At 31.4% G+C, this 72089-nt stretch overlaps 1 protein-coding gene and 1 long non-coding RNA gene across 2 annotated transcripts; one reads left to right on the top strand and one right to left on the bottom strand.

Annotated features, from left to right (window-relative positions):
- Positions 1-24468: 24468 nt before the first annotated feature.
- LOC143043100 (heat shock 70 kDa protein 12A-like) lies at positions 24469-60081 on the bottom strand. Its single transcript, XM_076215566.1, has 5 exons — positions 59984-60081; positions 57619-57907; positions 37152-37370; positions 36060-36216; positions 24469-25514 (listed from the first exon to the last, which is right to left on the bottom strand). Exons 2-5 carry the CDS (start codon positions 57637-57639, stop codon positions 24475-24477), a joined length of 1437 nt encoding a protein of 478 aa, XP_076071681.1. The 5' UTR covers positions 57640-57907; positions 59984-60081; the 3' UTR covers positions 24469-24474.
- LOC143043099 (uncharacterized) lies at positions 46436-53898 on the top strand. Its single transcript, XR_012968193.1, has 3 exons — positions 46436-46522; positions 52559-52621; positions 53806-53898. It is a non-coding gene; the product is annotated as an uncharacterized LOC143043099 (long non-coding RNA).
- Positions 60082-72089: the final 12008 nt, after the last annotated feature.

Raw genomic sequence — 72089 nt, 5'->3', positions numbered from 1 at the left:
CCCAACATACATGTTTATGACTCAGAAAAATTTAAGTGCATTGAAATGCAGGGTTAATTTTCTACAACTGTCAAATTCAAGGGAATATTTTTTTAGACCTACTTTCGTATGCAACCGGATGTGGCGTATCATGATTTGGTGGTATTACACCTAAAGAACACCTAAATGTCAAATAAACTTAATGTAATTTTTTTCCCTCCAATTGCAAGTTATTTCAAGCATAACTGCCAAGTTTTGTCTCAGTCAGATCTATAGTTTCAGAGAAAATCACTATAATGTAAGGCCATATCCTACGGCAATTTCAGTCTTATTTCTTCGACAAATCCAAATTTCAGTGTATCATTATAAAATGCAGTGTTGACTAATATCTGATCAAAAACTCATGATCTATGCATTCAAACAATTAAATAGAATACAAAAGACAACTTTTAGATGATAAACAATTTTATTGCACCTTTTAGAGTTCATTTGAAGGTCTGTTTTGGTCTGTTTTGGTCCATTTTTCCTCCTTCCTTCCTTTTTCATCAAAACTTGATATCTTTTGTCTAAAAAATAAAACAAATGTGATTATTTCCCCACAAAAATGATATAAATGTAATGTTAAATCAATAATTAAAGTGTTTTAGCTGAAAGAACTGTCTCTATAAATGTTAACAGTCTACACGGAAGTTTCTAGAAGCCCTTATGTGTAACTCGAGTTTTTAGTCTGTTCGCCTAGTGTGACAAATAACGGTTCCCTTTCAGTCAACCATTTATTGTTACTGGTATCAAAGTCTTTTTATTTACTCATAACAGTATATTTCTAATAGATTTAAACAAAGTGTCCACTTTCTTGTATTTTACATTAGAAAATGGGGAGAAAGAGTAATAAAAAATACCTCAAAATGTTTTTAAAAAGGGTTATGTCCCTTGGAATGCTGGTACAAAAAATAATTGGTAAGAATTATAAAGTTTAAGTATGTGAGACTGGATTCTGATGTGTATAAATCCAGGGCAAATAAGTGTTTAGATGATTTATTGTCTGTGCAAAATGTAGATGGCACAATGGCAAATTGTAAACTTTTGCGGCCAAAAAAAACACAAAAAACATGATGATAGTTGATACTTACTTTAATGCTGAAGTGTCATCTGCAGACCAATTCACATATAAGATTTTTCAACAGAATGCTCTTCAGAACATGTGAACACTGAAATAAAAAATTCACATGTTGTATAAACAAAACTGTTAGGGTATTATTTAAAATTTAACACAGTAAACTAAATACAGCTTTGTCTGTCCACCCATTTGACTTAGAAAACACCCGTAAAGCCCCATTTCAAGGCAATTTTACCTCAAACGTGCTTTCTGTGTCTCAATCCATTCCGAATAGTCCATGTTTACAATGTATGAACTGGTTTATTAATAACTTTTAAAAATGAAAGTACAATAAGGTCACGAGTGCACATGTAGTTTCCCTAAAGAACACCTAAATGTCAAATAAACTTAATGTAATTTTTTTCCCTCCAATTGCAAGTTATTTCAAGCATAACTGCCAAGTTTTGTCTCAGTCAGATCTATAGTTTCAGAGAAAATCACTATAATGTAAGGCCATATCCTACGGCAATTTCAGTCTTATTTCTTCGACAAATCCAAATTTCAGTGTATCATTATAAAATGCAGTGTTGACTAATATCTGATCAAAAACTCATGATCTATGCATTCAAACAATTAAATAGAATACAAAAGACAACTTTTAGATGATAAACAATTTTATTGCACCTTTTAGAGTTCATTTGAAGGTCTGTTTTGGTCTGTTTTGGTCCATTTTTCCTCCTTCCTTCCTTTTTCATCAAAACTTGATATCTTTTGTCTAAAAAATAAAACAAATGTGATTATTTCCCCACAAAAATGATATAAATGTAATGTTAAATCAATAATTAAAGTGTTTTAGCTGAAAGAACTGTCTCTATAAATGTTAACAGTCTACACGGAAGTTTCTAGAAGCCCTTATGTGTAACTCGAGTTTTTAGTCTGTTCGCCTAGTGTGACAAATAACGGTTCCCTTTCAGTCAACCATTTATTGTTACTGGTATCAAAGTCTTTTTATTTACTCATAACAGTATATTTCTAATAGATTTAAACAAAGTGTCCACTTTCTTGTATTTTACATTAGAAAATGGGGAGAAAGAGTAATAAAAAATACCTCAAAATGTTTTTAAAAAGGGTTATGTCCCTTGGAATGCTGGTACAAAAAATAATTGGTAAGAATTATAAAGTTTAAGTATGTGAGACTGGATTCTGATGTGTATAAATCCAGGGCAAATAAGTGTTTAGATGATTTATTGTCTGTGCAAAATGTAGATGGCACAATGGCAAATTGTAAACTTTTGCGGCCAAAAAAAACACAAAAAACATGATGATAGTTGATACTTACTTTAATGCTGAAGTGTCATCTGCAGACCAATTCACATATAAGATTTTTCAACAGAATGCTCTTCAGAACATGTGAACACTGAAATAAAAAATTCACATGTTGTATAAACAAAACTGTTAGGGTATTATTTAAAATTTAACACAGTAAACTAAATACAGCTTTGTCTGTCCACCCATTTGACTTAGAAAACACCCGTAAACCCCCATTTCAAGGCAATTTTACCTCAAACGTGCTTTCTGTGTCTCAATCCATTCCGAATAGTCCATGTTTACAATGTATGAACTGGTTTATTAATAACTTTTAAAAATGAAAGTACAATAAGGTCACGAGTGCACATGTAGTTTCCCTAAATAGGTGTAATACCACCATTGATTTTTCCCTATTAGTCTTTGTTAAATTGGTACTTTTAAAAAAAATGTACAGAATTTACCTTTATTTCAACCAAAGAAATACTTTGCATGAATAAAGTTTAATCCTTTCCAGTGCTACAGTGAAAATTTCACACTACATTTCATTGCATATAAGAAAGTAACCTGCACCGGAAGTAAACAATCACATTTTTACCAGGTTATTTACTGGTTACCTGCTTTGGCAACTATGTAACCTTAACTTTCCAAAATATTTTATAAGACCATCAAATAAAAAAAGAATGATGCTTTCAGACACCCAACATACATGTTTATGACTCAGAAAAATTTAAGTGCATTGAAATGCAGGGTTAATTTTCTACAACTGTCAAATTCAAGGGAATATTTTTTTAGACCTACTTTCGTATGCAACCGGATGTGGCGTATCATGATTTGGTGGTATTACACCTAAAGAACACCTAAATGTCAAATAAACTTAATGTAATTTTTTTCCCTCCAATTGCAAGTTATTTCAAGCATAACTGCCAAGTTTTGTCTCAGTCAGATCTATAGTTTCAGAGAAAATCACTATAATGTAAGGCCATATCCTACGGCAATTTCAGTCTTATTTCTTCGACAAATCCAAATTTCAGTGTATCATTATAAAATGCAGTGTTGACTAATATCTGATCAAAAACTCATGATCTATGCATTCAAACAATTAAATAGAATACAAAAGACAACTTTTAGATGATAAACAATTTTATTGCACCTTTTAGAGTTCATTTGAAGGTCTGTTTTGGTCTGTTTTGGTCCATTTTTCCTCCTTCCTTCCTTTTTCATCAAAACTTGATATCTTTTGTCTAAAAAATAAAACAAATGTGATTATTTCCCCACAAAAATGATATAAATGTAATGTTAAATCAATAATTAAAGTGTTTTAGCTGAAAGAACTGTCTCTATAAATGTTAACAGTCTACACGGAAGTTTCTAGAAGCCCTTATGTGTAACTCGAGTTTTTAGTCTGTTCGCCTAGTGTGACAAATAACGGTTCCCTTTCAGTCAACCATTTATTGTTACTGGTATCAAAGTCTTTTTATTTACTCATAACAGTATATTTCTAATAGATTTAAACAAAGTGTCCACTTTCTTGTATTTTACATTAGAAAATGGGGAGAAAGAGTAATAAAAAATACCTCAAAATGTTTTTAAAAAGGGTTATGTCCCTTGGAATGCTGGTACAAAAAATAATTGGTAAGAATTATAAAGTTTAAGTATGTGAGACTGGATTCTGATGTGTATAAATCCAGGGCAAATAAGTGTTTAGATGATTTATTGTCTGTGCAAAATGTAGATGGCACAATGGCAAATTGTAAACTTTTGCGGCCAAAAAAAACACAAAAAACATGATGATAGTTGATACTTACTTTAATGCTGAAGTGTCATCTGCAGACCAATTCACATATAAGATTTTTCAACAGAATGCTCTTCAGAACATGTGAACACTGAAATAAAAAATTCACATGTTGTATAAACAAAACTGTTAGGGTATTATTTAAAATTTAACACAGTAAACTAAATACAGCTTTGTCTGTCCACCCATTTGACTTAGAAAACACCCGTAAAGCCCCATTTCAAGGCAATTTTACCTCAAACGTGCTTTCTGTGTCTCAATCCATTCCGAATAGTCCATGTTTACAATGTATGAACTGGTTTATTAATAACTTTTAAAAATGAAAGTACAATAAGGTCACGAGTGCACATGTAGTTTCCCTAAATAGGTGTAATACCACCATTGATTTTTCCCTATTAGTCTTTGTTAAATTGGTACTTTTAAAAAAAATGTACAGAATTTACCTTTATTTCAACCAAAGAAATACTTTGCATGAATAAAGTTTAATCCTTTCCAGTGCTACAGTGAAAATTTCACACTACATTTCATTGCATATAAGAAAGTAACCTGCACCGGAAGTAAACAATCACATTTTTACCAGGTTATTTACTGGTTACCTGCTTTGGCAACTATGTAACCTTAACTTTCCAAAATATTTTATAAGACCATCAAATAAAAAAAGAATGATGCTTTCAGACACCCAACATACATGTTTATGACTCAGAAAAATTTAAGTGCATTGAAATGCAGGGTTAATTTTCTACAACTGTCAAATTCAAGGGAATATTTTTTTAGACCTACTTTCGTATGCAACCGGATGTGGCGTATCATGATTTGGTGGTATTACACCTAAAGAACACCTAAATGTCAAATAAACTTAATGTAATTTTTTTCCCTCCAATTGCAAGTTATTTCAAGCATAACTGCCAAGTTTTGTCTCAGTCAGATCTATAGTTTCAGAGAAAATCACTATAATGTAAGGCCATATCCTACGGCAATTTCAGTCTTATTTCTTCGACAAATCCAAATTTCAGTGTATCATTATAAAATGCAGTGTTGACTAATATCTGATCAAAAACTCATGATCTATGCATTCAAACAATTAAATAGAATACAAAAGACAACTTTTAGATGATAAACAATTTTATTGCACCTTTTAGAGTTCATTTGAAGGTCTGTTTTGGTCTGTTTTGGTCCATTTTTCCTCCTTCCTTCCTTTTTCATCAAAACTTGATATCTTTTTTCTAAAAAATAAAACAAATGTGATTATTTCCCCACAAAAATGATATAAATGTAATGTTAAATCAATAATTAAAGTGTTTTAGCTGAAAGAACTGTCTCTATAAATGTTAACAGTCTACACGGAAGTTTCTAGAAGCCCTTATGTGTAACTCGAGTTTTTAGTCTGTTCGCCTAGTGTGACAAATAACGGTTCCCTTTCAGTCAACCATTTATTGTTACTGGTATCAAAGTCTTTTTATTTACTCATAACAGTATATTTCTAATAGATTTAAACAAAGTGTCCACTTTCTTGTATTTTACATTAGAAAATGGGGAGAAAGAGTAATAAAAAATACCTCAAAATGTTTTTAAAAAGGGTTATGTCCCTTGGAATGCTGGTACAAAAAATAATTGGTAAGAATTATAAAGTTTAAGTATGTGAGACTGGATTCTGATGTGTATAAATCCAGGGCAAATAAGTGTTTAGATGATTTATTGTCTGTGCAAAATGTAGATGGCACAATGGCAAATTGTAAACTTTTGCGGCCAAAAAAAACACAAAAAACATGATGATAGTTGATACTTACTTTAATGCTGAAGTGTCATCTGCAGACCAATTCACATATAAGATTTTTCAACAGAATGCTCTTCAGAACATGTGAACACTGAAATAAAAAATTCACATGTTGTATAAACAAAACTGTTAGGGTATTATTTAAAATTTAACACAGTAAACTAAATACAGCTTTGTCTGTCCACCCATTTGACTTAGAAAACACCCGTAAAGCCCCATTTCAAGGCAATTTTACCTCAAACGTGCTTTCTGTGTCTCAATCCATTCCGAATAGTCCATGTTTACAATGTATGAACTGGTTTATTAATAACTTTTAAAAATGAAAGTACAATAAGGTCACGAGTGCACATGTAGTTTCCCTAAATAGGTGTAATACCACCATTGATTTTTCCCTATTAGTCTTTGTTAAATTGGTACTTTTAAAAAAAATGTACAGAATTTACCTTTATTTCAACCAAAGAAATACTTTGCATGAATAAAGTTTAATCCTTTCCAGTGCTACAGTGAAAATTTCACACTACATTTCATTGCATATAAGAAAGTAACCTGCACCGGAAGTAAACAATCACATTTTTACCAGGTTATTTACTGGTTACCTGCTTTGGCAACTATGTAACCTTAACTTTCCAAAATATTTTATAAGACCATCAAATAAAAAAAGAATGATGCTTTCAGACACCCAACATACATGTTTATGACTCAGAAAAATTTAAGTGCATTGAAATGCAGGGTTAATTTTCTACAACTGTCAAATTCAAGGGAATATTTTTTTAGACCTACTTTCGTATGCAACCGGATGTGGCGTATCATGATTTGGTGGTATTACACCTAAAGAACACCTAAATGTCAAATAAACTTAATGTAATTTTTTTCCCTCCAATTGCAAGTTATTTCAAGCATAACTGCCAAGTTTTGTCTCAGTCAGATCTATAGTTTCAGAGAAAATCACTATAATGTAAGGCCATATCCTACGGCAATTTCAGTCTTATTTCTTCGACAAATCCAAATTTCAGTGTATCATTATAAAATGCAGTGTTGACTAATATCTGATCAAAAACTCATGATCTATGCATTCAAACAATTAAATAGAATACAAAAGACAACTTTTAGATGATAAACAATTTTATTGCACCTTTTAGAGTTCATTTGAAGGTCTGTTTTGGTCTGTTTTGGTCCATTTTTCCTCCTTCCTTCCTTTTTCATCAAAACTTGATATCTTTTGTCTAAAAAATAAAACAAATGTGATTATTTCCCCACAAAAATGATATAAATGTAATGTTAAATCAATAATTAAAGTGTTTTAGCTGAAAGAACTGTCTCTATAAATGTTAACAGTCTACACGGAAGTTTCTAGAAGCCCTTATGTGTAACTCGAGTTTTTAGTCTGTTCGCCTAGTGTGACAAATAACGGTTCCCTTTCAGTCAACCATTTATTGTTACTGGTATCAAAGTCTTTTTATTTACTCATAACAGTATATTTCTAATAGATTTAAACAAAGTGTCCACTTTCTTGTATTTTACATTAGAAAATGGGGAGAAAGAGTAATAAAAAATACCTCAAAATGTTTTTAAAAAGGGTTATGTCCCTTGGAATGCTGGTACAAAAAATAATTGGTAAGAATTATAAAGTTTAAGTATGTGAGACTGGATTCTGATGTGTATAAATCCAGGGCAAATAAGTGTTTAGATGATTTATTGTCTGTGCAAAATGTAGATGGCACAATGGCAAATTGTAAACTTTTGCGGCCAAAAAAAACACAAAAAACATGATGATAGTTGATACTTACTTTAATGCTGAAGTGTCATCTGCAGACCAATTCACATATAAGATTTTTCAACAGAATGCTCTTCAGAACATGTGAACACTGAAATAAAAAATTCACATGTTGTATAAACAAAACTGTTAGGGTATTATTTAAAATTTAACACAGTAAACTAAATACAGCTTTGTCTGTCCACCCATTTGACTTAGAAAACACCCGTAAAGCCCCATTTCAAGGCAATTTTACCTCAAACGTGCTTTCTGTGTCTCAATCCATTCCGAATAGTCCATGTTTACAATGTATGAACTGGTTTATTAATAACTTTTAAAAATGAAAGTACAATAAGGTCACGAGTGCACATGTAGTTTCCCTAAAGAACACCTAAATGTCAAATAAACTTAATGTAATTTTTTTCCCTCCAATTGCAAGTTATTTCAAGCATAACTGCCAAGTTTTGTCTCAGTCAGATCTATAGTTTCAGAGAAAATCACTATAATGTAAGGCCATATCCTACGGCAATTTCAGTCTTATTTCTTCGACAAATCCAAATTTCAGTGTATCATTATAAAATGCAGTGTTGACTAATATCTGATCAAAAACTCATGATCTATGCATTCAAACAATTAAATAGAATACAAAAGACAACTTTTAGATGATAAACAATTTTATTGCACCTTTTAGAGTTCATTTGAAGGTCTGTTTTGGTCTGTTTTGGTCCATTTTTCCTCCTTCCTTCCTTTTTCATCAAAACTTGATATCTTTTGTCTAAAAAATAAAACAAATGTGATTATTTCCCCACAAAAATGATATAAATGTAATGTTAAATCAATAATTAAAGTGTTTTAGCTGAAAGAACTGTCTCTATAAATGTTAACAGTCTACACGGAAGTTTCTAGAAGCCCTTATGTGTAACTCGAGTTTTTAGTCTGTTCGCCTAGTGTGACAAATAACGGTTCCCTTTCAGTCAACCATTTATTGTTACTGGTATCAAAGTCTTTTTATTTACTCATAACAGTATATTTCTAATAGATTTAAACAAAGTGTCCACTTTCTTGTATTTTACATTAGAAAATGGGGAGAAAGAGTAATAAAAAATACCTCAAAATGTTTTTAAAAAGGGTTATGTCCCTTGGAATGCTGGTACAAAAAATAATTGGTAAGAATTATAAAGTTTAAGTATGTGAGACTGGATTCTGATGTGTATAAATCCAGGGCAAATAAGTGTTTAGATGATTTATTGTCTGTGCAAAATGTAGATGGCACAATGGCAAATTGTAAACTTTTGCGGCCAAAAAAAACACAAAAAACATGATGATAGTTGATACTTACTTTAATGCTGAAGTGTCATCTGCAGACCAATTCACATATAAGATTTTTCAACAGAATGCTCTTCAGAACATGTGAACACTGAAATAAAAAATTCACATGTTGTATAAACAAAACTGTTAGGGTATTATTTAAAATTTAACACAGTAAACTAAATACAGCTTTGTCTGTCCACCCATTTGACTTAGAAAACACCCGTAAAGCCCCATTTCAAGGCAATTTTACCTCAAACGTGCTTTCTGTGTCTCAATCCATTCCGAATAGTCCATGTTTACAATGTATGAACTGGTTTATTAATAACTTTTAAAAATGAAAGTACAATAAGGTCACGAGTGCACATGTAGTTTCCCTAAATAGGTGTAATACCACCATTGATTTTTCCCTATTAGTCTTTGTTAAATTGGTACTTTTAAAAAAAATGTACAGAATTTACCTTTATTTCAACCAAAGAAATACTTTGCATGAATAAAGTTTAATCCTTTCCAGTGCTACAGTGAAAATTTCACACTACATTTCATTGCATATAAGAAAGTAACCTGCACCGGAAGTAAACAATCACATTTTTACCAGGTTATTTACTGGTTACCTGCTTTGGCAACTATGTAACCTTAACTTTCCAAAATATTTTATAAGACCATCAAATAAAAAAAGAATGATGCTTTCAGACACCCAACATACATGTTTATGACTCAGAAAAATTTAAGTGCATTGAAATGCAGGGTTAATTTTCTACAACTGTCAAATTCAAGGGAATATTTTTTTAGACCTACTTTCGTATGCAACCGGATGTGGCGTATCATGATTTGGTGGTATTACACCTAAAGAACACCTAAATGTCAAATAAACTTAATGTAATTTTTTTCCCTCCAATTGCAAGTTATTTCAAGCATAACTGCCAAGTTTTGTCTCAGTCAGATCTATAGTTTCAGAGAAAATCACTATAATGTAAGGCCATATCCTACGGCAATTTCAGTCTTATTTCTTCGACAAATCCAAATTTCAGTGTATCATTATAAAATGCAGTGTTGACTAATATCTGATCAAAAACTCATGATCTATGCATTCAAACAATTAAATAGAATACAAAAGACAACTTTTAGATGATAAACAATTTTATTGCACCTTTTAGAGTTCATTTGAAGGTCTGTTTTGGTCTGTTTTGGTCCATTTTTCCTCCTTCCTTCCTTTTTCATCAAAACTTGATATCTTTTGTCTAAAAAATAAAACAAATGTGATTATTTCCCCACAAAAATGATATAAATGTAATGTTAAATCAATAATTAAAGTGTTTTAGCTGAAAGAACTGTCTCTATAAATGTTAACAGTCTACACGGAAGTTTCTAGAAGCCCTTATGTGTAACTCGAGTTTTTAGTCTGTTCGCCTAGTGTGACAAATAACGGTTCCCTTTCAGTCAACCATTTATTGTTACTGGTATCAAAGTCTTTTTATTTACTCATAACAGTATATTTCTAATAGATTTAAACAAAGTGTCCACTTTCTTGTATTTTACATTAGAAAATGGGGAGAAAGAGTAATAAAAAATACCTCAAAATGTTTTTAAAAAGGGTTATGTCCCTTGGAATGCTGGTACAAAAAATAATTGGTAAGAATTATAAAGTTTAAGTATGTGAGACTGGATTCTGATGTGTATAAATCCAGGGCAAATAAGTGTTTAGATGATTTATTGTCTGTGCAAAATGTAGATGGCACAATGGCAAATTGTAAACTTTTGCGGCCAAAAAAAACACAAAAAACATGATGATAGTTGATACTTACTTTAATGCTGAAGTGTCATCTGCAGACCAATTCACATATAAGATTTTTCAACAGAATGCTCTTCAGAACATGTGAACACTGAAATAAAAAATTCACATGTTGTATAAACAAAACTGTTAGGGTATTATTTAAAATTTAACACAGTAAACTAAATACAGCTTTGTCTGTCCACCCATTTGACTTAGAAAACACCCGTAAAGCCCCATTTCAAGGCAATTTTACCTCAAACGTGCTTTCTGTGTCTCAATCCATTCCGAATAGTCCATGTTTACAATGTATGAACTGGTTTATTAATAACTTTTAAAAATGAAAGTACAATAAGGTCACGAGTGCACATGTAGTTTCCCTAAATAGGTGTAATACCACCATTGATTTTTCCCTATTAGTCTTTGTTAAATTGGTACTTTTAAAAAAAATGTACAGAATTTACCTTTATTTCAACCAAAGAAATACTTTGCATGAATAAAGTTTAATCCTTTCCAGTGCTACAGTGAAAATTTCACACTACATTTCATTGCATATAAGAAAGTAACCTGCACCGGAAGTAAACAATCACATTTTTACCAGGTTATTTACTGGTTACCTGCTTTGGCAACTATGTAACCTTAACTTTCCAAAATATTTTATAAGACCATCAAATAAAAAAAGAATGATGCTTTCAGACACCCAACATACATGTTTATGACTCAGAAAAATTTAAGTGCATTGAAATGCAGGGTTAATTTTCTACAACTGTCAAATTCAAGGGAATATTTTTTTAGACCTACTTTCGTATGCAACCGGATGTGGCGTATCATGATTTGGTGGTATTACACCTAAAGAACACCTAAATGTCAAATAAACTTAATGTAATTTTTTTCCCTCCAATTGCAAGTTATTTCAAGCATAACTGCCAAGTTTTGTCTCAGTCAGATCTATAGTTTCAGAGAAAATCACTATAATGTAAGGCCATATCCTACGGCAATTTCAGTCTTATTTCTTCGACAAATCCAAATTTCAGTGTATCATTATAAAATGCAGTGTTGACTAATATCTGATCAAAAACTCATGATCTATGCATTCAAACAATTAAATAGAATACAAAAGACAACTTTTAGATGATAAACAATTTTATTGCACCTTTTAGAGTTCATTTGAAGGTCTGTTTTGGTCTGTTTTGGTCCATTTTTCCTCCTTCCTTCCTTTTTCATCAAAACTTGATATCTTTTGTCTAAAAAATAAAACAAATGTGATTATTTCCCCACAAAAATGATATAAATGTAATGTTAAATCAATAATTAAAGTGTTTTAGCTGAAAGAACTGTCTCTATAAATGTTAACAGTCTACACGGAAGTTTCTAGAAGCCCTTATGTGTAACTCGAGTTTTTAGTCTGTTCGCCTAGTGTGACAAATAACGGTTCCCTTTCAGTCAACCATTTATTGTTACTGGTATCAAAGTCTTTTTATTTACTCATAACAGTATATTTCTAATAGATTTAAACAAAGTGTCCACTTTCTTGTATTTTACATTAGAAAATGGGGAGAAAGAGTAATAAAAAATACCTCAAAATGTTTTTAAAAAGGGTTATGTCCCTTGGAATGCTGGTACAAAAAATAATTGGTAAGAATTATAAAGTTTAAGTATGTGAGACTGGATTCTGATGTGTATAAATCCAGGGCAAATAAGTGTTTAGATGATTTATTGTCTGTGCAAAATGTAGATGGCACAATGGCAAATTGTAAACTTTTGCGGCCAAAAAAAACACAAAAAACATGATGATAGTTGATACTTACTTTAATGCTGAAGTGTCATCTGCAGACCAATTCACATATAAGATTTTTCAACAGAATGCTCTTCAGAACATGTGAACACTGAAATAAAAAATTCACATGTTGTATAAACAAAACTGTTAGGGTATTATTTAAAATTTAACACAGTAAACTAAATACAGCTTTGTCTGTCCACCCATTTGACTTAGAAAACACCCGTAAAGCCCCATTTCAAGGCAATTTTACCTCAAACGTGCTTTCTGTGTCTCAATCCATTCCGAATAGTCCATGTTTACAATGTATGAACTGGTTTATTAATAACTTTTAAAAATGAAAGTACAATAAGGTCACGAGTGCACATGTAGTTTCCCTAAATAAAGAACACCTAAATGTCAAATAAACTTAATGTAATTTTTTTCCCTCCAATTGCAAGTTATTTCAAGCATAACTGCCAAGTTTTGTCTCAGTCAGATCTATAGTTTCAGAGAAAATCACTATAATGTAAGGCCATATCCTACGGCAATTTCAGTCTTATTTCTTCGACAAATCCAAATTTCAGTGTATCATTATAAAATGCAGTGTTGACTAATATCTGATCAAAAACTCATGATCTATGCATTCAAACAATTAAATAGAATACAAAAGACAACTTTTAGATGATAAACAATTTTATTGCACCTTTTAGAGTTCATTTGAAGGTCTGTTTTGGTCTGTTTTGGTCCATTTTTCCTCCTTCCTTCCTTTTTCATCAAAACTTGATATCTTTTGTCTAAAAAATAAAACAAATGTGATTATTTCCCCACAAAAATGATATAAATGTAATGTTAAATCAATAATTAAAGTGTTTTAGCTGAAAGAACTGTCTCTATAAATGTTAACAGTCTACACGGAAGTTTCTAGAAGCCCTTATGTGTAACTCGAGTTTTTAGTCTGTTCGCCTAGTGTGACAAATAACGGTTCCCTTTCAGTCAACCATTTATTGTTACTGGTATCAAAGTCTTTTTATTTACTCATAACAGTATATTTCTAATAGATTTAAACAAAGTGTCCACTTTCTTGTATTTTACATTAGAAAATGGGGAGAAAGAGTAATAAAAAATACCTCAAAATGTTTTTAAAAAGGGTTATGTCCCTTGGAATGCTGGTACAAAAAATAATTGGTAAGAATTATAAAGTTTAAGTATGTGAGACTGGATTCTGATGTGTATAAATCCAGGGCAAATAAGTGTTTAGATGATTTATTGTCTGTGCAAAATGTAGATGGCACAATGGCAAATTGTAAACTTTTGCGGCCAAAAAAAACACAAAAAACATGATGATAGTTGATACTTACTTTAATGCTGAAGTGTCATCTGCAGACCAATTCACATATAAGATTTTTCAACAGAATGCTCTTCAGAACATGTGAACACTGAAATAAAAAATTCACATGTTGTATAAACAAAACTGTTAGGGTATTATTTAAAATTTAACACAGTAAACTAAATACAGCTTTGTCTGTCCACCCATTTGACTTAGAAAACACCCGTAAAGCCCCATTTCAAGGCAATTTTACCTCAAACGTGCTTTCTGTGTCTCAATCCATTCCGAATAGTCCATGTTTACAATGTATGAACTGGTTTATTAATAACTTTTAAAAATGAAAGTACAATAAGGTCACGAGTGCACATGTAGTTTCCCTAAAGAACACCTAAATGTCAAATAAACTTAATGTAATTTTTTTCCCTCCAATTGCAAGTTATTTCAAGCATAACTGCCAAGTTTTGTCTCAGTCAGATCTATAGTTTCAGAGAAAATCACTATAATGTAAGGCCATATCCTACGGCAATTTCAGTCTTATTTCTTCGACAAATCCAAATTTCAGTGTATCATTATAAAATGCAGTGTTGACTAATATCTGATCAAAAACTCATGATCTATGCATTCAAACAATTAAATAGAATACAAAAGACAACTTTTAGATGATAAACAATTTTATTGCACCTTTTAGAGTTCATTTGAAGGTCTGTTTTGGTCTGTTTTGGTCCATTTTTCCTCCTTCCTTCCTTTTTCATCAAAACTTGATATCTTTTGTCTAAAAAATAAAACAAATGTGATTATTTCCCCACAAAAATGATATAAATGTAATGTTAAATCAATAATTAAAGTGTTTTAGCTGAAAGAACTGTCTCTATAAATGTTAACAGTCTACACGGAAGTTTCTAGAAGCCCTTATGTGTAACTCGAGTTTTTAGTCTGTTCGCCTAGTGTGACAAATAACGGTTCCCTTTCAGTCAACCATTTATTGTTACTGGTATCAAAGTCTTTTTATTTACTCATAACAGTATATTTCTAATAGATTTAAACAAAGTGTCCACTTTCTTGTATTTTACATTAGAAAATGGGGAGAAAGAGTAATAAAAAATACCTCAAAATGTTTTTAAAAAGGGTTATGTCCCTTGGAATGCTGGTACAAAAAATAATTGGTAAGAATTATAAAGTTTAAGTATGTGAGACTGGATTCTGATGTGTATAAATCCAGGGCAAATAAGTGTTTAGATGATTTATTGTCTGTGCAAAATGTAGATGGCACAATGGCAAATTGTAAACTTTTGCGGCCAAAAAAAACACAAAAAACATGATGATAGTTGATACTTACTTTAATGCTGAAGTGTCATCTGCAGACCAATTCACATATAAGATTTTTCAACAGAATGCTCTTCAGAACATGTGAACACTGAAATAAAAAATTCACATGTTGTATAAACAAAACTGTTAGGGTATTATTTAAAATTTAACACAGTAAACTAAATACAGCTTTGTCTGTCCACCCATTTGACTTAGAAAACACCCGTAAAGCCCCATTTCAAGGCAATTTTACCTCAAACGTGCTTTCTGTGTCTCAATCCATTCCGAATAGTCCATGTTTACAATGTATGAACTGGTTTATTAATAACTTTTAAAAATGAAAGTACAATAAGGTCACGAGTGCACATGTAGTTTCCCTAAATAGGTGTAATACCACCATTGATTTTTCCCTATTAGTCTTTGTTAAATTGGTACTTTTAAAAAAAATGTACAGAATTTACCTTTATTTCAACCAAAGAAATACTTTGCATGAATAAAGTTTAATCCTTTCCAGTGCTACAGTGAAAATTTCACACTACATTTCATTGCATATAAGAAAGTAACCTGCACCGGAAGTAAACAATCACATTTTTACCAGGTTATTTACTGGTTACCTGCTTTGGCAACTATGTAACCTTAACTTTCCAAAATATTTTATAAGACCATCAAATAAAAAAAGAATGATGCTTTCAGACACCCAACATACATGTTTATGACTCAGAAAAATTTAAGTGCATTGAAATGCAGGGTTAATTTTCTACAACTGTCAAATTCAAGGGAATATTTTTTTAGACCTACTTTCGTATGCAACCGGATGTGGCGTATCATGATTTGGTGGTATTACACCTAAAGAACACCTAAATGTCAAATAAACTTAATGTAATTTTTTTCCCTCCAATTGCAAGTTATTTCAAGCATAACTGCCAAGTTTTGTCTCAGTCAGATCTATAGTTTCAGAGAAAATCACTATAATGTAAGGCCATATCCTACGGCAATTTCAGTCTTATTTCTTCGACAAATCCAAATTTCAGTGTATCATTATAAAATGCAGTGTTGACTAATATCTGATCAAAAACTCATGATCTATGCATTCAAACAATTAAATAGAATACAAAAGACAACTTTTAGATGATAAACAATTTTATTGCACCTTTTAGAGTTCATTTGAAGGTCTGTTTTGGTCTGTTTTGGTCCATTTTTCCTCCTTCCTTCCTTTTTCATCAAAACTTGATATCTTTTGTCTAAAAAATAAAACAAATGTGATTATTTCCCCACAAAAATGATATAAATGTAATGTTAAATCAATAATTAAAGTGTTTTAGCTGAAAGAACTGTCTCTATAAATGTTAACAGTCTACACGGAAGTTTCTAGAAGCCCTTATGTGTAACTCGAGTTTTTAGTCTGTTCGCCTAGTGTGACAAATAACGGTTCCCTTTCAGTCAACCATTTATTGTTACTGGTATCAAAGTCTTTTTATTTACTCATAACAGTATATTTCTAATAGATTTAAACAAAGTGTCCACTTTCTTGTATTTTACATTAGAAAATGGGGAGAAAGAGTAATAAAAAATACCTCAAAATGTTTTTAAAAAGGGTTATGTCCCTTGGAATGCTGGTACAAAAAATAATTGGTAAGAATTATAAAGTTTAAGTATGTGAGACTGGATTCTGATGTGTATAAATCCAGGGCAAATAAGTGTTTAGATGATTTATTGTCTGTGCAAAATGTAGATGGCACAATGGCAAATTGTAAACTTTTGCGGCCAAAAAAAACACAAAAAACATGATGATAGTTGATACTTACTTTAATGCTGAAGTGTCATCTGCAGACCAATTCACATATAAGATTTTTCAACAGAATGCTCTTCAGAACATGTGAACACTGAAATAAAAAATTCACATGTTGTATAAACAAAACTGTTAGGGTATTATTTAAAATTTAACACAGTAAACTAAATACAGCTTTGTCTGTCCACCCATTTGACTTAGAAAACACCCGTAAAGCCCCATTTCAAGGCAATTTTACCTCAAACGTGCTTTCTGTGTCTCAATCCATTCCGAATAGTCCATGTTTACAATGTATGAACTGGTTTATTAATAACTTTTAAAAATGAAAGTACAATAAGGTCACGAGTGCACATGTAGTTTCCCTAAATAGGTGTAATACCACCATTGATTTTTCCCTATTAGTCTTTGTTAAATTGGTACTTTTAAAAAAAATGTACAGAATTTACCTTTATTTCAACCAAAGAAATACTTTGCATGAATAAAGTTTAATCCTTTCCAGTGCTACAGTGAAAATTTCACACTACATTTCATTGCATATAAGAAAGTAACCTGCACCGGAAGTAAACAATCACATTTTTACCAGGTTATTTACTGGTTACCTGCTTTGGCAACTATGTAACCTTAACTTTCCAAAATATTTTATAAGACCATCAAATAAAAAAAGAATGATGCTTTCAGACACCCAACATACATGTTTATGACTCAGAAAAATTTAAGTGCATTGAAATGCAGGGTTAATTTTCTACAACTGTCAAATTCAAGGGAATATTTTTTTAGACCTACTTTCGTATGCAACCGGATGTGGCGTATCATGATTTGGTGGTATTACACCTAAAGAACACCTAAATGTCAAATAAACTTAATGTAATTTTTTTCCCTCCAATTGCAAGTTATTTCAAGCATAACTGCCAAGTTTTGTCTCAGTCAGATCTATAGTTTCAGAGAAAATCACTATAATGTAAGGCCATATCCTACGGCAATTTCAGTCTTATTTCTTCGACAAATCCAAATTTCAGTGTATCATTATAAAATGCAGTGTTGACTAATATCTGATCAAAAACTCATGATCTATGCATTCAAACAATTAAATAGAATACAAAAGACAACTTTTAGATGATAAACAATTTTATTGCACCTTTTAGAGTTCATTTGAAGGTCTGTTTTGGTCTGTTTTGGTCCATTTTTCCTCCTTCCTTCCTTTTTCATCAAAACTTGATATCTTTTGTCTAAAAAATAAAACAAATGTGATTATTTCCCCACAAAAATGATATAAATGTAATGTTAAATCAATAATTAAAGTGTTTTAGCTGAAAGAACTGTCTCTATAAATGTTAACAGTCTACACGGAAGTTTCTAGAAGCCCTTATGTGTAACTCGAGTTTTTAGTCTGTTCGCCTAGTGTGACAAATAACGGTTCCCTTTCAGTCAACCATTTATTGTTACTGGTATCAAAGTCTTTTTATTTACTCATAACAGTATATTTCTAATAGATTTAAACAAAGTGTCCACTTTCTTGTATTTTACATTAGAAAATGGGGAGAAAGAGTAATAAAAAATACCTCAAAATGTTTTTAAAAAGGGTTATGTCCCTTGGAATGCTGGTACAAAAAATAATTGGTAAGAATTATAAAGTTTAAGTATGTGAGACTGGATTCTGATGTGTATAAATCCAGGGCAAATAAGTGTTTAGATGATTTATTGTCTGTGCAAAATGTAGATGGCACAATGGCAAATTGTAAACTTTTGCGGCCAAAAAAAACACAAAAAACATGATGATAGTTGATACTTACTTTAATGCTGAAGTGTCATCTGCAGACCAATTCACATATAAGATTTTTCAACAGAATGCTCTTCAGAACATGTGAACACTGAAATAAAAAATTCACATGTTGTATAAACAAAACTGTTAGGGTATTATTTAAAATTTAACACAGTAAACTAAATACAGCTTTGTCTGTCCACCCATTTGACTTAGAAAACACCCGTAAAGCCCCATTTCAAGGCAATTTTACCTCAAACGTGCTTTCTGTGTCTCAATCCATTCCGAATAGTCCATGTTTACAATGTATGAACTGGTTTATTAATAACTTTTAAAAATGAAAGTACAATAAGGTCACGAGTGCACATGTAGTTTCCCTAAAGAACACCTAAATGTCAAATAAACTTAATGTAATTTTTTTCCCTCCAATTGCAAGTTATTTCAAGCATAACTGCCAAGTTTTGTCTCAGTCAGATCTATAGTTTCAGAGAAAATCACTATAATGTAAGGCCATATCCTACGGCAATTTCAGTCTTATTTCTTCGACAAATCCAAATTTCAGTGTATCATTATAAAATGCAGTGTTGACTAATATCTGATCAAAAACTCATGATCTATGCATTCAAACAATTAAATAGAATACAAAAGACAACTTTTAGATGATAAACAATTTTATTGCACCTTTTAGAGTTCATTTGAAGGTCTGTTTTGGTCTGTTTTGGTCCATTTTTCCTCCTTCCTTCCTTTTTCATCAAAACTTGATATCTTTTGTCTAAAAAATAAAACAAATGTGATTATTTCCCCACAAAAATGATATAAATGTAATGTTAAATCAATAATTAAAGTGTTTTAGCTGAAAGAACTGTCTCTATAAATGTTAACAGTCTACACGGAAGTTTCTAGAAGCCCTTATGTGTAACTCGAGTTTTTAGTCTGTTCGCCTAGTGTGACAAATAACGGTTCCCTTTCAGTCAACCATTTATTGTTACTGGTATCAAAGTCTTTTTATTTACTCATAACAGTATATTTCTAATAGATTTAAACAAAGTGTCCACTTTCTTGTATTTTACATTAGAAAATGGGGAGAAAGAGTAATAAAAAATACCTCAAAATGTTTTTAAAAAGGGTTATGTCCCTTGGAATGCTGGTACAAAAAATAATTGGTAAGAATTATAAAGTTTAAGTATGTGAGACTGGATTCTGATGTGTATAAATCCAGGGCAAATAAGTGTTTAGATGATTTATTGTCTGTGCAAAATGTAGATGGCACAATGGCAAATTGTAAACTTTTGCGGCCAAAAAAAACACAAAAAACATGATGATAGTTGATACTTACTTTAATGCTGAAGTGTCATCTGCAGACCAATTCACATATAAGATTTTTCAACAGAATGCTCTTCAGAACATGTGAACACTGAAATAAAAAATTCACATGTTGTATAAACAAAACTGTTAGGGTATTATTTAAAATTTAACACAGTAAACTAAATACAGCTTTGTCTGTCCACCCATTTGACTTAGAAAACACCCGTAAAGCCCCATTTCAAGGCAATTTTACCTCAAACGTGCTTTCTGTGTCTCAATCCATTCCGAATAGTCCATGTTTACAATGTATGAACTGGTTTATTAATAACTTTTAAAAATGAAAGTACAATAAGGTCACGAGTGCACATGTAGTTTCCCTAAATAGGTGTAATACCACCATTGATTTTTCCCTATTAGTCTTTGTTAAATTGGTACTTTTAAAAAAAATGTACAGAATTTACCTTTATTTCAACCAAAGAAATACTTTGCATGAATAAAGTTTAATCCTTTCCAGTGCTACAGTGAAAATTTCACACTACATTTCATTGCATATAAGAAAGTAACCTGCACCGGAAGTAAACAATCACATTTTTACCAGGTTATTTACTGGTTACCTGCTTTGGCAACTATGTAACCTTAACTTTCCAAAATATTTTATAAGACCATCAAATAAAAAAAGAATGATGCTTTCAGACACCCAACATACATGTTTATGACTCAGAAAAATTTAAGTGCATTGAAATGCAGGGTTAATTTTCTACAACTGTCAAATTCAAGGGAATATTTTTTTAGACCTACTTTCGTATGCAACCGGATGTGGCGTATCATGATTTGGTGGTATTACACCTATACCATGTATCTACCTTAACTAATGTGGAAACAGAAATTTCCGTAGAATGAAAAATATCTGTATATGTGTTCTAATACTCGAGCTTATAAAAACTAATTGACCTATAGAAGGTTAAATTATGATCACATAACATGATTTAAAACCAAAACGTTCCTGTACAGAGTGCATTAAAAGGCATCGTTTATATAAATTTGTATATAATATAATTATTTAGGATTCATTACATGAGGTATGACAGTGAACCGAAAATCTGCAAGTTCCGAAGCAATTTCGCATAAATATCATAATATGATAGTTATGACCATATAAATACGGGGGACCTCAACATCGTTCAAGTCTGAGATGTTATAAAACTTATGGAAAAAGGACAAATACAGCATACACGGTTAAACACCGTCGAAAATAAATTGGGAACAATGTCTTCAGGTCATTAAAAACGACCTTTCAACGTATTATTAAAAATGTTGTAAACAGGAGAAATCTGACAAAAAGTCACTTATTCATATATAAATACATGTTTGAATATTGTTGATATTCGCATATAACATTCCCAAAAAATTATTTAGAAATAAGTTAAAGCATTAGTAACACGCCTATTTCTAGAACTAAAACACAATTTAAATACTCGTAAAGAATTTTGTGTTAGTTTCGAGAAAGCAGCTATTAATGTGGCGAATTTATAATTTAAATACTATAAGGAAGTCTTAATATATATAGAAAGATGTAGTGTGAGTGCCAATGAGACAACTCTCCATCCAAATAACAATTTAAAAAAATTAAACCATTATAGGTCAATGTACGGCCTTCAACACGGAGCCTTGGCTCACACCGAACAACAATCTATAAAGGGCCCCAAAATTTCTAGTGTAAAACCATTCAATCGGGAAAACCAACGGTCTAATCTATATAAAATAAAAAAACGAGAAACGAGAAACACGTATAAATCACATAAACAAACGACAACTACTGTACATCAGATTCCAGACTTAGGACAGGTGCAAACATTTGCAGCGGGATTAAACGTTTTAATGGACCCAAACCTTCTCCCTTTTTCTGAAACAATAGCATAACATCAAAACATAGAAAAACACACGATCAAATATCAATTAAAGATACATTTAACTACATTCATGGCCGTAAGCCCCAGAGAGTCATATAGTAAATAAGTATGACACTATCAGAAGCCTCTTCTGAACAATTGAAGGTACACATTATATCGTGGTTACCTAAAAAAAAACATCGTATTATGTTGTTTCATCTCGGTTTCTGCTTAGTGGCTGTCGTGTATTGATCTGGTTATCGTTTCTACGGGTTTTTTTCATATAGATTGGACCGTTTGTTTTCCAGTTTGAATTGTTTTACACTAGCGATTTGGGGCCCGTTTATAGCTTACTGTTTGATGTGAGCCAGGGTTCCATTTTGAAGGACGTACTTTGACCTATAATTCTATACTTTATACACATTGTGACTTGAATGAGGACATGTCTCATTGGCACTCATGCCACATATTTTTAGTTCGATTAAACAATTTCTAGATTGTAAATTGTTTTGTTGGTGCTTTAGATAAATAACGTGCTTTCCATGGTGATTTTGAATCGGTTGGAAGGTTTGATTTTCCAGGCTTTATTCTTCACTTCCACGTAATCTTATAAAACGTGTTCCTATGTAACTGAATGGTTGTTGATAAATCTGGTCGCAAATTAGTATACAGTTTTTTTTCCTCAAATAAGAAAGGGAATATTTGTTAAATACTTACTAGAGTAGTGATGAGATGATTAAAGACACACAACTTCTCCTTATGTTTATTTCGGTAAATTTAATGGGCACCAATTGTGTCTCCTTTAATAACAGACTTGTTCCTGTACTGTTATTGCAAAGCTAATTTAATACCCATCTAAATTTCATTAAATTGTTAAATTTACTAAAACGTACCGGGTATTTTTAAAATTATAATCTCTAAATGTTCTGCCAAAATTGACCCAACGGAACTAACATTAATATAGATAAATCTAATATTAACGGCAATACGTTTCATTTTTTAGATTTAGACAAAGTAGTTATACAAAAGAAACGCTACACAAAAAGTCTTGAAAAAAGGGACGATTTTTCTTTCCCTATGGTAAATTTTCCTTTTTACGGTGATGTTCCTTTGGGATCGTTTTATTGTGTTTTAAATCCAATCTCGTTGATCATTCCCGTATCATTAGTGACGTTTTAGATTTCAATTGGTATAATCTATGTTTTATAAAACCAGGTTTAATCCATTATTTTCTACATGAGAAAATGCCTGTTCCAAGTCATGAATATGATAGTTGTTATCATTTCGTTTGATTTGTTTGAGCTTTGATTTAGCAATTTGATAAGGTACTATTCGTTTTATATTTTCCTCGGAGGTCTTTGGTTTGTGATTTTACCTTTACTGGATAATTACTGAGTCAGGGATTTCGTTTTCACAAAGAACTTAAAACCTTTTCTTAAATTATTCAAAAGATATCATTATTTTTTTCAGACGGAAAAGTGCATTCTATAATTTTTACGATAATGCTGTTTACAGAGCCCTGAAATTTATATACCACAAGGGTAAACTGATCAATCCGTTTAATAAAGAAATCATATCAAGTTACTATTTAACACTGCAATTATATCTTTGAGGTATGAATTTTTATTGGTATAGATATTGATGTTGATTTAAATCAAAACCATACTAATTGTATATTCATACACAAATGCACTTTCACGGTTCTACAATCTGTCGATACCTATATATTTGCATTCAACACGGTAATATTTTTCTCTGACTGCTAATGACGTCTTCAAACTAAATCCATGGGATGTTGGATGTGTACTGATTGATATTTTAATCGTACATGTAGATACATGATTTCTTTGTAACTTTTATCTTTTGTTATGAGTGGTGAGTAAATAGCCTGCCAAACCGATCCCTGTTTTTGAAAGATGTCTTTCTGCGTTGTATTGATCTGATGAGTTGAGTCGTTTTTCGACTGATTTTTATACATGTAACTTGTTCTTACATTGTGCTGCAACACCACAGTCCAGTAAGGGTTGGGGTTAACTAAAAACTAACATGCTTAACACAAACTGAGTCGTCAGAAGCCTGTATCTCTAGGGATGTCATTGCTTTGTGTTTGTCATATATTTTCTTTGAAAATTGTGGTTAATTATGCCATTAGTTTTGTCAATTAAATTGCTTTATATTTTTGATTTCGGAGCCTTTTATAACATTTTGCAATATATATGGTTTCATTGTTGAAGGCTGTATGGTTGCCTGTATGTGATTTACATTCACTTTATTTGACCTTGATAGGATAGTTGGCATATTGGTACTCATTCTACGTCTCAACATTATTTTTATTTTGACTTAAAGGAAAATAAATTGTCGTTTTCCTTCGACTTTATAAGGAAAATACTTCAATATTTTATTGACCAACGCAGTTTCACTATTTAATACACACAATGTTTAATATTAATGTTCACAAGTACTATACAATCTATGTATTGATTGGACATCTTTTTATATGCATTTTAACACAATAATAACAAAACTATAAAGTGTTATTCTTTCACGTTTTGGAGTCTTTTTAAATTCTTGTTGTACTAGCCAGAAATGGCTTGATTTCTTTCTCTAAAAACTGGCAATTACCAACAAAGCAGCAACCTGTATTTTCATCTCTAGCAACAACCTTGAATTCTGTTTCATCGTACGATATGGTGAGGGCGAGAGTGCTTTCCTGTTTGAATTGTGGAAGTCTAACATTGATATTTCCAACTTTGGTAAAATGCTCCTCATCAATAACTGTCTTTGGTGTATCTTCTTCAGTTGTGTAGACTTCAATGTTTGTCCACTGCGTTTTAGCGGTTAAGACGACTTTGTACTCGGTTACCACATCTCCGACATTAATCTTTTGCCCTTTTTTAATTAATGAGAAAAACTGTTTTTCTCCGTTACTTTCTCCAACTGATAGAATATGTCCAGATACGGCTTCTGTACTCAGACCTAGACCATAATGATATTTTGCCATTCTGCCCACGATTGCCTCGACGAGATGGCCTGATATAACAGCGCCTTTTAGGACAATCATATCTGAGCCCAATGGAAATATTATCCTGTACCTCTTCTCAAATTTCTCGCGAAAGGCGCGTTGGACAAAATCACAGGCTGCATATCCACCTACCAACAATATAGATGACACCAATTTTGTTTCATCCTTCTCAAGAAGCCGATCTACATGTTTCATCATTGAATCGACTGACGATGCAAATATTTTCTTCATCATATTTGATGATATTTTAATGCGCTTTTTCTCCTTTCGTACATCTTTTTTGTATTTCTCGGGAATTTCAATTTTCTTTTGGAGATCTTTTGTGATCGTTAATGATAACTCGGAGTCGTACGTTATACCACGTTTTTTTTCCTCCACATTTTTCATCAGTTGAAGATAATCGTCAAAATCATCTGATTTTAACATTCCCATCACACTCCATCCAACAACTTCTATCAGGGTTTGTATTATCTGGTCATTGATATAATTTCCACCCCAAGGACCTCCAGTAGCGTTGTAGATTTCTCTAAGTTGTCCGGTCGATAACACTTCTGACACAGTGATGTCAATTGTTCCCCCTGAAAATAGTTTTATACACTTATTAAAATACATCCATAAGAAGAAGGATTTCAAAATGGTAGATTTTTTTTATGGTTTCCCCATAAAATTCGTAAATGAATGTTTGATTAGTTAACGTTGTTGATATGGGATGTTAATACCATTCTTGTTCACACGCAAATTTTATCATGACAATAGAGAGAAGATACAAAAATGTGCAATAAGACTGTAATGTTTTAAAATTTAATGCTATTATGAACCAAAAACAGAACTCTAAGCCTCGAAAACTGTGCCAATTTATTAGAATTATAAATGACAAACTGGATTCTCTCTGATGTTAACCTGTCGGCTATACTGATCATACCGTTGTAAAAAAACCTCATATTTACTGCTTCCTCAACAAATGTACTTATATTACTAATGTGTTTTTCTGTATACCTTTGTCCAACTTAGGTGATACCAAAATAAAATGATATATATAGTAAATCACAAATCCGGCCTTTTGTTGTTTAAGATCACGATGGAAATTTCCTGCCTTTATACTGTATACCCAAAATTTTACTAAACCCCTTTTAGACCCTTTTATTAACTGTACAAGATGGATTTTATAAGTTCTTCGCTGGCTTTTTTTAACCATCGATGAACATTAGATGTGGACCATTAAAATTTTAGAGATCTACAAACAAATCTTAAATTACAATATTTATAATTTTGCAGCGTTTTAAAACTTTTGACTTTCTAAATCGTATCATTTGACAGAGCTTCTATAAATGTCAATCGTAGATACAATGATTTTTTTCTAGTCAAATCTCAATACTTTGTTATGAACCACACTGATCAAACAAATAAAATAGCTAATATTGATATATATGAAAATATATAAAATGAAGTAAAATGTTAATATAGTGGATATAGCAATTAAATGATATAGTAAAAAAAGGAAATATTCGAAGAAAGTTGTAAAGTGACAGAGAATAATTAATTTGAATGTGATATTTAAAATAATATAAATGACAAATTACTGAATCAAATATACAGACTCGTCAGATTTAATTTGCGTATACAGCACGAAAAAATAAAAGGAACACTGTGGATAAAGTAAAAAATCTTTTGATAAAGTGAAAAATATAAAATATTCGAAAAAAATATAATAATTAGGAAATCATTTCAAATCATTTCAAATAGTGAAACTGGAATACTGGATGGGACATCAAATATCAGTATCAATAAATAAATAAATGTTTATACATAACTATTTTTTCTAATTTTCACTATGCATAGAAATTTTTGACAATGTGTATGTCAATGAGTATTGAACAAATGTCTTAATGTGAAGGAATGCACACTTTTTACTAAAAGAGGGACGAAAGATACCAGAAGGAGTGTCAAACTCATAGATAGAAAATAAACTTACAACGCCATGGCTAAAAATAAAAAGACAAACAGACAAATAATTGTACAGAAGACACAACATAGAAAACTAAAGACAAAGCAACACGAAAACTTGGGGTGATCTGGGGTGTTTTGGAAGGGTAAGCAGATCCTGTACTAGTGTTCATTGATATTGAAAAATTATGGAAATAAAAAATAAAATGAGGATTTCAAAAAGATTAAACAACATTCTTTGAATCATCACCCATTAGAAAAAAGCAGAAGAGATAAAAAGAAGTCTTTTCGACAAAATAAAACAAACCCAAGCACACAAAGAGGGAATGTAGTGCATTATATGGCATGCAATAAACTTCACTGCAAGAAAAATATTAACTGACTTGTTCTGGCTTACATACTCCATATGTTTTGATATAACATTAAAAATAAATTGTTCCTTTTCCTTCAAGTTTCGTATTCTAAAGGCAATTGCAAGATTTCTCTAATGTACACCTATTTTACAAAAAGATGAAAGAGCCGATGAACTGTTTTGTATGTCTATTATCAAATTTGTCAGAAACGGGGTCGTTATTTTAAGTATTTTGTAGATTTAACATAACGAGGACAAGAAAGAGATGAATCTGCACACTCTCACGAAAGAATAACTAATAAAAAAAAAGAACTCATTAAAAGGTGCAGATATCTATAGACATTGTACCATTAAAGCTTAACAACATGAATTTTATTTTTCACATTGGAAAATTAAGGCAATACTAGTAGTAGTATTCCGCTATTCGAAAGTCATAAATGGATTGAGAGAAAACAAATCCGGATAACAAACTAAAACCGAGGAAACGCATCAATTATATAAGGAACACAGCGAAATAGCAGATGCAATGCATATTTTATTCCCGAAAATTGATATACAGCTAAGGACATAATGATTTCTGTTATCTGACCTTGGTTAATTTCTTAAAGTGTATACCACAATACACAACAGACAGAAATAGTGAGTTCATTTCATTGGGAAAAGACAGGCGGATGATACCATAAAATGAACAGCATACTCTCAAGTCTCCAAAGAACTAACAACGCCATGACAAACAACGAAAAACGATTAATTTTCCATCAAATTAAGTTCATGCTACATATATGCAATGTTTAATAAAAGAGGGATGCAAGATAACCGAGGGACAGTCAAACTCATAAATCGAAAATAAACTGACAACGCCATGGCTAGAAATAAAACAAGAGAAATAGGCAAACAATAGTACACATGACACAACATGGAAAACTAAAGAATAAACAACACGAACCCTACCAAAAACTTGGGACCTCAAAGGTAATTAGATCCTGCTCCACAGGTGGCACCCGTCGTGTTGCTTATGTGATACAAAATCCGGTAAATACTATAATTCGGTAGGTCACATTCACGAAAGGTAATGGAATTGTAGTTACGACGTAAGGAACATATCCGACATCATTTGTGCAACGGTTATTCCATAACGGTCAAACAACTCGTGATGGCGTCCGTAAAATTTACGAAGGGATGATTTCAACTTCACTATTTGAAACTCTTGGTTTAATAGCTTCCTTGTGAACAGCAACCCTCTATCAAGACAATCATGATAGGAAATGCAAGCACGGGAATATCGTATCATTTGGGAGATATATACCCCCGTATGCAGGTGCTGCTGGAATGTTGCTACTTAGAAATGGAAAGTTCACAATTGGAAAGCTGAAATCATCTCTTTTCTCGTAAAGTTTTTTTCAAACCAACCCTCATATGAGGCCGACTTAACTGTATCTGTAGTATTTATTATCTCTAGTTCGATCGGATAGATGCGTTCCACATAGTCACCAAATTATTTAGTGAAAGAACATCATCTATACAGCGGAAAGTAGAGTTAAAGGATATCGCTAACTTCTTATCTTTCTTCCTAAGAAGTTCCTGCATGAAATCAGCCTCATAATTATAAAGAAACAAGTCGGCAAAGTAGAGGGGTACAATTGGTTCCTATTGGAATGCCGACAGTCCGTTGAAAAACACGTCCTCCGAACGTAACAAATATGTTGTCAATCATGAAACCAAACATCTTGATAATATCAGTTTAAGAGATTTTGTTTGAATCAGAGTGATCCTTTACAAAGTATGATTTATCCCTTCCTAAGACAAAATACTTGTATCTACGTTGGCCATTCTTTTTTATGAAACAAAGCAATACCAGCTCTTTCAATTTGTCTTTTAGTTTGGAATGTTGAATACTTGTGTAAAGAGTTGAAAAGTCAAATGTTTCAATACTATTACAAGATGAAAGAGAGTTAGATTGCATATATATATATATATATATATATATATATATATATATATATATATATATATATATATATATACTCTAAAAGATCTTTGGAATTTTTAAGTAACCACATCTGATTCACGCCAGCGTATATCATCAAATTATTAAGTACTTAATGCTGTACACTCCATTACATTCTATTAATTTAAGCAAACAAGAGTATTTAACAAATACTTCTTTCATACCCTGTCCATGTTCTTAGAAGGCATTTTATTTATCAACATATTTATACCGAGTGGTAGAAAGGGTAAAAATACGGACAATTAATAATGTCTACCATTGATTAAATAAGCATAAAGTACATGCCATGTTAAATCATTTCAATGCTCGAATAAAATTTAAGAACATTTGTATTTTAAAGCGGACCTTAATGACACGTTCGAATGGCAGCCATTTTGATTTGATGAAGGCAAAACGTTATGGGAAACTTGCCGTTACACGATAACAAAAATGATCAAATGTTTGATTGCCAATGGGATAAATATCCACCCGTGACCAAAACGACGTAGATGTTAACAAATATATGTCGTCATACGGCCCTCAACAATGAAAAATCAACCCTCTTAGCCAGCAATAAAAGTCTCCGACAAAATTAAATGAGAAAACAAACATATACAATATTACAAAAACATAATCGTTTTTATTTGTTCGTTATAATGATTTATAAAATTTGACATTATATCGGCTTTATTGTAATTCGAAATTGTGATCTTTCAAATACGGAACTTTGTGGTTATTTGTTTTTTTATTCTAATTTCACTAATAGTTTATAAAACAAATGAGATTGAACTGTTGTCCGTGTCATTTGTTTCGTGGATGGTTGAAAACTCATGTAACAGTTATCTTCTTAATATTGTTTGGTTATTTTTGTAGATAGGATACTATACCATGGGCGAATAACCCCATATCTCCTTTTATTATTCATGGACTGGGTCAAAATAAAACAAAAGGTGTTTACATGTATAGTTTGCTAGAAAAATATGTAAAATAAGAATTACTTTTTGACTAGCTGATACCTTTTGAAACGTTATGAAGACGGTTTTTTTTTTATTATTTAAGGAATGTCTGTAATATTTTTTCTGTCTATAGACAGATAGAATATTACATTTATTTCTTATAATTTGATTCCATTTTAATCCGGAGTAAACCATGAAAAAACATTAATGACGTAACGGTCACATGACTAAATTATGTCATTGAACTGATAAGCAAAGCGACGTCAGCCAATCAGAAAACGCGTAGCATCAAAAATTAAAATTTTTAAATTAAAAAGTGATACGACTCACGATTTTCCCGGTAGTGTTCATCGTGGAAATACAGAGAAAATACATTTAAGAGACAAAAGCAGCACTTTCTGTTTTTTGTAATTATTCATTTATACCAAAAGCTAGTTCCAAAGGGTAATCAATAGGCTGGTAGTCATCAGTACACATACATTAGTAAGAAATAAATAAAAGAAAGGGAATTGTAGCATGTCAAGCACACAATGTAATAGGTGTTTATGTAACAGCCACTATGTTCCGTCAGTTACTTTGTTCCGGCGGAACTTTTCAAGTAGTTATTTTGTTCCGATGGAACTTTCCAACTAGTTGTTTTATTCCGAGTGCAGTCGAAAAGTTCCAAAAAAAGTAGCTAGTTGAAAAGTCCCGGTACAATGTAGCTAGTTAAATAGTTCTGGTGGAACACGAAAACTAGTTACATCGTCAAAATATACCATATTTCGTCCTTTTTGTAGAAAGAGGGGAAATAATGAGTATCAGTTTATATAAGATCAAATCATTAATTTACAAGAATACCCTACGCACTGAAAGGGGTTTCTTTGGGGACAAATATGAAAAAAGAGGCACGGAACTTTATGGGGAAATAATGAAAATGTTTTTAATTTTTGATGTACTGAGGGGGAAGAACAAACTCCCCCAGCAAAATTTAAGTTGTATTTCATAGCTCACATTAAACGGAATAAGTTGCATTATGATTCAAATTTAGTATTCATACTACCCTCAAGAGAGGGAAGATTATCCCCTCCTCATGTTGGTCTTTGCATCAATTCTCCAAATGGAACTTTGTGTGACTGGTTGATAAGTTCCGTGGGAACTTTTGGGTTAGTTTGTTAGTTCTGGGTTTGACTTAGTTGCCAAAGAGAAACTTTCTGGTTAGTTGATAAGTTCCTTCAACTTTAATATGTTGCGCTTTTACTATGCATCAATTCTCCAAATGGAACTTTCTGTCTAGTTGATAAGTTCCTTTGGAACTTTTGGGCTAGTTTGTTTGTTTCGGTTTTAACTAATTTGGCACAAATGAACTTTCTAACTAGTTGATATGTTTCGTTGGAACTTTTCAACTAGTCACTTTGTTCGGTGGAACTTTCAAACCAGAGGAAGAACACAGTAACTAGTAAATAAGTTCCTCCGGAACTTTTCGGCTAGTTAGTTCTTTCCGCTCGGAACTTTCCAATGTCGGAACAAAAGATCATTTACATTTACACATAATGCATTAAGTGTTTGAACATAATATGATAGGTACTTGCATATAACGCAATTGGTGTTACACACAACGTTATATGTGTTTGCACATAATGATATTGGTATTTGTGCTTAACGGTTTAGGTGTTTGCACACATGTAATAGGCATTTGCACATTACGAAATTGATTATTGCACCTAACGTTATAGGTGTATGCACATGATGTTATAGGGGTTTGCACATACTGTCATAAATGTTTGCACATAATGTTATATGTGTTTGCACAAAATGTAATATGTGTTTGCACACAATGTAATAGGTTTTTGCATATGAAGTAATAATTGTTAATAGAGAGTATCAATTGTATCAAACCGCATATCATCTATACCATGATGTACTATATTTTTTTTTACAGAAGATAGATATGTATAAACACAATATATAGCCATTTTTAGAATATAATTGAATGCGGTTTTCATAAAACAAAGATGTATCAAAACAAAACGTTTAGAACATTCAAAATAACAATAACATTTGAGACAGGACGCAATTATTAACTGTCTTACTTAAAAGGAAAAATAGACACAACATAGAGGAAATGTGAAAGACAGAAAGTAAAGGGGGTTCATCATAAAGTTTAGAGGTATTCACAGAGCATACAGAAGACTCAACATAATGTAATGCATATTGTAAACAACAAAGAGTAGCAATGACATGTCATAGTATTGTATGACAACACAAACAATTAATTTGACATGAAACAGAGATGCAGTTTCAGGAAATGAAGGAACTTACAAATAACATTTAGAGGATATGACAGGTCGTGAAAACAAAGCGACAAAACGTGTGTTTTAGAGTACTGACCGGAATTTATTTTCTTGATTCTTTTTACAGGTTGATAAGGTTGTTGTTATAGAATTATAACAAAACATGCATCGATTTATTTCTGAAAATCCATGAATAAGAGCAGACTGTTGCAGGGATGGATTTCTATTTCAAAAGTTTTTACACAAGAAGTATTGCATTTGGCAGAAAAATGTATTGGCTATTTTCAATTCAGACAAAAAAAAATCAGTATGAAAAAAAGATTGCGAAAAGCTATAGGGACCTTTACTTAGTTTGTTTAATTGAAATAACATTCATGTACACATCATGGTAGCTTTGAAGCTTTAATTTATTCATTTGACCAATAACAGTGGCATGGAATCCCCAAGAAAATAAAGCATACCATTTCGACAAAACTTTTCTAGTTATATCATGTCGCGACTAACATGTTGGTCAAATGATAAATATAACTCTCTCTGAATGGAGGCGTTTTGAAGTGAATGGCAAAATTGAGAACATGCCATTGACCTCTAACCTTGACTTAATTTTCTAGGACCCGAGCACCTCAAATAAAAGGACTCTAGTAATATGCAGTTTTTGATTGTTGAGTTATTAAAACATACCGACATTTATAAGGATTTCATTGATTTCACTGGATTGCTTCGTTATGATTGGTGAGAAGCCACTTTATTTTTATCTCAAAGTTACTAATGGCGTCCAAGGATTGGTAGCTTCATACTGATTCAATACAAAATATGGTTTCTATTAACTTTTGTCTGTACTGGGGGATAGATCGTTTTTTTAATGTAATTTTCCGTCTCATATGATAGGTTTATGTATGCATATTTAAACAAATACAAAGTGCGTATTCACTTTCCCTTGAAACAATTCCAAAATTGTTACTTCCGGTTTACTTGAACACTTCTGTTTAATATTTTTTAAGGTCATATGTTATCCAACATTTTGGAAAATACCTTATGGCTTTATCATGTACCAAGTTGGAGTAACAATCAATTAACCTTGAGTTTAACCATTACAGGGACAATAGCTCCTAAGAGATATAAATAATTTTTTCAATACCTTCATCTCAGGGAAGCAAACAGTTTGCACTAGTTCTTTAATATAAAGCTTTAAAGTGACAGAGGAGATCATAAAACAAGGAAAAGTCAAAATTTAGAATGTGTTCTTGGCCTTTATTTCAATTTCATTTTTTAGTGAACGAGAACCCCAAAATAAAATTCCATAGGTCACTATCACTTACAATTCATATTATACGTTAATAGTCAACTAATGTCAAATGTTGAAGTGCAAATAACTGTTATATGGAGTCTCTGTGTTGCTTCAGTACAAATTGGACAAACCATCATGATCTATAACGAGCAATATGGTAAAATAAATAAACTTGGTGTATTTACTGACTTCTGATTGGTTTAAAGTAGGGATGGCAACGAGTACTCGAGTACTCGGGTACTCGATCGGGAGACCTAGTACTCGAGTACAGTTTTAGTACTCGGATACTCGTTTGCCTGTTGTACATCTTGATATATGTTCTCTTCACATTTCCACTCACTTTAGTTCAGTTGATATATCACATTCGTAATACTAAATAAACCAATTAAGAGAATAAATATGTTTATCATGAGGTTTCTATTTGTTATAGTGGCACCAGCAAAGTTCTTTTCTTCCGCGGAAATGTTTTCATGTGCACTACTTGTAACAAAAAAATTGGAAAGTCAAACAGTCTTTCCGTTTCGTCTGAAATTATTGACCATATCATATTTCTAAACAAGAACAAAATCAGAGTGACCTGCGATAAACCATATGCAACTGATTGGAGACATTTTTAACTGTGTTTGTACACAGATCAACACTTTCATGGATTAATAATTAACTCATCACAAGTAGTAAAACTTATCTTTGTTTGTTAATCAAGACTTCTATGTAAACGTGATTGGTATGCGATTTACATTTAAATTAATCTAATTACACAGTATTTGAAATTTAACTATAATTGTTTAAACTACAATTAAAAGATAGGCGAAATTACGAGAGCGACATTCAAACTCAAAAGTCGTGGCAAAAAAAAGAAAATCAGAAAAACGATGGTGCCAAATAAAACCAAACAACACAGAACAAGTAAGACTGTGCAGCACGAAAAAGCACATGTAATTTGAAGTCAAATATTATTGTTAACAAATTAACGGACAAGTCGTATCATAAAAAATACCAACTCCTCAGGAACAGATGGTACATATATTGCATACTATGTCGGATTTTATATTCAAATATTTTTGATTTTATTGAAATTTGGTTCATGAACACGTACACAAACAATGATTGGTATTATGATAGGTTATTTGTAGAAACAGCGGTCGGTAATTCATTGTTAAATTGACACAAACAAAAAAACAGAGGAGCAAGCTATGTTTGTAGTACGTTTGACTTATTTTTATGAAAGGTAATAACAAAAACACTGCATCTCACCTTAAATCTAAATTTTTCAAAAGACGTTTAAGATTCATCCGAGTACTCGCGAGTACTCGAGTATCTTGGCCGAGTATCCGAGTATAAAATTTCAGATCTTTTGACATCCCTAGTTTAAAGTATTAGTTTTATTTTCAATGTTGTCAATTTTATGGCGACACACCCACTCTGACGTTGTGTATTCATCCGCCAATATGTGTGTACGTTGTTATTGTTAATATAAATAATATAAAAAGTTCTTTGAGCCTTATTTTTGAAAGAAATTTATTTATAATGAATGGCAATAATTTATTTTGAATTTATTGACCCATAATATTAATTTTTGACTCTTCAGATTTTACATAATCCGCTTCGCGGATTATTCAATGTGAAGAGTCAAAAATTAATTTTATGGGTCAATAAATTCAAAATAAATAACAGCCATTCATTTAATTTTGATGATTCCTTGTATCATTTAGAAGGAGATGCACGAACACAAAAAACAGTGTTTGGAGAGATAACTCATGCAGCAAAAAGTCGTCGACAAAACAGGGTCACATTTTAAAGCGCAATAACTGTTCGAAATTATATACAAACTATATTAGCGACATCTGACGAAATCACAGTACACAACTAGAAAAAATAACTGCAGAAGAACGCAAAATAATAATCAGAATATAAAAGGTCCTTGAAAAGAAAGATGGAAAGACCTCATAATCAGAACAAAACCGATAAGTCTTTTCACAGAAAAGTGGTCTATATCGATGTTTGCCAATATCTATAAACGATGAAGATGTTCCTCGATTTTTTTGTCGTGGAACAATTTTAGAAATGAGCCTATTTGAAACGTTCTTATGTTTTTGACAACTATTGTTAATTTGTAATTGAAAATGGGATAATTTGATTTGAACATGCATCTTTGTGATATCTAGAGTTGCGTGTATGGAATAAGTATTACACTATTTGGCATGATTTTTTGTTAATTGAGTGAAGAATTTGACATGACAAGCAGACTTAAGATTAATGAATAGTTTGTAATTAATTCAGGGAATATCTGTACACCACACAATTTGTAAATTAAATATCATACCTCCTAAATCAACCACCATAAATCGTGAATTTTCATCAAAAGCTTTTAGTTCAGTTGCATCACCACTTTTCTTTTTATCCATCGCAATATATTTGCAGCAAATAGCAGCCCCTTCTGGTTCCAACGCCAATGTCAAGTTATCTTTTCCTATGCCTGCCTAGAAACCACAATTGATTATGAATAATTTAAAATGAAAAGTCAACATTTCTATTCCTTCAAACGTGTTTCTGTTTTAATTATGTTTGATTTGTTATTATCATGGAATCACTCTGAAAAGTATGTCCAGTATAACTTTTGATAAATTATTATGTAATCTTTCTATTATTTTTAACTTTTTGGTATTTTGGATCGTCATTTCTCTTCAACTTTGTACTCGTTTGGCTTTATAAATATTTTGATATGAGCGTCACTGATGAGTCTTATGTAGACGAAACGCGCGTCTGGCGTACTAAATTATAATCCTGGTAACTTTGATAACTATTCTATCTAAACAAATATGAACAAATACATATATCCATGTTTTTTTTTCTTATTCTTACTTTCGTACTTAATAAATTAAAAAGTCCTAAAGAAAAAGAGCAGACATACATCATAGCGATATATCTAAAAGTGATATTTGAAAAATTTGCTAGATCTATTATTTTACTATGTTTATTAGATAACGGCAATAGTTTATAAAATTGAGAATGGAAATGGGGAATGTGCCAAAGAGACAACAACCCGACCATAGAGCAGACAGCAGAAGGTCACCAACAGGTGTATACCTCTTTTCAGTAGTCATAACTCGACACATCCGGAAATTTTACCTCAATGGAGTTCGAAAACCTAACGTCTAGTAAGTGTCAAAACTAAATATTTATAGGAATACAGACCTTTGTAAAACAGTCATTCCATCAAACTGTACAAGATGATCATTAGTAAGGTTTATTTTGTTTTAAATCAATGTTGGTCTTCATAAAATACAAACTATCATCAATCAAATATCAGGGGTCCTATTTAGCTATACAACATTACCTAAAATTTACACTTCTGTAACGTAAGATATGATAATATAAGCAACAACGAAATAACTTGAATCGGGTACATAGTTACCTTTGCAGACGCTTCAATCATAAATTGTCTTGCTTGATCGTTCCATATTGCCGGGACTGTCACTACCCAATGGACATCTTCTTCATCAATACCATTTATAGCTTGACTTAGTCGTTCCATAACCTTGTCTTTAATGTATTCAATGCAGAATGCAAAAACTAGCATGGCTTTCATTTTTTTACCACCCATTTCTTTTATTTCCATGTTGTGTGTCAGCTCCTAAACATAACAAACGCAAATGAGAATGTTTACATCGATTCAAACTAAACACACAATAATCAAGTTCACTTCATATTTTACAGGAAGTTTCTAGATAAAAGTTAATAACTTTTTTGTATCTGTTGTATCCTCTATTTCAAGTTCGCTTGGATAGAAGCGTTCAAAATAGTCACCAAATTTTAAATAATTTAGTGAGATGATACCATCTTATTAGCGAAAAGTATAGTCTGCCTCATATCTTGACAAACATTTAGAAATTGGCAATGAGGGTCAGTTGATAACAAAACTTTACGTCAAAAGAGATGATTTCCGCCTCCAAATTAATTTCAATGATGCAACATTCCAGCAGCACCTGCATGTAGAGTATATATGATCCAGTTGAAACAATAATCCAGGTCTAGTGTTTTGTTGTGTGATTTAATATTACTTTTACTTTTGGACTGTTTTCTGTGATATCCATTTAACGTGGCTCAGTACATACAGTGGAGATCACTTCTAACCTCTCATTAGAACTGTCAGGAGAACTGTCATAGAACTGTTCTAACCTGTCCTAGAACAGTTCTACCTAGAACAGTTCTACCCTAGAACTGTTCTAAGTAGAACTGTCAGAATAAGTTCTAGGTAGAACTGACTAAATCAGTTCTAGGTAGAACTGTCCAAATCAGTTCTAACCGTAGAACTGTCAGCAGAACTGACTAAATCAGTCAGGACTATAGAACAGTTCTAAACTGACGTCACTGCAGTAAGGGCACTTTAGAATTAAGAAGAAATAAATCACTTCCAATTACTTTGCTATATAATAGCAGATTTTCTATATTTCTTTCTGATCATACATTACATGTACAAATATCGAAGTGAATAGGAGGTTATCCAACTCATCGGAGAAATATTTTTATAAGATTGCATAGGAAACATCATTGTTTACGTTTCTTCGTTCCCCGTTTTTAACAGTCTCTTCATACTGTCATTAATATATCTCTGCATTTAATTCAAGGAATTTTAATCGTAATTCACCTTGTTTGCATTGGATTTACATTCATTTAAGATTCTGTTTTGACAAATGTTCACATGAATGAATGAAGCATTTGCCACTGGACGTTCGGCTACAAACAAAATCATGCATTTTTCTTTGCCTTCTTCCATTTGTCTTCAAATTAAATTAACAGTATACTATTCCAAGAAGAGAACTTCCCATACATGTACTTTTTATTTTAAAATAAAGTATATGAATCAGTCATGTGAGTGTTGGATGATGCCGTAAAATAGTTTTGTTTAAAAAAAAAAAAACATCACAAACTAACTGACTTAAAAAGTCACTTTAGTGACGGTTCATTATTATAGATACAGAGAGAAAATAAGGGTGCGCTAAATTTTTAGATATGGTATAAATACACCTTACCGCTATTTGTCTGCCATTACTGGATATCGCACAGGTTCCCGTAAAAATTTGACATCATAAAACAAAATATCTGACGCCACAATGGAAAAAGTGATTGTTGTATGCTTCAAAGTTCAAGAGGCCGGGTCAGCCAGGATTAGCAATATAGGTGAGACAATATCTGAAAAAGTCTAATTTCCATGTCCCGCACTTCACCAGCAATTATTTTTTTATTCAACCATCTTTTTTGAAAATTTCAAGTTTTAGTATAAACTAAATTATATAATGCACCATGGCCTGCCAATTAAACACTCATTCTTATATTTCTTCCAATAAAATATTGTAATTTAAATGTTCAAACCCCCATAAAATCATGTTGTCCCCTGTGTTTTTTTTAAAACTAAATCATTCAAATAATATCCAAATTAATTAAAAAGGCGTCCGATTCTCACATATATGATATATTATGTAATCAACTTGCCCCTAATTTGTCTTTTTATATTATAACTATAGCATGTAATAAAATTTTGCAAATTTTAAGAAGAAAAAAAATTTGTCCCCAAGGGTAATTTCCCTCCTGTTACCACTGTGTTTTTTTTTACCTGTGGAAACGTTTACAAGACCAAGAGTTATTTCCCCCTTATGTATTGTGAAGAGCATCATTCTCTGCATGTATTAGTACAAAGAAATAGTTCGAAAGGCGGCCAGGTTTGAAAATTCAAGCCCATCCAAGGTAAGAATTTATAGAAAAATACTTATTGGTGTTCTATCCTGTTATAGCCTTTTTTTACACTTTCTGAGAATATTTTTAAGTGTGCACCACAACATTAAGTGTGTTTTTATATCATCTTTTTAAAAGATATATGTCACAGGAAATACACTTACATTTAATGTGATAAAAAGGACAAAAACTATCGCGTAATTCCTTTCTGTTACGTTCTGTCATGTTACCTGATCAAAAGTAACAGCATAACCATCATCAGTAACAGGAAGGATGTTCAAGACAATTTCACTGAAGAATCGAACAGTTAATCTTTTATATGCCAACCATTTCATTTAATATAAGTTATCACCACCATATCAAATAAATTTCAAAATAATATACAGTATATTGAATAAAAAAATAGGTTTTTGCTTTTGATAACAGCAGAGAACATTGTGCAATTCTAGTATAGTAGATAGTAACAGAAAGGAATTTATTTTAGAATTTTTCATTACCTAGGCAGATTTTTCATCTTGCAAATACAGTTTCAAAGGATAAATGACATTGTTTGCTGTTATCTTCCAATTGTGACCAATCTAAAATGATTTATTTTTCTTAAACTTTAAAATAAAGCAGAAAAATCCTTTCTGTTACCAACTCTGTCCTGTTACCGTTGTCCTGTTACTCAAGATTCTTTCATGTTACCGACATATCTGACTATATTTAAGTATATTTCTAAACCTTTTGCATTGCAAATGCTAAAATCAATAATTGGCATTTGATAAACTATTGCAGGATATACTAGTAAACCACAAATAGTGTCTTAAACTTATTCCTTATTCCCATTAGAAACTTTTTAAAATTGATTCACTTTGGTAACAGGAAAGAACTGGATTTTTTTTGTACCATTTTTTAAATTGCCATTGTTTCCTTATTAAACAATTATTTGAATTACAGACAACTTTTTTACAGTTCCTAGATCCCCAATGTGTGTTCTTCGATTTGTGCTATTAAAATACCGGGTCTAAAGAATTTTTGTTTGGTTTTTTCTTATTGCCAAAAACTAGACTTTTTCAGATATTGTCTCAGGTGTATTGTGTTCTAAAGTTGGTGTCATTTTTATCATACGATCCGTCCTGACATGGAAATATTATTGGTTTACAATGAGGCCATATATATTTACATGATAAGTGTAAATAAGTTCAGTTGTGGTTGATATGGTCAAATAATTTTGTTAAAACGACTCAGTCTGATACATGTATATCGAAACTACTGAAATTTGTTTACAATTCAATATTTTGAATAAAAAGAGGACTTGCAGAAAATTTCTGGTACTCTAAATTGATGTGAAATTTTTTTTTTTTAGCCAATGTGTTACAATATTGCTGTCATTTGAATTAAACAATCCATCGTGATATGTAACTAAATGTATAAGTGATTTACTATGCGGCTATATATATATATATATATATATACGTCTGAGTCAGTGACAACTCTACAACAGATGTACCCATCGGATCGCCATCAATGATGGTGATACATGGCTGTGTACATAATGTATATACAACTCGTCTAAACATCAACCCAACAATGTTAGATCTGTAAATTTGCTTTCGCAAATTTTTGGTTCTTCCCTCGCCGGGATTCGAACCCATGCTACTGTGATATCGTGACACCAAATCGCCTGCACTGCAGCCGTCCCGCTAGACCACACGACCACCTGGGCTCTCAAATAAAGAGCTTTCGCTGGCCGTGTGTTACCTTTCCTCGTCAGTTTTAATCTAGCGATCCGATGGATACATCTGTTGTAGAGTTGTCACTGACTCAGACGTACTTATAAATATAATTATTTTCTGTGACTGTATATTACATTAATTTGTAGGATCCTTTACTATAGATAATTTAGCTGATCTGTAACAATAACATCTTCATGCCTTATATATCATGTACTGTAGTACGCCGCTAGATTAAAACTGACGAGGAAAGGTAACACACGGAATTTATTTAAATCACTGAATTACATGCTCCTGACTTGGAACAGGCACATACATGCAGAATATGGCGGGGTTAACAGGTTAAACATGTTCTCTAAGGCAGCAACCATTTGATTTTCTGGGGGGGGGGGGGGGGGGCTATGGGTTTTTTTTCTGTACAAACTTTTTTTTTCGACTTCGGCGAAGAACAATCTATTTTTTTAGCGACAAACCGAAAACATTTTTTTTCTTTCAATTTTAGCATTACATATAGTGGCAGCTGAGGATGAAACAAACAATTTTTTTTTCTCAGAGTCCAAAACAAATTATGTTTTTCACCAAAAACTGGAAACAAACTTTTTTTCCAAAAAAAACCATAGCCCCCCCCCCCCCTTTTCCCCCCAGAAAATCAAATGGTTGCTGCCTAAGTCTTGCCGATTATAATAAATCTGAAATAAAACCGGCACAATAGCAAAACTCTATATAATTTAAATCGCTTTTTTACCCAACCCTTTATATTAAGGCAAAGTGTTTTTAAAACTTATAAGTCAACTCTAGCCGTAGAATTTATTTAAATCAATTTTACCTGCAGAATTTATAAATCAATTTTAGCCGTAGAATTTATAAATCAATTCTGGACGTAGAATTTATAAAAATCAATTTTAGCCGTAGAATTTATAAATCAATTTTAGCCGTAGAATTTATAAATCAATTTTAACCGTAGAATTTATAAATCAATTCTGGCCGTAGAATTTATAAAAATCAATTCTAGCCGTAGAATTAGAAATCAATTCTAACCGTAGAGCTGTTCTAGAAGTAGAACTGACCAAATATCTGGTCAGTTCTAGGGTAGAACTGTCAAGATCAGTTCTAGGTAGAACTGTCCAAATCAGTTCTAGGTAGAACTGACCAAGTCAGTTCTAGCTAGAACAGTTCTAACCTAGAACTGACTAAAAGGTGTCAGGCTGACAGTTCTACGTACTGTTCTAGAACAGTTCTCCTGACAGATTTAATGAGAGGTTAGAAGTGATCTCCACTGTATACATTCATAAAATGTGTTTATTTTATCTTTCATTTTTGCTGTTGTATTTTGTATATGCGACTTTTTGTGCTTCTTTGGTTCTTATAACGTGACTCTGTACTTTAACAGATCCTGTAAGTATGTTATTGTTCTATAATATGTCATTATGTAATATTTCTATTATAAATTAGAAAAAACGTTGAACCACAAACGTCAAAATTATTTAATCACGTAGTGGAATGATCCATTTGTGGATTCTTTTAAATTCTAAAGAACTTTTGGACTATTCTAAATCTCAGTCTATTTCTGATATCAATTCTTACATACTTTTGATTTTTTAATCCTGTATGTTAACATTGCCCATGTGTAATTTTAAAATTGTTTGTTTAAACATTGAACGACAAAAATATGTGACGTATAAAATTTTCTGACGTCAGATATTCGAAGCAATTGTTTCTTTTAAAATTGCAACACGATGATGACTGCTGTACCCATATTTTGACTATTTTATTTATTATGTCGTTTATGTTGCAGTCTTGTAATTGACTGCTCCATAGGCTTACATGCTAAACAGCTGATCTTTGAAAATAAAAAAATAAAAAATGCTAAATAGAAAAAAAATTTCATGTTCATATCATGTATGTACTAATGTGAAATTGTGAGTTAATCGAAAAAAAAGTGGGTCATGCCACGAAGAATAAAAAGTTACATAACCCTGAAGTCAAAACATTTTTTTCTACTTTCTGTTTGCTGTTTTTACTAGACCGCACAACTTCCAGTAAACATGATATCCTTCCACTTTCCTGGATTGATATCCCCAAAAAGATGCAAGATTTTTTTTAAATCTATATATATGTTTCAATTCAGCATAAACCTATAATCAAACAGAAAAAATTGAGTCCAGAAAAAAATTCAGAAAAAAATGGACTATTTTGTTTTGCTCCATGTTTTGACTTGCACCGGAAACTGGAGTTGTAATACAAGACTGGTACCTTTAGTTCACGCATCACTGTAAATAAAATGGAATTTGATGAGAATGTCATACAAATTGAGAGGTTTAGCGCTATAAAACCAGGTTTAATCCACCATTTTCTACATTTGAAAATGCCTGTACAAAGTCAAGAATATGACAGTTGTCGTCCATTCGTTTTTGATGTGATTTGTCATTTGAATTTTGCCATTATTAGGGACTTTCCGATTTGATTTTCCTCTGAGTTCAGTATTTTTGTGACATAAATATCAATTATATTTTCATTTTTATAAGTTTACTGTTTACAAAGGTATGAATCATTCTCAAACATTAAGGATTTTCTTATCCCAGGGGTGAATTACATAAGTCGTATTGCACTTTTTTTTTAAATTTGGGTCCTCAATGCTCTACAACTTGTAGCCTTGTAAATTGTAGAGAAATTGGATTATCATAATTTGATATATATATCCATTGTTTGACGAAGCTCCCGTTTGTCATATATTTGTTTTCCTATACCTCATGTTCATGGTTTAGTGACTGCTAAATATACAGTATAGCTTTTCTTCGTCATGTGATTGTCTCACTAGTGAGTTTGAATGTCCCTTTTGTATCTTTCGCATCTGTTTTATCATGATTTCTACGATAGCTATATTTGGTTACTAATTTTTTTGGTATCCTTGCAAAGTCTATATTTGTCGATCATACATGCATGGTTTACCTGACCTCGACCTCATTTCATAGATCAGTGAACAAGGTTACGTTCTAGTGGTCAAATCCGTATCTCAGATACTATAAGTAGTGGGTCAAATATATTTGGTGTATAGAATGGTAACAAAGTCTACATGTCTATGTGGCCAAGTTCATCAGACCGTCCCTCATTTGCATGGAACATCGATATTGTTAATTTTATGTAATACTTATATGATATAAAATGAGTTATTGGCAACCGTACGGTCTTCAGCAAAATAAAAATTGAAAACAACACGGTTTAATAATTTCTTGCGTCCGAAGACGAAAGTTTCTTTTGAATATTTTCCGTGAATACCTTCACAGGCGTTATGGATAAAGCCGATGAAAGTATTTATATACCTTTGTACGACTTTGCCCCCCTCAGAGCTATAGAAAAACAGTACATTAACGGGTGTTACACGGACTCTTTTTAGATGATACACGGACTCTTTTTAGTTGTTACACGGATACTATTTATGGATAGAATCACTCGTGCATGATCAGTGAGTTCATGGGCACTTTAACTTTCAATTAGATTTGAACTTTTTGGTTCACCGACCTTTTATTGCCTGTCTTTTTATTGAACTAAATATTTACGTTAGCATCAATGTCTTTTTTCAAACATTTCCAGTAAAATACTATTCATATCAGTACACTAAGGGATTGGACATTTAACTTCAAAAAGGGGGGTATGGTTTTCTCCTAAAAAGATATTTTGATCCCAAATTTTATGAGAAAAAGATTATAATGGTCAAGCAGATGACAAATTAATGTTTTGCATGGTTCCTGATTTTCCAAATACCGTAAATAGTGCTAATTTAAACAAACAAAATTGGGTGATGGCGTTGAAAAGTAAATGGTTAATATACTCAAAAAAGAACATACCGCACCCTTTATGAAGCAAACTATTCGGTCAATAAATGTTTTCTTCAATATATGGATATGAATAGTATTTTGGACAATGCTGAAAGTAAAGAGATGATGATACTGACGTGTATATTTCAAACAAAATTAGACAGGAAATAAGTAAATAAAATTCAAATCTTATCAAAAGATAAAATTCCTTTCAACTCACCAATGCAGGATTGATCCTATAAACAAAAAGTGTTCATGTAATACACGTCCAAATAAGAAGCAAATCTAGAGGAAAATCATTCAACTTATGGCATCAATTTTGTGCGGTGTAAGCTGCGATTGGATCATAATGTAACACGTGTTTATTCCCGATCAACACTTGCAGATCTAGAGACGAGCATGCATTAAAAAAAATATATGCCTGAATATATATAATATTAAGACAATATCCATTTTTTCATAAACATTTCATTTACTAATGAAGTAGGAAATTCATTCTTTTGATACATTTATATTGTTATCGAATTTATATCAGTGGTGAGTCCAGGTCCAAATCCAGGACAAAACAGGGGGGTCCAACTTTATGTCCCCATTTAAATGCATTGATCATCCAAAAAAGGGTTGTTCCAACCCCCGGGACCCCCACCACTGAAATTAAATTCATGTATTTGTCAACAGACGCGCGATTTTTACGATTTTTTTAAGGGGGGTGGAATGGCCCATCCTGCATTTTTTCATAAAAAATAAAGATAACAGCCTGTTTATTTTAAAATTTATTAGCTCCACCCCCCCCCCCCCCCCCCCTCCCCGGCTTTCCGTTTCATCCATAAAAATCAAACGTTATCCTACTTACCACTAAAATATTTCTTTAATATATTACTTTTTACGAAGTTGCATTTTAAAAGTCTTAAATGTGTACAACATTCATCTTTTACTTGAAATGGTTCTTTTTTAATCAAATTATTAGATTCCTGATTTTTTTTCTTGAAAAAAATCTCGGTTGAAGGGAAATGAAAAAAAAATGTGTTTATACTATAACTTACATTTACTGCTTTATGGCTATCTAAGTTTCTCAAAAGTTTAGTCTTGCAAAATGTATTATTATTTTCTTTTTTTCTTTTTTATTCAACAACAATATATCACATGCTGTTAACAGATTTCTTCACTGGTACAGCTATTTCAGTAAAGATCCCTGTTTGTTAGTACCTTAAGACCAGGGTATCTTCCGGTAGTATTTTATAATTTTGTTAGTTTATATATTATTTGTCATTATCCATTGTTTATCATTAAATACATTAATTCTCTATAATTTTACAATTATAACTTTGAATATGAACTTTATATATATTCTGATAGATGTTGGGGATAAAAACAGAATCACGGGTTATTTAAGCGTGTTCCGAATTTGATTTGTGGTTTAATGTATTTCTCTGTTTTAACGGTAAATTCATTTGTTATTTTTGTGTGGATTATAATTACTTTCACCACGTGTTTGCCAAATTTAAATGAATTAGCCACGGAAGGTAGGTTTACATAAGAATCTTGTTCTCATAATGTATTAAGCATAATTTACATATCTTATGTATAATATAAAGTTACAGTATATAGATTTAAGGAAAAAGTACATTTGTACTTTCACTTTCAAAACTCGTTGAAAAAAAACCATCTATCAAACAATTGAAGTACCAGGAGCTCTGTAAAATACATAAAATATTGCAATACTGACAATCATGCTGTCAAATATAAGAATATATCTTTTCTAGTATCCCTTTACCTTCAATATTAATATATTTTTTTTGTAATAATAATCCTATTTTAAATTCTGACCTAAAAACATTATATTATATGTTATTCAGGTCTCAGACAGGGTATATACTGTGACATTCCCGGCTTAGAGTTTATATCCCCTGAGCCGAAGGGATATTTTGTGTTCTATATTCTGACAAATAATGTATTTTGTGAATAGTAAATACAATAACTGTAAGTAGAAAGTTTATTTCATAATAATGTTCATCATTAATTTTATATCCCCAGATTAAATTTTTTTCAGTGAGAATGTGTCTCCCAATCTTAACTAATTCAAGTATCTTATATATTTTCCCCCAAAACTCATCTAAAAAGTGGCATGTTACAAAAAAATGTTTATAGTCTTCTGTAACGTTACAAAAATTACAAGTACAGTAGAGTTATGGCTTATTTTCCATTGTTTTAATAAGACTTTGTTTGGAAGAATAAAGTGTAATAATTTCCATCTGCACATTTTCAGTTTATTATCTTTTAAGTAATTATGAATAAATTTTTGCACATATTGAGCTTCAATTTGTATGTTTTCACATTTCAAAATTCTATTCCACTTATGATATCCTATTGGAACTTCTTTATCATATATATTCTATTAAAATTGAATAAATTTTCTTTGAATCTAATTTTTCTAGTTTATGTCGGCAGTTATTTTTTTCACTTATATATAGTGAGTTATTTATTAAAACACTAGTTTTTATTGAACATTCTTCATTTAATATTTTTAACCATTCTTTTGGAATTGCTTTTCTCAATCTTGAGAATTCAGCTATCCAGTTTGATTTATTTTTTAACTTTAAACTTATAATTTTTTCTGAAAAAACTCCATTTTCATCAATGATATCATTTATATGAATGATATTACTGTCTATCCAATTTTGAAAAAGGAGTGTTTTCTTTTGAAATTTAATTAATTGATTTCCCCAAATAACTTCTTGACGGATAAGTCTGTAATTATTTGGATTTTTAGTTTTATTATTTTTATTTTTATTTGAATTATAATTATAAGCCCTAAGCCGGGAATGTCACAGTATATACCCTTTCTGAGACCTGAATTACACATATATTACGGATTACCCCTGACTTAATGTTATTTTCCAGTGCAGGTATTTGTTGACAACACATATATATTGAAAAACCCAACCTGATATGTTCGGCATACGTGAAGGATTTTCTAATTTGCTGTGAACATAATTTTACCGTGTATGTAATAATGTATAATAACACTTTTAACATTAAATTTAAGGCAGCAACCATTTGATTTTCTGGGGGGGGCTATGGTTTTTTTTGGAAAAAAAAGTTTGTTTCCAGTTTTTGGAGAAAAAAATAATTTGTTTTTGATTCTGAGAAAAAAAAAAATGTTTGTTTCACCCTCAGCTGCCACTATATGTAACGCTAAAAATGAAAGAAAAAATTTGTTTTTGACTTGTTGCGAAAAAAATAGATTGTTTTTCGCCGCAGGCGAAAAAAAAAATTTGTCCAGAAAAAAAAACCATAGCCCCCCCCCCAGAAAATCAAATGGTTGCTGCCTAAGTATTAAAAGTGTAAAATGCGTGATTTTGTATCAAAAATGTATTATTGACTGAAGCACGTCATTATTTTCCCTCTGTGAGCCTCTGACAGTCTGATAGCTTTTGACTACGTCACATAGTAACCGGTGTTATGATGACGTTTTTGAGGTTCCAATTGGGGATAAAAACGTCGTATATACCCCGGCAGTTTCCTGAATATATACTGACATCTCTGTGTTGTTATCCAATCACAAACCTCGACACATTTGTAATCCGTAATATATGTTGATATTTTGTGTTCTATATTCTGACAAATAATGTATTTTGTGAATAGTAAATACATTAACTGTAAGTAGAAAGTTTATTTCATAATAATGTTCATCATTAATTTTATATCCCCAGATTAAATTTTTTTCAGTGAGAATGTGTCTCCCAATCTTAACTAATTCAAGTATCTTATATATTTTTCCCCAAAACTCATCTAAAAAGTGGCATGTTACAAAAAAATGTTTATAGTCTTCTGTAACGTTACAAAAATTACAAGTAGAGTTATGGCTTATTTTCCATTGTTTTAATAAGACTTTGTTTGGAAGAATAAAGTGTAATAATTTCCATCTGCACATTTTCAGTTTATTATCTTTTAAGTAATTATGAATAAATTTTTGCACATATTGAGCTTCAATTTGTATGTTTTCACATTTCAAAATTCTATTCCACTTATGATATCCTATTGGAACTTCTTTATCATATATATTCTATTAAAATTGAATAAATTTTCTTTGAATCTAATTTTTCTAGTTTATGTTGGCAATTATTTTTTTCACTTATATATAGTGAGTTATTTATTAAAACACTAGTTTTTATTGAACATTCTTCATTTAATATTTTTAACCATTCTTTTGGAATTGCTTTTCTCAATCTTGAGAATTCAGCTATCCAGTTTGATTTATTTTTTAACTTTAAACTTATAATTTTTTCTGAAAAAACTCCATTTTCATCAATGATATCATTTATATGAATGATATTACTGTCTATCCAATTTTGAAAAAGGAGTGTTTTCTTTTGAAATTTAATTAATTGATTTCCCCAAATAACTTCTTGACGGATAAGTCTGTAATTATTTGGATTTTTAGTTTTATTATTTTTATTTTTTAACCATACTTTAATCATATCAAGATAAAATTCTGGTAGCTCTTTAGTACCCGGTATAGAATATATATTATTAGTATTCATCCTTAAGATAAGTAGATTGCTACCAAATTTATTAAGATAAAACTTTGGTATAACCATCCAATTAAGAAATTTATCAGCATTTAATCTTTTTATCCAACCTATCTTTATAGATTCTATATATTTATCTATATTTACCATTTTTAATCCACCAGCTAGTTGGTTATAGCTTAATACGGTGCGTTTAACTTTTTCTGTCTTATTGTTCCATAAAAATTCATATATGATTTTTTTAAATTTGTCCAAGTATTCTTTGCTTAAGGTTGACACTGTAGCCAACGAAGTGATTATAGGAATAATTAAAGATTCAATAACTGTTATTCTTCCTATCATGGTTAAGTTTCTTTTTTTCCAGTTTGATATAATTTTTACAGTCTTTTCTAGCTGTTTATCAAAATTTAGTTTTTGACACTCTTTTTTATTATGCCCAAAATATATCCCGAGACTCTTAATTGGTTTTTCTGTAAAGTTAATATTTTCATATTTTTCTTTACAATGTTTTTGCTTCCCTAGCCAAATACCCTCTGTTTTAGATCTGTTAAGTTTTAATCCTGAAAGTGATCCAAATTTTTCAATCATGTTAAGAGCTTTTGAAATATCTTGTTTTGATTTGAGAAAAAGAGTAGTGTCATCTGCTAATTGACTTATTTTTAAAGTGTGGGTTTTTCCATCTATCTTGATTTCAAATCCTTTTAGGTTATGGTCTTGCCTAATTTTACAAGCAAGAATCTCAACAGCAATAACAAAAATTATCGCACTGCAAGGGCAGCCTTGACGTATACCACGATATATACTCATGGGTTTAGAGATCCACCCATTGTTTAAAACTGAACTTTTTATGTCAGTGTATAAAAGTTTTATCCATCTCATCATAGAATTTTTAAATCCAAATTTTTGTAAAGCAAAGAACATAAAGTCCCATTCTAATGAATCAAATGCTTTCGAAAAATCTAAAAATAATAAGGCACCCTCTATATTAAATTTGTCTGCATAATCTATGACATCTTGAATTTGTCTAATATTATATCCTATGTATCTGTTTTTAACATACCCATTTTGGTCTCCATGAATAATTTGTGGTAATACTTTAATTATCCTTTGAGCAAGTGAATAAGCAACTAATTTTGTGTCAACATTCAATAATGTTATAGGTCTATAATTGTCTAAACTGAGAGGATCATTTTTTTTATGTAAAAGGGAAATAACTCCTAATTTTTGTGAATTTGTTAACTCCCCTTTATCAAATGAAAGATTAAAAGTTTTGACTGCAAACTCTTTAAGATGTTCCCAAAAAGTTCTATAAAATTCGACACTTAGCCCATCAATTCCAGGGGCTTTATTAAGTTTCATTTCAAATAAGGAATCTGTGCATTCTTGAGTGCTTAATAAACCTTCCATACTATCGCTTTCTTTATCTGTTAGGACATGATCACATTCTGTATTCATAACATAATCTTTAATAGAATTTTTATCGGGATTTGAACTTTTATAGATTTCTTCATAAAACTCTTTTTCAATATTAAGTATTTCTGTAGGATGTGTATGTATCACCCCTTCTTTGTCTCTGAGCGCTGTAATGGTTTTTCTTGTTTGCCTAGCTTTTTCTAGTCCCAAGAAGAATTTAGTGTTTTTTTCGCCTTCTTCTACCCATTTAAATCTGGATCTTATTTGTGCTCCTTTTGTTTTTGAATCATATAATTAAGTCTTTCCACTTTTCTGTGGAAAGACTTATTGTTTTTGTTCTGATTATTATTATTATTATTATTATTTTTTTTTTTTTTCCGCCAACTTTTGTTCTTGCGATAAATGTTTGTTTCGCAATATGTCGCTTAGATATTTCTCATATTGTATCGTATAGTTTATGCGCTTTTAAATTTCACCCTGCTAAGCCGAACCATTTTCTTTGTAAGAGTTATCTCCCTTTTCACTGTTTATCATCAAAGCGTATCTCCTTCGTAACAAAAAAAGATAGCGACAAATTTTTTTTTACAAATTGTTCGTTACATCCTCAGTAATTTTTGGCGTATTTGGATCGAAGCGATTCGATGAAATTTTATAGGAGTTATCTACCTTTATGGAATAAATTTGTTCGTATGTTTTTTTAACTCATAAACCGTTAACCGTATAACCCTGGAATGTTTTTATTTGAGTCCCCTTGGTCCTTACTTAGAAAATGAGGTCAAGGTCAAAGGTCAAGGTCAAGTTCTCAATAGTGACTTTTGCTTGTTTTTGCATTTTCTCCGACACTTTGAGAGATACATATAAAAGAACAAGTGCAAAATGTCTGCTTTATTGTAATGAAGATATGCTTCATTTAGTCTTATACAATTAAATGGCATCTTATAGCAGTTGGTGCCCCTGGAATGTCTTGATATGAGGTTATTTGATTATAACTTCAATTAAGTTCATTATAAAGACATTTGACATTTTACAAAAGGTAAGATGACAAATGACCTTGAAAAATGGCTACCGGAAGTGACCTTTAGAAAACCGGAAGTAGCTTTTTTTGCAATTTTTTTCCCATAAAAGTACTCAAAATCCATATAATTTGTCATATAGATACATAAACAGATTACTGAAGACTAAAAATGACTTCCAACAAACCGGAAGTGGCCAATTATCTCCCATTCTACATGCAAAAGTATATAGAAACTATATATTTTTGGAATCAGTGTGAAAGAAGCTATCATATGAGACCGAAAGTGACATTCATTTCACCGGAAGTAGCATATTATCTCCCTTATATCACTCAAAAAGATAATTAAACCATCATTTATCGCATCAGTATAAACAAATTACCTTCTTATCCAAATTTCTCTGTCGTGGAAAGACTTTCAATTGTTCTCTGAACAATTGGTTTTTAATTTACCAAGTTTTTCTTCTATAATATTAATTTCCTCTTTAAGAGAGTTAATATCATCTATTTTACATTTTTTGTTTATACCCTCATTTAATTTCTTCAATTTGTTTTCTAAGATATGTATATCTTTAACATTATTTTGTGCTTTTCTTTTACAGAATGCTATGGTATGGTCTCTTACCTCGGTTTTAAAAAGATCCCACTTGACCCCAATATCATTGGTGAGTAACATTTTCTTTTCATATTGTTTGATCAGAATTTTAATAAGGTTTTGATATTCTTCATTTTCTAAAATACTATTATTAATTTTAAAGTATCCTTTACCTTTTTGGTCTGATCGACCTTTTATTTTTATAGAAATTGCCTGATGGTCTGTATGAGTTATAATAGCTGGCCTAATATCAGTAGATTCTATTTTAGTTCTTATTTCAGGACAGGTTAAGAAAAAAACTATTCTAGATGCTTTATTTAAATTATTTTTACGTCGCCAAGTGAATTGTATTTCCTTGCCATGAATCTCTCTCCAAATATCACTTAGCTTTTGAGTTTTAATTAAAGATTTAAGGCTAAAAACTGGTTTTGTTTGTTTTAATTTTTGTGTTGACACTTTATTTTTTTTATCTATTTTTGTTAAAGTATCATTCATATCTCCTCCAATTATAACCATTCCTAAACTATTTTTTGTAATTACTTCTTTAACTTTTTTGAAAAAAATATTTCTGTTTTTAGGTATATTTGGTGCATAGACATTTACTAAAGTGTAAATACTGTCTTCGATTTCAATATTTATTAAGAGTAGCCTGCCCTCTTGGTCTTTGAATATATTTATAAATTTGCATTCTAAATCATTATTAATAAAAATTGAAACTCCTCTGGCCTGTGAGGTTCCAAAGCTATGATATTGTTGACCTTTAATTTCAGAATTTAAGTCTTTCTCTAAATCTTCAGTGAAATGACTTTCCTGAACAAACAAAATATTACATTTTTGATATTTCATCCACAAGTATAATCTATGTCTTTTATCTTTTACTCTGAGACCTTGACAATTTAAAGAACATATGTGAATTGTTTTTGTCATAAGTCTTTTGATTTAGAATTTTATTTACTTGAATGTTTATTGAGCCTAAACAATTACATTCTTGCATTCTCATAGTTATTATTTTTTTAAAAGTATACACATATTTCAAAAATATACAATATTCATTTTTCATTAATACACAAGTTAAAAATAATAATACAAGCCAGAGATTTACAAATGAGTTTGTTACAGAACATTTGATCAAAATCAAATACACCTCATCAGAGAAATATGTTTCTCTAAAAATCATGCTGTGACATGTCAATGACAATATAATAAACAGTTGATTTCTTTCATTTTGTAACACCTGTTGTTTTCTATTTTTAGACACCAGACAACGTCGGTGTATGCATGGTTGGAGATACAAGAGTGATTGGATCTTATCGTGTGAATATTGGAATAGTGATTTCGTAAAGGTTACAATACACCATTAGATTTTATGGGCGCAGCCATTTTATGAGCATAACATGGTATTCAGAATTAAGAGTATGGCGAATCATGATTGGTCGATATGTGCGCCCGTTATTTTTTATTATTAGAGACTTCGTGCACTCTGCTTTATACAAAAGGCAAAATAAAAATTATTCCGTAGCCCTAAAGGCACTGAGATGACCTTTTCAACGCTAGGACAAGACACGTATTTTTAAGGGCAAAATTGATAGGCATGGGAGATAAGTACAAAATACGCTAAGAAAAGCAACGCGAACCTATATTTTTTGGACCAAAAAATACTGTCCTAATAACTTTTCTTTGATTCTAGCAAGGTTTCGTTAAAAAAATCAACTTCCTAAAGTCTGTGTCTCGAAAAAGGCTACCATTGTCGCCTATGGGGAAATTAATTGTTTATTTCAATCTATAACTTAGTGTTCTATTAAAGGAAATTGAGTAGTGCGTATAAAGAATTGAAATGTACTGAACATGAAAAAATAGAAGGATGTAATAGCATAGTACTGAACAAAAGGAAAATGGACATCGACAACTGTACGAATAAAACGATGTGAGCTTTTTTGTGTAATAAATTGTTGAGTTCAATATCTGGGACATAAGCAAGAATTTACCTGTTTGAAACAGAATAGGTACTATTAATAGATTTACTTTTTCCAAGATTTCTATTCTCTTTTTCTTGTGAATAATTTTTGTAAAATGTTCAAATATCTGCATAAATATTATATTTTCTTTTCTATTGAAAAAAATATTGTACAAGCTACAACTGTTTCGTATTTGATTAGTACAATTATAATTAAAGTGATTTAAATTGACATACTTTTGTTTTTTATTATACATCATTTTGTTTGTTTCAGATTTGTCTGAATTACTTTCATACACATGTGAATGCATATAATCCTTAATTACATCACACTCATTTTTATTTTTATTTTTTTTTGTTATATAAAAACAGGCTAAATATTACAAATATATACAAATATTTACACTTGGATTTCATTGATTATTTGTGTTCGGTTTATTGGTATGAATACATTTCCGTTTACAACTGACCCTAAGTTTTAGTCTTTTGAATAGGGACAGCTTCTTTGTGTTTATCTTCTGTTGGCGTGCTGGCATTTCTTTTTCCATTTTTTTTTGCTGTGGGGGTATTGGTATTAACGGTCTGTCCCTTGAAATATTGTTCAATATTGCCACCGGGTTCCGTATTTTTCTTCTTTTTTTATGCTTCAGCTTTTTTTTCTCATCATTTTCCCCACCTTTCACTATTTCTTGATCACACTGAATTTTATCTTGTAAATGGTTATTTACTGATTGGGCTTTATCTTTGGCATGACTAATACTAAGGACGTCACCCGAGTTGGAAGGTTGAAGTGCGTCATGTACATGAGCAGGCGGGACTTCAGTGTCTTCTGTGTCGGCATCATTAGTATCTGATTCCTCTTCACTAGAGGAGTTGGAAGTGTTTAACTCTTCAGGACAGTCAGCCTGCCTGTGGCCAGGTTTTTTGCAGTGTAGGCATATCCAATCATTAGGACATTGCATTACCTTGTGTCCTGTCTGTAGACACTTTCTGCATACGATTTTGTGACCTTCTGAAGAGTTCTGATTAGCATGCAAGACAGTAGCAACATAATTGCCTATTAACATAGATCTTGGCAATGGTTCACTAACAGGGTCACATATAACTATTCTGTCCCCTGTTTGACAATTAGTCAACTCACCATCTACCCGAAGGCGTTCACGATAGGATTTGTGCACAGTGCATCCATAGTATTCTAGTGCACGTTCAATTTGTCCATCCTCAGCTGAGCAGGGTACATTTTTCACACGTACTTTTAGATGAGTAGGATTTTCATTTACCATGATTCTTGGGTTGCGTGTGTACACTGGGATTATTTTGTCTCTAACCCACATCCCCTTTGAAATCATGTATTCTCTGTCAGTATCATCATCGAAATAAATTCTCCAAAGACCTCTAACTCTTTGGAGTGCTTTAAGATGGCTACCTGGACATATATTGGCATCAATTGTTTTATAGAGTTCTATATGTGTTATGAACTGCTCTTTGTTTGGTTTTGTTGATCCAAATATATCATTTTCTAATATGAATACAGGTCTGCAGATGAGTATGTTTCCTCTTGAGTTTTTTGGTCGGCCATCTTGTCTTCATTATTTAAAACGGATTGTTCTTTTTGGTTTTCAGTAGACATTTGTGACATTTTTTTTAGACTAAAAATCATTCACATACGACACATAACCATCAATATGTATATCTTACTAATATCCACTCTCGGATATCATTCGAACTTCGACTATTATCAATCTTTTTGGAAGGGACAAAAAAACACCGCCGTAGCAATTGAAAGCCCCTTCTATCCTCTTTTATTATTTTCTTGATTTTCTTGATACGTCGTACAAGTCAGATAAAAAACAAAAGTAACAAAAGAAACAGGCCGGTAATAACCAGCCGAATAGTTTTTCTGCACTTGTAGACCGGCCTGTTCTTTGTTACCTATGTATTTTATCTAATACGTATGGAGTTTTTTTCTTTCAGAACAATAGGTCATTTTATCGAAGAATCGACCCGGACGATACCATGTTTCAATGAAATATGCTCCAAGGCATAACATAATGACCTGTGTGAGGTCATTATTTTCCTTGATTAAAATGCAAACTATAATTTACTATAAAATTATATAAGATTGTCTGCATTCTAATTTTAGAAACAAATAACGTGAAGTTTTGTTAAATTATACATACAATACATTATCATATATGTGAGATAAACTTTCATAACACTTTAAAATAAAACCAGAAATATCATATTCGTGTGTAAGAATTTGAAATTTTATTGATTCACACTAAACAGATTGATTGGTTGTTGGTTGGTTAAAGTTCAGTGGCAAATAATGCAGGATATTTAAGGTTATAAATGTGTACAAAAGTAAAAATAAATGTTGGAACATCTAATCCCCGGAAACCAGGATGCGTAGCAACAGACGACAAAAATGGTTCAATCTTGTAAAACATTTCCTGTTGCCATCCTAGAAAATATACTGGTAGGTCATTTGCTAAAGTTGTTTGCTCGAACAAACACAGTGCAAATTCAGGTTTGAAATTATTGCAGTTGTTTCTGCTTTTGTATGATGGTGATACATTTTGTTGTCTTTCACACCAAGGAATGTTTAAGTCGATATCATGGTGTGCCATAAACCGGGTGTGACACGTAACTGACCGATTTGATTCTTATACTATGATTATAATAAAAATATGTATTCAATTATCCGTTGATTTCATATGGAAATTATCTAGACTCAAGGCTTGCGATACCCTCAGTCTAAGTTGTCCTTCGAATGTTAGTTTTGATAAATTGTACGCCCCTTTAAGTCACAAAGACCCGCAAATATTAACGTTTTCAATTTCGTTTGTTTTGCGTGTTCCTTGTGAAACTTTTAACATAAAAAGTGTCACTTTTAAAGCATCATATGCACATTTCGACTATTAAAATGATACTCAAAGTCAACTTACATTGTAGAAGATTGTATGTGAAAATCCAAAACCTAATTCAAACGTTGAAGATAATCCGGACAAGGATTAAATAAAGAAAGGCGCCTCGGACACATGAACATTATATCGTGTTACCTTAAATTTTTGAGAATTTAAGTTTGTCAACATGTATCTGAATGAACATACCTCTTTCCTATAAAGTTGCATTTTGAAGCGATCAAAATAGAACCATTTACCAGCTTCGTCAGTTTCTGCTAAAGTAAAATAATGACTTGCTGCCTTTGATCCAAATGAATGAAAGCGTCCCTCAGGGTCTAAAAGTAAGACTGTAGCAGTTTTGTATGAGACAACATTTTCATCGTCTAGTTCGATTGTAGTTATTTTCAACGGGTTAGCTTTAAAATCTTGAACAGTTGAAAATGCACATCCAGAATACGTAGTTCCAAAGTCAATTGCTGCTACGGCAAGAAATTGCCTGAATTTTACAACATATTTAAGTTATAAATAAACACAAGAATGCAGAAAATAATTGGTTAAATCTAGTGCAATAAATATAAAAAAATGTTTAATTTCTTATAACGATTATTAAAGATATGATTAAATGGATCTATTTATACGTATAACAAACCGATCACAATAATTAGATATAGGAAGATGTGGTGTGAGTGCCAATGAGACAACTCTCCATCCAAATAACAATTTTAAAAAAGTAAACCATTAATGCATGATTTTGCAGGACAATGGCATGCAAGATGGGGATTAAAGCATAATTTAGGAGCTCTTTGCAGTTCTAGATTATTCTATAGGTTACAGGCTACACATAATAAACGACTACTCAAGGATATACACTTCTTATTAACATGGTGTTTTCCACCGAAGCAAGCACGTACCGATAAAAACTTACTAAAACAATATATTAACTGAAATGATTCTCGTTTGCCATATTTTTATATATACTGACATGTATTGCGCAAGATGTACATGTGTATATAAATGATTTCTAGCGTCGAATATAATAGTTTTTCTCGTCGAATATAATAGTTTTTTTATATGAGCGTCACTGGTGAGTCTTATGTAGATAAAACGCGCGTCTGGCGTGCTAAATTATAATCCTTTGATAACTTTTACACCACTGAGTCGATGCCACTGATGGTGGGCGTTTCGTCCCCCCCCCTAGGGATATCACCAGCCCAGTAGTCAACACTCCGGTGCTGACATATCAATAATGTGGTCATTTTACTAAATTTCCTGTTTACAAAACTTTGAATTTTTCGAAACACTAAGGATTTTCTTATCCCAGACATAGATTAACTTATCCGTGTTTGGCACAACTTTTTAGAATCATGGATCCTCAATGATCTCCAACTGTTTACTTATTTGGCTGTATAAATATTTTCATATGAGCGTCACTGATGAGTCTTATGTAGACGAAACGCGCGTCTGGCGTACTAAATTATAATCCTGGTACCTTTGATAACTTTCACACCACTGGTTCGATGCCACTGCTGGTGGACGTTTCGTCCCCGAGGGTATCACCAGCCCAGTAATCAACACTCCGGTGTTGACATGAATATCAATAATGTGGTCATTTTTCTAAATTTCCTGTTTACAAAACTTTGAATTTTTCGAAACACTAAGGATTTTCTTATCCCAGGCATAGATTACCTTAGCCGTGTTTTGCACAACTTTTGGGAATTTTGGATCCTCAATGCTCTCCAACTTTTTACTTATTTGGCTGTATAAATATTTTGATATGAGCGTCACTGATGAGTACCTTTGATAACTTTTCCCTAAAGAGTTGTGAGTTTTTAATGAGATCATGATTTTGTATGGCCAGATTGTAGAAATGTAAAATACAACTTTAATATTTGTTGTAGTGAATTTAAGACCAGCTATATAATATTATTTCAATGAGGTTAAGTGTCTATAATAAAACGTCGACTTTCAAACAGTTTTACTGTCTTTATTTTCAAAAATGTATACGAAAAGAAAGAACTTTAAGAAAATGGTATTTATAAACAATGCCTAATGAAAATATTAACACTTTATTACTTTTTTTGTTTTCTATACCGTTGACATGATTATTCGAACATTGTGTAAAACGTAAACTTATTCCAACCTTCCTTTCTTATGAGAAATTTTTACAACATTAGGTCTAAAGGCTATGAAAAGAAAAAGAGCAAGACTACAGTAAAGACATACAGATTTATCTTTATATAGAATAGAAAAGATATACAAATAATCATAGCAATAAGGAGCGAGTTTTGGCTAATCACCAAACTAGGTTTGACCGACCATTTTTACTTTAAATGTCCTGTACCAAGTCAAGACAACGGCAGTTGTAATCAAGTTTGTTTCTATGTACGTTGCATTGTCGTGTGTTTTTGTTGCACTTCAGAGATGTGTTCATCTTTTAATTGAAGTGTTTCTCTCGGTTTTAGTTTGCAACCTGTATTTGTTTTCTAATAATCGGGTTATGACTTCTGAACAGCGGTATACTAATGTTGCCTTTATTTACAGACCCTACAATTACAAATACTACATATCTTACTTTTTTGCAGTCTTGAACAATGATGTGGTGTCTGTTTCTGTTGCAGCAATACCATCATCTTGGCTTACTGTTTCTTGTAATTGTGTAAAAACACAATCACTACCTATATTGTGCAAAACATAGTTGTCATATTATATTAACGCAATGTAAGCGTTTTATATCAATACATGCTAGGGGATATATGTCTTCTTCTAAAGACCATTTATAACATTAGATAGATAACCGAAACATATCGTTCGCAACTGTTGCCGGAACACGAGAAAAGTGTTGATACCTTTAACAGAATTTATCAGACTGATTTTTTTTTATTAAAGCAGTCCATCAACCAATATTATGATATTACGAACATATGTTTGTGCTGTTTGGACATGTCGCTTTAATTTCTTGAAATATATTGATGTAGTATTTTGTGAAATCCGTGTATTATAATTTTGTAATGCCTTTCCGCAGTGATTTTTTGTGCACACAAAAAATCTACAACATACCTAACATATGCTAAACTTAATTCTATCGGAAAAGTGTTGTGAAACAGTTGTACTTTTCATATTATGAATTATTAGACCGACACGTCAATGATCAGAAGATTATTTACTAAAATAATGTAAAATTATGGTGAGATAAAACTAGCTTTTTTGGACTCTAACATCCTTTTTTTAAATTTTGGTCAACGGAAAAGACAATAACACACATGTTTCGTTCAGTACATCAATAATTTAAAATGACTAATCTTTATAGAACTGAAATCATTGTAGAAAATGAAATATAGAGAAAGTAGCAATTTAAAATTTCCTGACACTTTAAATAAACTCATTATAGATACCAGGTCTAAATTTAGTATATACGCCAGACGCGCATTTAGTCTACAAAAGACTCATCAGTGACGCTGAAATCCAAAAAAGTTAAAAAGGTCAAATAAAGTACAAAATTGAAGAGCATTTAGGACCAAAGTTCCTGAAAGATTTGCCAAACACAGCTAAGGTAATCTATGCCTGAGGTAGAAAACGTATAACCGAAAAGAAGTTAATACATAGAATTCATAGAATCAGTTTGCTAAATTTATCTAATTTTTCTATCACGAATCGTATTTGCATTTGTATTCGAACTTAACATTGTTTCTCAGGATCATGTATTTTTCTATTTTATTAATTATATTCAAAAGTTTAAAGAAATGAATGCTCTAAAATACTAAAAATGATTAACATACCATTGTCTTCATTTTCGTCATCTGCATTTATTTGCACTTTTTCTTTTGTGTTATAAAATCCCTGTTAATGTTAAAGCTTTTATAATGTTGGCCTGTTTATCATGGTAATTCAAGTTAAATAAAAAAATATCATGTCAACAAAAACGAATACTGCGGAGAAAATTAAGGTAGATCAAATGTCGGTCGTTTCTTAATAAATATTTTGAAAAAAATGGACTTAATCTTAAATTGATATGCAAACTTTTAGAGGAATGTAATGCATTTGAGTTTTCATATGATAGGAACTGTTTTTACAAAATACAAAAAGAAAACTATAGACTGAGCAACTAAAACCCTACCAAAAACATCAATGCTCTGAGAGGAGGGCAGATCCGTCTCCTCACGTTGCACCCGTCGTGTCTATCATTGAAGTAAAAGTAAAAATCCGATAATATGTTATCATCGGTAGGTCATATTCGGGGAACAAGGGGACTATATTGTATTGACGACATTTGAAACATCTAAAGTGAAACGAATATTTCATAACGGTCAACCAGCACGATTACGGCAATCGTTTGGAGTCTTTAAAGATGGAAATGATTATACTAGGCAAGAAAGACACCCTTTGCCATTACAAAGTCTCCATTGTAAGAAATACTAATATACTATTAAGAACCACCATTAAAATTATTCTTCACTTGTTTATACGTTTATCAGAAGTAGTGATCTCCGACTTAAAATCTTTCTTATTTATTTAATATATGTGCTTAAAAGTATCAAAATTGGACTAGTTATCAGACTTGGGTTTCTGACTGTTATCGGGTTTGTCGGATGCTGGGTCGTGTGGACTGTCGTTTGCCTGTTATGGTTGGACTTAACCAACAGCACACCTTACGGACTTATGAGTATGGGTAAGGGCCTGAAAACAGTTAAAACAAACACAGTGAATTTGGTTTTAGATGTTATATCTTCTAAAGCGCATTCGATAATGATATATATTTAACACAATATAATAGTATATAATACAAATAATAGAAACATGTAATTCATAAAAATGATCAAATAATATCTATAGTATACAAATTTTATGTAAATGCATGAGCATATGCATTTAAACTGACGAACACGTATGCTTATAATATTTCTTATAAATAAAAGCTTATCTAGCATTCAAATGTATGAGCAAGATGTGGACTTAAATTTAAATATATGAGCATAATGCGAGACCGACTATTTGAACCTAACAGAGCATAAAGCACGTGCCGAACAGCATAAAATAATGAATATATAATATTTTGACAAGGGGCATGTAAGAACATGTTGCGATCTGGTATCTTTTGAAATATAAACATGGTAGAGCATATATGGCGCTTGTAAAAACTAAAACTATAAACCTTTCAACCCAGAAATAATCAATTATTTTACAAGCGCCATATATGCTCTACCATGTTTATATTTCAAAAGATACCAGATCGCAACATGTTCTTACATGTCCCTTGTCAAAATATTATATATTCATTATTTTATGCTGTTCGGCACGTGCTTTATGCTCTGTTAGGTTCAAATAGTCGGTATTTAAATTTAAGTCCGCATCTTGCTCATATATTTGAATGCTAGATAAGCTTTTATTTATAAGAAATATTATAAGCATACGTGTTCGTCAGTTTAAATGCATATGCTCATGCATTTACATAAAATTTGTATACTATAGATATTATTTGATCTTTTATATGAATTACATGTTTCTATTATTTGTATTATATACTATTATATTGTGTTAAATATATATCATTATCGAATGCGCTTTAGAAGATATAACATCTAAAACCAAATTCACTTGTTCGATTTTGCGTTACTGTTTCAGGTTCGTCCAATCAGATTCGTTAAACAATTAAGCTATCTTAGTTACCCTGATATTTTGGGGTAAAAAGGGGCGTGGAAAGGTCTTTGCTGGACAGGACAAAGAACCCTAATTGACCAGGTTACCTAGACATAGGTTGTTTACACAACAACTTGTTTGTGTTTACCGGACAATAGAATTAGTAAAAAAACATGTCTAATTGTGTCCACTTAGCTTGTCGCTAAACATCTTAAATTGATAAAAATAAAGCCTAACAAAGAGAAAATCTAAAGTGACAAATCCTAAAATAAATATCTATCAGATGTGAAATTCTTATCTTAAATGTTTCGAGAATATAAAAATGATTTCCTTCAACAATAATGAACGAATATAAAACAAAAATACTTTTAATAAATACTGCAGCTTCGAAATGAACATTAAATAAATAAAATATCTTAAACTTATGTCTTTTTGCTGAAAACTAAATTTTCACCAAAATATAAAATGAGGTCCAAAATGACTCCATGACAAAAGGATGCTGTTCCCTTATTTATCACCCTTGTTATTCTTCAATTTTCAAAGACATGTCAATTTTAAAACTGCGAATTCAATATTTAAATAAAGTACGATTTCGAAGGACTCTGTGAAGTTAGATTTTGAATTAATCAGAGACTTGATAAGAAATAAAAAAAACAAATCATTTAAAGGGGACAACGTATACAAGCTTATAAGGAACGAACAAAGAACAATTTAAACGCATAAACAATAAGAAATAAGTAACAAATAGGTAAAAATAAGGAATAACTAATGAATACAGTATATGGAATACGTAACCAACTTATCCTGTCTGTTTGATCAGCTTTATCCTTTTGAAATAACAAAGTATTATATATTAAAACAATATTCTAACGGTTTAACTATTGTATAAAAAAAAACAAATATAATACAGTACCGTGAACATTCTGTTGTACAATTTTGTCTTTATTTCAGTGATTGCATGAACCCACTTTCCCCTCTCAGCATTATTAGCAGCTGTACAAATAATATGTTAAAGATAATAAATAAGTTTTGAAAGTTGAGTTTATCTTTAAAAACTTCAAACATTTTACAGGCAATACATGCAAACAGGGGAAATTGTCCTATTAGTCATGCAGAGCAGGGTCTGATTACCCTTCGAGAGCACCTAAGATCACCCCTAGATTTTAGTGGGGTTCGTGTTGTTTATTCTTTAGTTTTCTATGCTGTGTCATGTGTACTATTGTTTGTCTGTTTGTCGTTTTCATTTTTACCCATGTCGTTGTCAGTTTATTTTCGATTTATGAGTTTGACTGTCCATTTGGTATCTTTTGTCCCTCTTTCATGCCGTTCGCCAAGAATTCCATAAAATATACTATCCTTTTTAAGTTTTAAGTAGATTAACCAAGAATTCTCTTGAAATGCGGCGTAACATATGGTACTTTAAGTTTTTCTTTGGTTTTTAGCTCCCAAACTTTTTTATGGAAGAAGCCTTCAAAACATTTTGAATTGAAGATGTCCGATGAACCTAATTAAAACAAATACGCAGTGAATTTTACATTATACACATTAATGTTTCATCATTGACCATTGTACCATATTTTCTCTCATTTATCTTTGAAAAGAGATTTTTATTTTTATTATTTGATAATAGAAGAAAATAGAATGGTTTGATAAATAGTTTTTAACCCACAATTATCTAAAACGCAGTACTATGCGGAGGCATACAAAAGTCGGAAAGTGTTATCGGTAATCTATGTTTTTTTATCGCACGACGATGACGCATACTAGTGAAAATTACACCATCAACCATAATTGGAAAAGACAAATGAATTAAAACCTATAAAACTGTTATTTGGCCTTTTAAACATTGTTTTATACGAGCGTCACTGATGAATCTTTTGTAGACGAAACGCGTAATTATAAGATTTACATCCTTGTATCTATGATGAGTTCATTTGCATCAAATAGTAGGAATTTAACTTTAATCATGAATTTATATCTAGGCATGAATATCTATGTCAAAAACGAAAAAGGGACTGAAGAAGTTAAAGTACATTCTGTATATAGTATAGTGAATTGAACCGAAGTTTGAATGTCTATTCCATGAAAAACAATCAAAAAAAGTATGTATGTATCCCTTTATAATTTCAAAATCACAAAGTTATAAAATAAAAAAAGTATTATATATCTTGCATGTCACATAAAAAAATGTATAGCTTGGTGTATTATTTTATTCTCCTCCTCCCTCTAAAATGATAAAATTAAACAAACCTCAAAATAAATTAACCTACAAACAATATGTTTTGTACACAATAAGTTTACTTTCCTGTTATTTCATGATGTTTTATATTTGAACATAGCTTACCTCTCAGACGAAAAACATTGTCATTTGCTGATGTAACTCTGAAGGAAACAAGGTCCTTCTTTACACTTATATCTGAAAGCTAAGAGAGCGGTATTTGAAACACAGGAGCAATACAAACAATAAGTTAATGAAAAACATAATGTCAAATAGAAATACAACAAAAAGATGTTCCATGTTGTGATATAATCTCTATTTTTTCAACTAGTGGTTCGTTTGATCTCAGTTCTTTTTTATTTGCGAAATTCAATATTGGCGTAAATACATTTTGATTTCCTGTGAATTTCCATGTAGTGACATCTTGACAAACAACAACCATGCCTACTGACGTGTCATAGAAAGAACGCATCTTTTTTCAGATCATTTGAAGAGGAGGATTACACTTGTTTGCATATTGTCTTAGAATCATTAGAGAAACAAATTTAAACGACAAATCGCATGCAAAACGACATTTCTTCACTCTTGACAATAAATTTTTAGGGGTTTTTAAAAGCTTAAAATTTAGTTGTCTGTATTGAAGAAATGTCGATTCCCATTCTATGCAGTCGTAGAAACTATGCATATATGCATATAATTGTACTTTATCTGCTTAATTTTTACTACATTATAAAGTATATACATTCTTCAAAAGATTATGTGTGCATTCTAAATCGTACGTTTGTATGAATCTTGAAACTGAAGACGTACATTTTAAAGAGTGAAGACAAATTATATTTTATTTAAAACCCAACACATTTTACGCTTGGTTTTTCCTTTGAGGAAAGCTTTCTTTAGTATGAAATCTGATGTATCATCCTCTCAGCTACGTGAAATTAAAGTTAAGTTATTTCTTTGATAATTTCTTTTAAACTTTGAATCTATGACAACATGAACATAACTGCAATTAATTGCATTGAATAAATTGCATGATCCAGCGTTTCCCTGAAATGTAATATAATATGAGCCGGGGTAGGGGTGAAGTAGAATGATAATGCATGTTTTTCTATAAATCTTGCTCTCTTCAATAATATTCAGCACCTCGTATATTTAACTGATGGCTACTATTCAGATATTTTACTATGACTGGAATGTCATTTGTTTCTATTCTTTGAAACAATCTTAACCATTTTCACACATTGCGCTTTTTAGAGTTAATAGATGTTTGTTGTTTATCAAACAAAAACACTCAATTAATTGGGCTTTGTGACATTTTTAGATTTGTATTTTACATTTTTATAATGTTATTAAATTGGTTTTTCCTCTCTCCAAACTATGTGTTTTAACTTCTACTGTCAAAAAACTTCACTCATTGGAGTAATATAAGTAACAGTAAAGTCTTTAGATAATTAAGTGTACTGAACAAATTTCAGAGATATCAAAGGGGCAGTTCAAATCATAGGTGAAGCAAGGTCAAAACGAACGACGAAATAAAAATTCCATAAAACACTGCATAGCAATATGAAGAATGATAATTCCAACAACAGTTCCCAAATGTTATATATACCGATATGTTATATATTCCTGTTTCAGCTGGTTGTTGAAACATATCCAGCATAATACATCTCGCAAGACCGCTTATTCATAATTATACTAATGTGACCGTTGAAGTCTTGACTTTTAAAAGGACTTTTATTCATACTTTTCAGTGACTCTGCTTGTGACCTAAAATTAAAGCTCAAAAGAGAAATGAATAATGTACAAATCATGACGCGTTCATCCCTTTTATAAGTTAAGGCATCATCAACACCGAATATTCGATATACTGCTTTTCGTATGTATCATTTTTACTGTATGTATACGGCAGTAAGGGGGATTTTTCATTACATACTTGGTGGTACATGTATGTATATTTAACTGTTAATATAAATACCAGTAACATGATTTTATCCTTAGGTTTCTTGTTTTCCTGATTTGGTTTTTCCTGTAATATAAAATTATTGTTTGATATTGACAAAAAGTTTATTTTTTATATCAATGAGTCAAAAACTTGATCCTTTTTACAAAAAAACAATAAAAAATCTAGTATACATTTCATAGGCAGAAGTAAAAATATCCCCACATGCTAACAGTACTATCGCCTTAATACACTCATCATTGATACCAGGTTTAAAATTTTATATTTACGCCAGTCAAACTTTTGTTAACAGTTAATTTATAATTATGAACATATCAATGAAAACTCAAGTCAACACAGGAGTGCTGACTACTGGGCTGGTGATACCCTCGGAGAATTCAAGCTCCGCCAGCAGTGACATCAACCCAGTGGTTGTGATTTAACTCATCAGAGATACCAGAAGTGACATTTTATATTTTTACCACACGCATGCCCGTTTCGTCTACAAAAGACTCATCAGTGACGTTCGAAATTTTTTTTATTAAAAGGGCCAATTAAAGTACGAAGTTGAAGAGCATTGCGGACCAAAAATTCAAAGTTTTGCTATCAGTCGCTTTAATGCATTTCATCGATTGTTACTGTCAACTCTTTCTAGTACTGCATATTCTGTTACCAGTATCAAAGAAAAGAAGGAATATCCAAATTAAATTAGATAGATAAATATTGCATTTATTGTAAACCGGTTACCTTTTTTGTTGGATAATCCACAAGTTGTCTTGTCATTACATAGTTTTTTCATACATCATTTTAAAACCTGTTTTACTTTGTTTCTATAGTGATAAACGTTTACCAATATTTTACTTACACACATAGGTGATCCTAACAAGAAGTATGTTTGTCTATTTTGAATGGTTTTTCCATTCTATTTATCAATATGTCAATCTATCAGACGTCCTTACACATTAGGCTTGCGGAATTTCTTCTCCTGAATATTGTGTTTAAAAACATATTATTTCAAAACTAGTCTTCTATACTATGGAAAGTATCTTTTCGGAACTTTTACAAGCGGACTATACGAGTAAGGTTTTTACTCGTTATTGAATGCTGTTTGGTGGCCTGTATTAACTTACTTCCGCTTTTTGTCGATATCTGGTTTATATATATCTCAACGGCAACAATACAAAATGGTTTGATTATTATAGTATCTGGTATCAGATTTGTTCAGAAACTAAGCAGAGTTTGAATCGCTTGATTGCAGATAATTCAACGTGTTCGAACAACCAATCAACTGGGTTATTACAGACCTACAATCTTATATTTTCTATTTCAAACAACTTCCCAAATGAGTATCAATACCAACAAATGTAATTAAATGGTCAGATTACTGATCATAGTATGTACTTAATGTTGCAACATGTTTTCATTGTGGATTTAGTCCAATTGAGGTACACATACCATTCACCGTATAAAAGGTAGAATTGGTTTGTGCGTTATAGCCACTAATGGGAAAATATTATTCGAATTTTAAAATGGTAACATATTTTCAACAATTAGTGACATAAGGGGTCATCCATAATTGTCAACCATTTTCCAAAGTGTACAAAACGTACACTTTTTCAGACCCCCCACCCTCCCTCAAAAAGTGTACATCAACCATTTTCAGATTTCAAGAGAGCAATCAATCATTCTTAATAAAAAGAAGATCCTGTTTATTATATTTTAGTTTATTATAGAAATTTGCATTGAAAATAAACTAAAACATATCTGACTGTATTATTTGATGACATCTATCTGTGATGCTTGTGTTTTGTTAGAACACAGAGTTCAAAGATTAGTGTTTCCCCTATCACACAGTGGGAACTCCAATGAAAAAGGGCACATAGAGCATGCATAAACTATGCTACGAATCAAAGAAAGGGAAATGCATGGTTATATTGCATTGGTAAAGTATGGACTGACAATTGTTGATGGAATCAGAGCTTAAGACAGCAATCAATAAAAGTGTAATGTTTTAAAACATTTTAAGTTTTTAAATTTTCCGCCTGTATTTCTATTTAAAAGGTCCCTGTAATTATGCCATTCATGGCACTATTATCGTTTATGTATATATACTGTAACGTGTACATATATTGGATAATTTTTAAGGTTAAGGTTAAACTTCATATGGAGGTGCTCCTAATTAAAGAAGGCTTATACTAAGAAAAATAAGTTTACTTCCGGTTTACTTGTTTACTGTTTTGGAATACATTTCAAGGAAATTAATCGAAGGACCAGTTTAAAAACTTTTCACAAAATGGTGTCTTGTCAAAAGCAAAACGTTCAAAGAATTTAGTGTTTCCATCAGTTTTGTTTATTAAACAGAGTGAAACGATAACGATCTATAATAAAGCAGGGGGTACTGAGAAATGCTTGCAAACTTTTTGTTTAAAATTTTTTACAAGTGTACATTTTTGAAAGATTTAGTTTTTATATGATTTGATCTTTTAATCGTTCAATCCGGATTGAGGAGAATTATGATATCGAAATAAATATCATCAAGTGAAAATAATAAAGAAAAAAATAAGAAGAGAAACACACCCAAGCCAATTCTCGATTTTATACATCGACCTTCCCTACGGAAACGAAATAAATTCTGGAAATAAAAAAAAAAGCGTACGGTAAAAATGTTGATTTTTTAACCCCCTCCCCCAAGTGTACGTTTTGTACACTTTGGAAAATGGTTGACAATTATGGATGACCCCTAAAGAAATGTTGACAAATATTGGAAACAAATTAAACAATAGATAAGGACAATGCATCATTCCAAATTCGAAGTCTATAAACATCTTTTGTAAAGAAAGTGTATAACAATTATTTACCTTCACTTTCCTATTCAATCAGTAAGTAGGAGGGATATCTGGGAGGTAGTGGATAAAGTACATGTTAACAAATTTAGGACATGAATTTTTTGTTAGAGTAGTGATTTAGTCCAGATTAAAAACGTATAAAATTAGTATGTCTGAAGCAGTGAAATTTAACATCTCACCTTAACACAAAACTTTCGATAGTTTGAGTTAAACCAATGATTATGAAATAACCTGAAAGAATATCTTTTTGATAGAGCGTGGAAAAAATTTTGTCATGTTTTTTTTTTCGTTTTGTTTAAAAGAAATGCAGTACGAAATAAATGTGTTCTGAGGCAAAAGAAACAAAAAGGAAACGACAACGATATATATTTAAATGAAATAAAAATATCATAATCACGACATATAACTGACCGTACGAGTCCAAAGTCTTTTAACATCCGTAAGTAGTAAGGCACATAACACAGTCACCGAAAACAGTTGTGGTCACGTTAGCGTAAAATAGAGATTTCCAATAAATAACATACGTACGTAACTCGACGTACGGACCTAACGGACCTGGTTATTGCCAACTATTGAATTTGATTAAAAACGTCGTTCAAGTTTCAACAAAGTATACCAAAACTTTTAAATTCACACACTGGAATTTTCACCCATACAAAATAATTTTATCATGACTAAAATGATAGAAATATTGCATTGTTATTTATCACGTGGTTTTCTAGATTCTCATCTTCATTTTTCGCTTACATAAGATCACGTATATATACACACGTATCCCATACCTATCATAAGTACGATCTGAGTTGTCTTTCATTGTTTTGATTATGAATCTCCAAATAGTTTGCAATATACTTTGCAGATGAATAACCCATTATCCTTTTTTTTCTGATTTTCTTTATAGTTTATCTACATTATCTCTTTTTATATTTGTTGCGGTAAACATTTAGAAGGAATTTTCTGACAATTTCAGGAATATCAAAACCAGAGTATCTGCCTCTTTATAAAAGTTGATAATGAAATAAGATTATCGCTCACATTTATTTATTTAAAAAAAAAATGCATATATGAGTGTTTTTTTTTAAACAAGGTTTGTTCTAATTCCAAAGATCTCACTCTCTTTCCTCTTGTAGTAGTATTGATACATTTGACTTTTCTACTCTTTACACAAGTATTCAACGTTCCAAACTAAAAGACAAATTGAAAGAGTTGGTATTGTTTTGCTTCATAAAAAAGAATGGCCAACGTAGATACAAGTATCTTGTCTTAAGGAGGGATAAATCCTACTTTGTAAAGGATCACTATGATTCAAACAAAAAATTATATGAAACTGACGTTATCAAGATGCTTGATGTCTTGATTGATAACATATTTGTTACGTTCGGAGGACGTGTTTTTCAACAGACTGTCGGCATTCCAATGGGAACAAATTATACCCCTTTACTTGCCGACTTGTTTCTTTATTATTATGAGGCTGACTTCGTGCAGGAACTTTTTAGGAAGAAAGATAAGAAGTTAGCGATATCCTTTTACTCTACTTTCCGCTATACAGATGATGTTCTTTTACTAAATAATTCAAAATTTGGTGACTCTGTGGAACGCATCTATCCCATCGAACTAGAGATAAAGGATACTACAGATACAGTTAAGTTGGCCTCATATCTTGACTTACATCTAGAAATTGACAATGAGGGTCGGTTGAAAACAAAACTTTACGACAAAAGAGATGATTTCAGCTTTCCAATTGTGAAATTTCCATTTCTAAGAAGCAACATTCCAGCAGCAACTACATAAGGGGTATATATCTCCCAATTGATACGATATTCCTGTGCTTGCATTTCCTATCATGATTTTCTTGATAGAGTGTTGCTGCTCACAAGGAAGCTATTAAACCAAATGGTGAAGTTGAAATCATCCCTTCGTACATTTTACGGACGCCATCACGAGTTGGTTGACCGTTATGGAATAACCGTTTCACAAATGATATCGGATATGTTCATTACGTTGTAACTACAATCTCCTTCCCTTTCATGAATGTGACCTACCG

Source organism: Mytilus galloprovincialis, chromosome 8 (genome assembly GCF_965363235.1).
Source record: "Mytilus galloprovincialis chromosome 8, xbMytGall1.hap1.1, whole genome shotgun sequence".
In the NCBI taxonomy this organism is placed as follows: domain Eukaryota; kingdom Metazoa; phylum Mollusca; class Bivalvia; order Mytilida; family Mytilidae; genus Mytilus; species Mytilus galloprovincialis.
The sequence above is the reverse complement of the archived record's forward strand: the minus strand, read 5'-3'. Positions and strand labels throughout refer to the sequence as shown.

Coding starts and splice junctions, on each gene's coding strand:
- LOC143043100 (XM_076215566.1), bottom strand. CDS start 57,639: ATGCAACTTTATAGGAAAGAG. Junction 37,371..57,618: donor TGCAACTTTATAGGAAAGAG/GTATGTTCATTC, acceptor TGTTATGTTTAG/GAGCTGACACACAACATGGA. Junction 36,217..37,151: donor TGATTGAAGCGTCTGCAAAG/GTAACTATGTAC, acceptor TGTGGTTTCTAG/GCAGGCATAGGAAAAGATAA.